Raw genomic sequence first — 72,089 nt, 5'->3', positions numbered from 1 at the left:
GCCCAGCTGGCCACAAGCCCGACCGCCGGGCGGTTACTACCGCCGGCTGAAGTGCGGATGGAAATCCACGACCGCCCGCCGCTGTGCCCGCCAGCCAGCCAGCCCCTCCCTCGGCGGCGCCCCTGCCGGTCACCGCGCCGCTCCCCGCCTCCGGGTGCCGAGGCCCCGCCGCCCCGCGCGAAGCGGCTCCCGAGCCCGGCAGCCCAAGGGCCGCCCGTGCGCCGGAACGCGCGCGCTCGCCCCGCCCACCCGCTCGGCTGCCGGAAGGGATTTTGCGCCCTTCCGCCGCGGGGTCACGTGACATCCCCCCGGTAACGCAAGATGGCGGCGCCCATGTTGCTGCCCGAGTCCCCTCTGGGCAAGTTGAGGTGAGGCCGAGGCCAGCGCCGGTGTCGAGCCTCCCCACCGCCCCCAGGGGGAAAGGGAAGGGCCCGGGGGTCTCCGAGGAGGGTCACGGCCTAGCCCTGGCTGAGACCGCTCGGCAGCGCGGCGGCTGCGGCTGAGGCCGCCTCGCGGCCGGGCCTGGGAGTGGCGCAGCTACGTGCGGCAGCGGCCATGGCCGAGCGGCCGCCGCCGCCGCGCGGGGGCGGGGGCAGGGGGCAGCCGGCGCCCGTGGGGGGCGGCGGGTGGGAGCGCGGCCTGGCCCTGGGGGGCGGCGAGCGGGGCGGCGGGGGGCGCCCGCGGGGCGGGGCCGGAAGCGGCCGTGGGGGGCGGTGGCAGCGCCTGGGGGCGCCGCTGCGCGGGGGGAGGGGGCGCTGCTGCGCGGGGCCGCCGCTGGGGTCAGCGCCCCGGGCCCGGGGGCAGAGACGGCCGTGGGGGCCGGCGAGGGCCGCGGCGCGGGGAGGCAGCCGGCGTGTGCGTGCCTGGGCAGAGCCCCGGCCGGCCCCCTCCGCAGCCGACGGAATCCCCGGTCCAGGCCTCGGGGTGTTTGTGAGCAGCTACGCCCCGCGCTTGCTGGAGTGGCCTCGCTCGGCAGTGCCGTGTCGCGGGAGGGGGAGGCAAGCCTCAGTCCCGAAGCTGTTTGCCCGCCTCCTCATGTGCTGCTGTGTGTGGCCTGGGAGTGAGGAGAGTTGCTCGCTCTCTTTCCTCTTTGGGCTTCAGGATCACCTAAGAAAGGCAGGGAACGGGGAAGGACGCTTGTCAGCCCCAGGCACCTGCTGAGCGGATAAGATTCGTTCCAGGGAGGTGACATTACAGGAGGAGTCGCTAAGCTTGCTTGATCAAAGGCAGAGTGCTCAGATGTTGCATGCAGTCAGGCACTGGGCTCTGAGGGCTCTGCTGCCCGGATAACCACGGGGTTACTGATGGCATCCACAGGTGCGCAGATGGTGAGGTTGTGAGCAACCCTGAATGGAAGCCTCAGGTTAGAGATGCGGGTGAGGTTTTGGCTGAGTTATACCTATGGAGTCTTTTAAAATTGCATACTATGAAACGGAGAGATTTTGACCTCCCATCAGTATTTGGCATGGAAGAGTGACAAGAGTTGAAGGTCATCCCTCCCTCCTATTTTTCCATTATGAACTGGCTAGAAAGAATACAGCTAGAATGAAAAATGACAGAAAAGGGTTGATATGAAAAAGCTTTCAGATAGACAGTTCCTAACCATAATGGAAGCAATGTGCTGTTTCTAGGCAGCATTGCAGGGCTGTTAGAGAAGCAAGGATGAGCCCGGCCAAGATTCAGTAGCAGAAGAACAGACCTGAGCATTATCGGTGGTGGTGAAGTGTGCTTTTGTTATCTATACATTAAGACTGCTGCCTGTAGAGAATATCAAGGGAGAAGGAAAGTGACGGGACTTAACATTTCATACTCTGTGAAAGAGAGGAAGACTAGAATGTGCTGAAAGGTGTACCAAAATGATAGCGTGGGAGATCACCAAATTTTTCTCCCTAATCTTACCTAGTGACCAAGTTTCAGAAACTTAAGGGATATTTCATAGAGTTGGTGAGAACTTTGAATACTGCAGAGCTCAGGAAGGGTGAGATTCTGTGTTGTGTCTGAATGTGATCATTGTCCACATGCAGCTCCAACAGCATAGCTACAGATCTCATTGTCATGTCAGATGTCCCTGTAGAGTTACTGTTTCCTATGACTACCTTGTTAATTTTGCCGTTTGTGGGGTTTTGTAGTGTTGATATCAATTGAATACATATATATAACTGTAAAAATCCTTTGTTTAGTTGTTTTAACGTAAACAATATTCTTTCATCTTCAGCCATCAAAAATACAGAGCTATTCTGAAGAAAGAAAAGCGGAAAAAAAAGCGCCAGGCACTTGCCAAACTAAGAGACTCAGGTAACTGTGAAGTGTTCTGTATTGTCAGTGAAACTAATAGTGATTTTTTTCTTTTCTTTTTTAAAAGGATGTAATTTTGTGTATCTTTGTTGACTACAACATCCCGTTATTTAGATGCATTGTTTTGTGTTTTTTCTCAGAAGCTACAGAAAAAGATGAATCGGTGTCTGAGGAGGAAGAGGAGGAACTGGAAGAAGAAGAGGAAGAGGAAGAAGAAGAAAAAAAACTTGAGGCAGAAAGGTGAAAAATCTAGAAAATGGCATATATGCAGTAGATACATTTGTAGTAAATTCTATTTTGATACTTTGAAAAGTTTTAATATATTCTGTAAAATAGAATTATTTTGGTGTATTTCAGGCTACACATTTTTTTCTCTAAAGCCTAAAGATTAGATAAGATGTAGTTATTTCTGAACTAATAAATTTGAATTGTATGCATGACATTTGCATGAGTTGTGGGTAGTCATTAAATTCTGTCCTAAGTGGTATGTGGTTTCCTTGGTAGACAAAAACTACATGAGCAGTGGTTGCTGAGAGAAGAAAAGGCCCAAGAAGAATTCAAGCTTAAGAAAGAAAAAGAAGAGGCTGCAAGAAAACGTCAAGAAGAAGAAGAGGTGATGTATAAACTGAGTATTAGAGTTGTGTCTGGCAGTAAGATAGACAGTGTAATATCTTCTACTGTTTTGTAGTGGACCCAGTTTTCTTGTTGTTGGTATGTTTGAAAACATAAGCTCTTCTTTCTTCCATTCTAGAAGAGCAAAATTAAAAAGGAAAAAAAAAAAAAAGACTTGTTAAAAGGGTTTTTGTCCAGGGATTTAGTTACGGGATGAAAACTTAACAGTCAAGGAATTGTAATACAACATGATAGTTTTGCATTTGACTGATTATAAAGTATTTGTTTCCTTAAATAATTTTTAAATTTTTTTTTAATCATAAAGAGGAAGATCAAAGAAGAATGGGAAGAGCAGCAAAGAAAAGAGAGAGAAGTGGCACAGCAGAAGCAACAGGAGAAGAGAGAGAGAGAGGTGATTCCTGGCAGTGGGAGGATAAACATGTTACATATCCTCTTACATTATCGGATGCAACAGTTGAAGAGGGATTTTATTCTAATTAGCTAACGTATAAATGTGTTAGTTACTTCTTCTCTCCATTCTGTCTAAATTTGTGAAACTATTATTCACTGTTAAAGAGGATCTAGTGAGTCCAGATACCTAGAAGGGTAACTAGTTTAAACGCATCTAGTTGTTCATAGTGTGTAGTTTTTTACATCAGTTAAATACAAAGGCACCGCTGGGAATGCAGGTTGTGATATGTGCACTTTTTGCATCATGCATTAAATATAATCCTTATTTAATGTCCCAGTTGAACACAGTCAGTGTTGAAGAAAATGCCCAGTGAGGATATGGAATATGGAATTACATCGCTGCTGTTCCTTAACACAGTTCTTAATCAAAAGATACATTACAGCTCTTCTTTACCTGACTCATCCAACAGGACGTATCTTTTTTTCAGAGCTCCTTCAATGGAGGGAAAAAAAATTGATACTGAAGATACTAGTCATTGATAACATTTCCGTTAATGATACATTCTTCTTGAGTTTTAGAAGTTGAATGACCTGAACGTAAGATGTCCTGTACAGAAATCCAGCGTGAGGACTGGCCTATCGCCAGTAAAGGATGATTGCAGCTTTCTAGGATTTGGTCATTTTAGCTTCACCACAATTGCAAAAGATTCCAGTCATTTCACTGGGAGGTGTCTTGCTACTGTGTCTGGTAGCCACAGCAGGAAAAGAGACATAAGCAAACAGTATCATCCCCTGCATTTAATAGTTGGTTGTGTCACTGATTACATAACACTTGCATGAGGAATGAAAAAGAACAGCAGTGGTTGTATTTCCTGTCTTACTTCCTCTTGTGTTAAGTGTCCATTTGTGTCTTTGCAGAGTAGGGAGAAAAAATAATGATCAAGTTCTTTATCTAAGGTAGTTCCGAGTAGTTGAACCGTGGTAACCGCGGGATTTTGTTCCTTCCCCCTTCTTGTGTCTGGGCTTGCCCAAGCCCTCAGTGGGCTAATTTGGTTCCTTGAACTAGATGGAAGCCACCTTCTTCTTTGTTTCATTGTTGGTTTGTTTGTCTTCGTTGATTTTTTTTTCTGGGTTACTATTTTACTGGTTTAGTGAATTAAATTGGCTCATAGAGGGCATTGACAGGCACCCAGAGGGAAACTGAGTACCCAGCTGGGAGCAGAGCCACCTGTTTCAGCAGCAGAAAATTGTTCAATTGATTTGGCCTGTCTCTTGAAACAGCAGCTTATTGAAATTCTGACTTACTGATTTTAAAACATATATTTTTTAAAATATAATTCACACTCTTCCAAATTAGAACAGTGCTAGTGCATTTTCTTGTATTGGTTATGTTGAAATGTCTTTTTTCTTGGAACTTCCTAGAATAATTTGTTAGAACTAATTTCCAGCCAGTTTTGGAGAGTGACTTTATTGTCTTGTTCAGTGCACTCAGAAGAAGGAAGGGGAAGAATACACTAATTGGTTTCCTGTATTTGGAAGGCTATATACAGTGCACTTATGATATTACAGCTTCTTAACAGTTACATGCTTTGCTTTAACAGAGGGTCACTAAGCAGTGTGTTTTCCTGTGTGTTACATAGAATGTTCTTAGTTAAAAAGTTTAGTGTAACTAAATGATTATGAACTTAACCAGACTGAGCACTAGAGCAGAAGATATATTTAAGTGTTCAGTAGTTCATTGATAGTTTTAAAAAAGAAGAAAAGTAAACTTTTTAAGTTGTCTAGCATCTAGATTGAAAATCATCTGTATGAGGCTCTTGTCTGATGTATCCTTTAACAGCTTTTTGGCTACAGAGCAAAAGTAAAACTTCCATTTTTAAAGCAAACCCCATCAAACTTTTATTATGCATAATCACTGAGTATTGCAAATTAGGTTCTTAACTAAAGAAACCAGATGTTTTGCGTGTCCTCAGGGTTTTCACTAGTCCTGTGTTTGCACCATTTATAGGCAGCTGTGCAGAGGATGCTGGATCAAGCTGAAAGCCAGGTATGCTCAGAGATTTTTTTGAGAAAGAACTGAAGTAATTTAATTGCTGTCCGGTGTTTGCGTTCTAGCATGTTGTCCATCTGTTCTCAAGAACATAATGGCCTGAATAGATTTAATATGTAGTGGCTTGCATGAGCTGTAAACAATTATTTACCAGGTGGAACATAATTAAGGACATTTCTGGCTGGTTGGTGGCAGTGCAGTTGTGCATACTCATTCCTGTTCGAGATCTGAGTCAAAATGAATCTGGAAATACTGCTGTGTGTTGTTCAAAAAACTATGCATGATGGTTTATTTGTGAATCGGAATTCTAAGTAAATATGTCAGTCCTTCTGGTTGGCAAGACAAACTTGTCTTTTTAAGCAGATGGCAGGCTCTAAATAAAAGGATTCAGCAGTAGAGGAGAGCATAGCTGCTTAAGGGGAAAAAAAAAGGTGGGGGATGGAGAAGCTGACTGCTTGGCTGCCTGGAAGAGCATGGAACTTGAGCTGGCAGTGTGTAGTTAAAAAACTGCTGTTTTCATTTGAATCTTAGAGGGGATGATTCAATCCTTCCTATTGTCTTAAAGAACAATTTGGCATTTTTTCCCTGTCATACGGTTAAACTTGTTAAGATTCTTGCTCTGCTTAAACCACTGCATGAATCTGAAAATTAAGTTTTAACCTGGTTAACCTATTGTGTGTTGATTGCCATAGCTACATTGGAGTTGCATTCAGTTCCAAATTATGTTTAAACAGATCTTTAGATAGCGAATCTAACTCTTATTTTGTAATATGGGTACTGAACTGCTCTGAACTACCACCTGCCCAGAGCTCAAGATGCATTGGCAGCCATTTCTGCAAAGGAATAGGCAGAAATGTGGCACATTAGAGACTTCATTATAGTATCAGCTGAGGGTTCAGTTACTGTTGAAGTGACAGTGCTGTTCTGTGGAAAGAAAATTATGATTGAGAGCCATGAACAGAACTGGTAAGAGGATCAAATGCTACTTGTAAATAAGCAAGAGTTTTCAGCTGATTTAAAAGGAGAACTTAGGGTGGTCCGCTTTACAGATCTTTTGGTTAGTAAAATGAAAATTCCCTTATTAAAATGTCTGTTTCATTTGTAGTCAGTCAAGGCTTGCAGCTTGATAATCCCATTTTGAATTATAGAAGTCTTAATGGCCTGAGATGATCAGTATGGAGGCTTTTACTTCCAGTACTAAATCTGAATCTAATTTTTTTTATTTCTGGCCTTTGGCAGGTTACTTTTATTTTAGCCTGTTCTAGCTGCATAAAAAGTGTTAATTATAACCTCACTGAGCTTTGAGCTGTTGCAGAGACAAGAAAGTAAATAGTTGTAGCTTTCTATCTGCCAGGTGTATAAACTGCTGATCAGCAGGTCCTGGAGTGAACAGGTTTAGCTGAATGGGAAGAACCTGTCCCAGTATTTGTAATTCCCCTGGATAACAAATGAAATTGCAGTTTGAGGAGCAAGTATATTGCAACTGTTTTGATTATAAAATCTTAAGAAGCTTTTCCTTTAGTAAAAGAAAACATCCAGTTCAAAGTTAAAAGGAAATCATGAATGTAGACTTGTTCTTAATACTGAACAATTATCAGGAAAAGAGGTTTCCATCACCATACCCAAGGCACTGGGCAGCTTTGTAAAATGGCGCTTAAAATAGTTTCAGCTTGCTTTGTACTCATAATTGCATGTGGATTTAATTGAAAGTTTTGTTTTGATAGTACTTTTCTGTATTAATTTCTAATTTCTATTTTAACATTTTTTTCACAGCTGGAGAATGGTGTGACCTGGCATAACCCAGAGCCCCCAGAGAATATAGGAACGGAGAAGGATAGAGCGAATTGCCCTTTCTATATAAAAACAGGTTCCTGCCGATTTGGAGACAGGTAATCATCTGAGTATTTACCAGCATAGAAGTGTTTTGGAGAGACGAAAGGGAAGCAACTTCTTCAGGTCATACGCAAACTGAAAGAAAATTGCTATATAAATTATTATCATGCATTTGGATGTGGTTCTGTTACTCATAATGGAATTAGACATTGAAAGCAAAAGCACTGCCTGGCTGGAATTGAACTATTTATTGTTATGGCATATTATTGATGGTGCAGTCTGGTTACATAGGTCAAACTGACTTTTCCTTAGGTCTGACACATGGGCAGATATATTCAGACAGAATATATTTGATTTCTGTTATTAGTACAGGCCTGATGTCAGATGATGGGTTTTCATCTTGTCTAATTTGCATGTGCACATTGTCTAAAAAATAGAATCAAATTTCAAATGGACTAAAGCAAGTGAACATACATCTGCTGGGAAAGCTGTTGTGTAGCTTCTAGAATTCTCCTGTATGCATGCTGTTTAAATGTGTGATATATTCATTCCTGATTTTTGTATACTGTTACGAGTGCCCTATATCAGAAGGGAAGTATAATAAAAGGCCAAGAACAGAGGACAAGATGATGAGAGGTGAGGAACAGCTTCTGTAGGAGGAGTGGCTAACTGGTCTAGACTTTACTTTCAAAAAGATGATGGAAGAGGGCTGTGGTAGATGGAACATTGAACTCATGAGTAGGATGGGAAAGATTATTTGCTTTTATTTTGAAACTAATTAGGTTTTCCTGAGTGTTTACCAGCTTTAAAAAAAAAAAAAGTACTTTCTCATATGAAACAAAGGGCGAAACTTGTTGCCAGAGCACATAGAGAACGCCAAAAGTATAATGATCCAAATGCAGCATCTGGCTAGAAAATCCCTGAATTTGTGTGTGTGTGTTAAGGAGAACTGATAGCTCAGCAGGGGAAGACTCTGATACTTGTTACATGTATCTTTGGCATAAACTAATAAGGCTATTTTACTAGCTTATATCACTGAAATATGTGTGGTCCAGCTATTGTAGTTTTCTTTATCCTAGAAATAATTTGTTTTAGTGTGATGTGTATCATGGATAGTTATGTGGTAATTAAGCTCTATGGAAGCTTCAAATTCACATCTTTTTTCTGTTCTGAAATATGTGCTGAATACCTAAATAAAACTTTGGCCAGCTGTTTCAGTGCAGGCAGCGTTTTTGCTTTTCAGATGTTTAGTTCTTTGTAATCTTTGCAGTATTTTGTTTCAGTGGTATTTAGTGGGCATAACCTCCTTGGATTAACTATGAATTGCATCAAAATCAGTTTTGCTTTGAGCTATGAATAGCCTTGGTAAATAAATCCTGAGAAGCATCATATTCTGCCCTTTTCTCACCTATAGTTGTTGATCTCGGCTACCTCTCCTTCATCTTCCTTCCTCTTCCTCACATACCTGCTTCCTTCATATTCCGGACATTTTAACCTCTGGTGTTGACTGTAAGTCGAAGGGCTGAGATACAGCTAGAATAAGGACTAGAAGAATGGGTTGGAAGCTGAAATGGCCTGCAAGGTTGAAAAATTGAGAGCTAGTGTTATCAATAAAGTACTTGCTAAATCTTGTCAAAGCTCACTGTGCCTTGTAGAAGCTAAAACTGTCTGTTATTAATTTCCCCAGTAATTCAATCCCTAATATTTTGTAGTAATACTGGATTTTGGGTCATGCATTTTCCTTTGGGTTGCTTTTGTTCTGTCATGTGCTATATTTATTTTTTGTATAGGCAATATTAGTTGGGTATAATATTTTGAGTTGTGTCATTGAGATAGAACAGCGAAAGAAGGCAGCTTCTAAAATGTAAGAAATAAATAATTATTTGTCGCCAGTTTTAGTTTTGGATTTGGAGTTTTGTTTTTTCTTGTTTGTTTTTTGAAGTCTAAGGTCTCAACCAGAAAGTGAGAGTCAATTTCTGACTGACTGGATGAAGGAAGAAACTTCCTATCTGAAGTCTAGGTTGTAATTGCCCATTTTGAGACCTGACCTCCCTCCAATTTGTCTGTACTTTGTTACTGCTAGATAAAGAAAGGGAGTAGACTAGTCCGTTTTTCTGATCATGTCATGAAAAGCAGAAATGTGTTGGAGAGTGCATGACCTGGTTGCTTGGGAAAGTGTTTGAAACGGAGATCATAAAGCACGCTGAAATAAACATGTAGGCTCACATCTATGTTCTTACTGAATCTAAAGGTTTGTAGGGGAGAGCTGTATTGCAGCATGTGAGGGAGGTAGCCTGAATGTGATGGATGGTGAGGAAGATCTAATAACTATGGCTGGCAAGAAGATGTAGATTAAGATAAGACTTACTTAGAAGAATCATTTTTTTAGAAGTGGAAAAATACCAATCTTGTACTCATCCCACTTCATGTCTAAACGTGCTTTCCTTCCCTCACTCCCTTTCCTCACCCCTCATATGATAACAATTTCAGTAAAAGTTGTTCAGTTTGCAAAAAAAAGAGCAGGGACTTGCTTTAAAATGTCTTTAAAACATGTCAGTAGTCTTTCTATAAAGGCCTTCAGAAATGGGGAACACATCTAACTCTAGTAGCTCTAGAAGAAATTACTTCAGCTCTTATTATGTTACTGGTATCTATAGTTTTTGCAGATGTGCTTTTTTAAGCAAGAAGGTATTTATGCATGGCAGAAAGCATTAAGATTATATGCAAATGCACTTCTGGAAGATTCGTTTTAATAGTTGAAATACATTTGTCTTCCACTAATGGATTTTCTTTTGTAATAACTGTTACTCAAAAATGGCAAGTGTTTGAAGCTTCAACAAGTGTATCTTCTGCTGAAAGTGCTGATCTTTCCACTTTTCTTTCTTCACGACAAATGTCCAGGTGTTCTCGCAAGCATAACTATCCAACGTCTAGTAAGACACTACTCGTCCGAGGGATGTTTATTACTTTTGGCATGGAGCAGTGCCGGAGGGATGACTACGACACAGATGCGAGTCTCGAGTACAGTGACGAGGAGACCTACCAGCAGTTCCTGGAGTTCTACGAGGATGTGCTCCCTGAGTTTCAGAATGTGGGGAAGGTTGTTCAATTCAAGGTATGCCCCTGAGTGTAATAGCTTCTTAAATATGTAACATATACCACGTAAGTTGTGTTTTACTAACCTTAATGGGAATTCTGTCCAGCATGCCCTTGGTAAATCCCACATACATTAGAGAACTATGGAGTATCCTTACAAAAAACTGCACATCTCTTATGTCACCTGTAAACTTGCCACTACTATTGCAAAGCACTGTTTTACTCTGGGTAAATCTTCTCTTCCATTCCCCTGAACTGTTATAAAACCTTGTGCTTTTATATTGCAAGTTACTCATACTGCTCAACAGTTCCTTCTTTACTTAGCCCATAAGCCCCAAAGTGTCTACTAAGACTGTTAGACAATATAAATATATCTGAGCTATTGTATTTGTGCCTAAGGAATGAAACTGTGGGGGTATAAAATGTATTTTGAGTATACACCCAAACAATGTCGTTTTAGGACTGTTTGGATAAAATCAAATCAAATTAAAACAAACTGAAAAGGTAGTAGATATTTCAGAAGGAGGAATTATAGAAAGGTAAGTTATGTAAATGATGTTGAGATTTGTCATCCATCCTTAGTTTGTGCATTTGGTTTGCTGAATGTTCTGCGCTGAATTTTTCCCATTTATATTATGACTTCTTATGAGGTGGGGGGGGAGAGGGACCTGTCAATGGAGACCTCAGAGATGAATGATGTGTGTTAACAGTAACGTGTCCCCAAAATATGCAGCTTGGATAGTGAAATCTTACTGTAGCAGAATCTACTGCAGCATCCCTTTCTGCTTGCCATTCCTGAGTGGTTTCCTGCAGTCACCAGGAGGTATACAGTGCCTTTTCTCCTTTTGTTTTCATCTGCTGACAGCTGCCTCAGAACTGAGATTGTATTAGCATTTCAAGCAAGAGGAAAGTAGAAAAACTGAATTTTCAGTAGTTGTATAATGAGCTTTATAGGTAAGAAACCTTCACTTGCTTGGAGGAGTATCCCCTCCGTATTTTGACTCATGAGAGATATTAGCAAGCTGTGCTACATCCTAGAAGACGGGATGTAGATTCCCGAAGGAGTGTGGGTTGAAATGCTGTCTTACCATCAAACTCAGATCTCGACTTTGTATTGGTATATGCAACCGTGCTAAATTGCGCATACTTGGGTCCTGATGACTAATAACGGGGTAAGAGCTTTTAGTGTGGCATTTCTTGGCTTCTGAAGTAATTGTGCAACTGTAATATGATTCTCACAGGCATTTCTATTATATTAGAGATGCTTAGAAGTTATGTGTTGGCTGCAGGGATTTTAACTGTGGTTGAGCTCAGTCTCTGCTACCATTTAGAATCAGATTATACACACCCCTCTTTCAGCTGACTTCCCTTTCCAGTGTATTCCAAGGCTTTATTCTTGCTGTTCTTTCTGGGAAGCTACTCCAGAATCTGGCAGATCCTAACAAAACACACTTCTTTTCCCCCACAAAAATGTCCATGGCAAAATCATTCTCACTTGTTCTTGTGTTGATGTTGTTTATCAAATATTTTGACTGCTTATACCATAATATTTAATTATACCACTGCTTGTTGTTGTGTCTGAAGACCTTGCCTTACCCGGTGGCCTGAGGGTCAGTCAGGGTTCGGTGATAAAAGGAGCTGCTTGCTTCATTTGGTGCAGGTATGGGAAGGCCTGGGGGTGAAAGAGGCTGGGCTCACAGTTCTGCCCCGGAGAACTGGGTTCTAGCCTGCTTGGCCCTGCCTGTCTCAGAATCTTTTCTAAGTAGCAACAAGCTTTTAGAAAGTGAAATTGTGTATTTTTGAGAGCTTTAGATATACTTTGAATGTTAAATCGTTATGAAAAGTATTGTTTTGGAACTGTACAGTGAAAGCTAGTGACTTCAGCTTTTCTAACTCATCTCACAGGGATGCCATTGAAGGTAAATTGCTCTATAGATTCTCTTACCATAACAATCCCACATTTCCACATGAGGATGCTACTAACTCTTCTCAGAGCAGGATTTGGCTGTTGCACAGTAGGATTGGCCCAGACAAGTGCAAGACAATTGAGTACAAGCTGTCTTTTGGACAAAGTGAAGCAGAGGTCCCAGAGTTTTTTGCTGGGGTTATTTTGCTAAAACTAAGTGTTCAGAAGCAAATCATATATAATTCCATATTGATGAGTTGTCATAAATCAGAATGACTCCCATTTCAGCATGTGTGAGCTGCTGTATAGCATAAACCTTCTGTGGTGCTAAATTAATTTTTCCATCCTGTAGGTCAGTTGTAACTACGAGCCTCACCTGCGAGGAAATGTGTATGTCCAGTATCAGTCGTAAGTACTCGCAATCTTTTAGAACTAAACTGCAAAGTCCAGTAATGAACACTTTGTATAATCCAAGTGATTCATTCTCATACTGTAATGGGAGCCTAACATTGGTAAGTAACGTCTTACTGTATTATGATAATGCTATGTGTCATTTTTACTTTTTAAAGGGAGAAAGACTGTCAGGCAGCTCTTGCTCTATTCAGTGGACGATGGTATGCGGGACGACAGCTTCATTGTGAATTTTGTCCTGTGACAAGGTGGAAAACTGCTATATGTGGTGAGTCACATAAAAACTTGGAAAAGAGAATGTGTGTTACTGGAAGAGTACTTAATGGAAGTGAAAAAGAAGGAATTAGCTTGTAGCTTTCAGATCTGCCTAATGTTGTGGTTCATTTCTGTGGAAGACAGATATGCTAACTGGCTTGTGTAGATCTAGGAAAGAAGGGGAATGTTCATACCATGTCATCTGAATCATTCTAGTGGATTTACCTTGGATTGGAAAAGAAAGTTTGGATCCTGGCTTTGAAAATAATAATCTTGAAGTGGAACTACAGGAAGCACTAATTTCTCTCTTTAAAAAGCAACAACAGTTTCTGAACCATCAACAGTTCTTAGCAGTAACTATCACATTTGACTTATCTGTACTTAGGTTAAGGTAGTAAAATTATTTATGAAAACTGTTTTAAGATAAAACCTTCATAGCTGTTAAAAAGTTAATTCCACGAAAATTATATATTGAAAATTAATCTTGTGTGAATTAAATTGGTAGGTGGTCAGATGCATGCTTTTCTGTTTGAAGAAGCAAAATTGAAGTTATTAAGTTTCTTTCCAGTAGGTACATAATGAACAAAGAGATTTAACAGGTCTGGTTCATAAAATAGCAAACCCTAATCTGTTGCAGGCTTATTTGAAAGGCAGAAGTGTCCAAGAGGGAAACACTGCAACTTTCTTCATGTATTCAAAAATCCAAACAATGAGTTTTGGGAGGCCAATAGAGACATACGTATTTCTCCTGAACGGACTAATCAGTTGTCTAAAAACTCTGAAAGGAGAAACAGAACGAGCCATCGTGATGACTATTACAGCCGGTCAAGGAGAAGGGGCAGCCCAAGCCCGGATCATTCTTACAGGAGAAATGGAGAATCTGAGAGAAAAAAGAATCGCCGCAAAAACAAGAGAAGGCGCCGATCTGGAAGGTCAAGAAGTCGAGAAAGGAGGAGGTCTCGCAGCAGGGGAAGAAAGAGGAGAGGCCGCAGTCGCAGCAGAAGTCATAGTCGAACACGCAGCAGGAGCAGAAGTCGGAGCTCCTCTCGATCCAGGAGCAGGGGTAAAAAGAGATCGAGCAGCAGAGGAAAAAATAGTGAAACTCCCAAAACAAAGTGAGAATTACTTTTTGAAATTGCTAATTGATCAAACATAAAGCTGACAAAGAAATCTTTCCAGTAGGGCATCAGATATATTTGAGTTTCAAATAAAGTGTTCTTGCACATTAAAATGTTTCTTCCTAATAAAGGAACCTAGTTTATTGTGTGCTAAGCTTCAGAAAATTAAAAGTTTAAGTCCTATATAAGGTGTGAATGTCAAGTACTCTAGCTACTCTGTCCCTCTGAACTGCTGCAACATCTGGACACATACCAAGTACAAATAGAAAGAGAAGTAAAGCTTATTCGGTATATGCTTATTTCTGTGTTACGTGTGTGTTAAGTGTTTACTGTCTCTGTAAGGAGTTAGTACAGAACAGCCAGTGTGCTGTAAATTCACACCACAGCATACTGCAAATTGAAGTCTGCATAGAAGACTGCCATTTATATTTTCCATCTGTTTATGGGAAATCTCTTTCTAGACAAAGGAAATATGAGTTGAAAAGGGATCTAAAAGGCATCACTGTCTGTATAATACTTCCCCAGTAGGAGCTTTGTGGTCATAAGTGTTGGATTTTCCATTCTCCCCTGACTGAGCTGCTGAGCTAATTGCCTGTAGGGATTGCAGCAGACTAAAACCAAGTAGGAAGTACACAGAAAAACAATCAATTTATTCAGTACCTTAATCCCTAAGAAAGAGTGGAGACCATGCACTTGTAATCCTCAAGTGAGGATAGAAAATACTTTGTATACCATTTGTAGCTGAAAACAACTTGCCTAACCTGTGATGGAGTGGTGGAAAAGGGTACATCTGGTAACTGAAGATGCACATGTAGTTGTGAAGGCTCAGGATGGTTGCAGAGTGGCTAAAGAATCCAAAGGGCTTATACCTGAAACAGTACTTCAGGTTTCTGGGAGAGGATGACTCGATTTAAAGCCACCTTAGGCTTATTTTACAAGCAGTTTAAGGCACCCTACGGTCAAGGTGGAGGGTAGGGTACGTGAAAATGAAGTTATCAGGACAAAACGTTTTTCAGAGGACAGCTGTGTACCTGCAATTAGATAAATGCTGACAAATATTTCTTCACTTCTAAATGAAAGATTTGTGCTGTTAAATGGACTGTACTTCACACTGCTTAACTTCAGGTATTTAACTTGGGCACTAGGCGTCCTTAGGCGCTCAGAGAGAGCAGTTTGTGGCACTGAAGGTGCAGTTGCCCTGAACGGTCTGCAGAGATACCTCCTTCTCTTGAGCCCCCCCAAAGAACTTGGGCTCCTGCTTTTAGAGTACAGCTCAGACCACCTAAGTTAGAAGCCTCAAGTAGACACGAAGTGGTCCCAAACAGGTATTTGTTACATCTCCAACAACGTTAATGCAAAGTCCCGCAGAAAATCTGGATTTCCAAAGTTTACAATAGCATTCTTCACAGCAAGAATGTTTTTTCCCCCAGGATAGTTAAGAGTGAATGGACATTGCTTCTGGATATAATATATATATTTTTGCTTTTCTAAATGCATACTGCACCTAGCATGCTGATTATACATTTTCCTTCTTTCATGTGTAACTGTTGTCCAATATGGAGTAACACAACAAAAGTGCTATATATCGATGTTCAGTTCAAACCCAACTTTCACTATATATTGTCATAACTGTAGGCAGAATTGTAGCTTAGTTAATTTGATTAAATGTTTTAGTTATTAACAGATGTAGGAATTGTAATTTAATAGCATAACTTTTGAAATAATAACTTGGTTTGAAAGGCATATTTCAAAGGATAGACAGCACTAAGTTTTAAATTATATTTGAGAAATTTGTGACCACTGGTTTCTCATAATGTATCTTTTTCTGACTAGACCTTACAGACAGATTCCCCCCAAGGTTTCTATTTTTTCATAGATGCTCACTCGTCTAGTTGGGTCACTTGTGCAGAACATGGCAAACTGGTTCAGTTCCCTGGAGCAGAACCGAATGGGCATTTCCTATTTGCTGAGATGTACCACCAGCAGGCCAGTAACATCTTCCTTTCACTGGTGCTGCCTTGCTTCCCTCAACTCATGCTGCTGAACTAGCCTGCTGGTGAAGGCTCTCGAGTGGAGGAGTCGAGTCCTGCTGGCTGTAGAATGTTGTACATCTCGTGGCAGGCTATTGCTGAGCATTATCTGAGCAAAATCAGTTACTGAGCTCAAAACAGCAGCAGTGGAATGGGTGGTGGGAAGCTGTGACCAGGCGGGTGAAAAGCGCAAAGCAGACCTCTGTAGGATTAGAAATCAAGTGCCAACTAAGACCCACGTGAGAATTCTACAGGTTATTAGGCTCCTTGTCCCCGGTTTTGTAATGGGATCTGGGAAGCTGAGCTGCTGTATTTTTTTTAAAAAAAAAGTTCTTAGAAGTAAAAAAAAAAAAACACTTGCTCAGAGATGCATGTAAAAATTTAAATATACTTTGCTAATATAATGGCTGAAGCTTCAGCTTTTTTTTTTTCTTGAGGTCTGGACCCAAACTTACTGACTGTACCTGCGCAGTGTAGGACTGGTAGCTGTAATTATCAATTCACTTCCACATGCAGTCTGTTTATTACACAGAAATTGAGTGCTGTAGATCTGACATTTAGTTTGCATTTGTTAGCATGAAACCTGGAATTCAACCAGCTTTCTAACTTCAGAGTTCATGTATTTCAGTATTGTTTCCCTACTTCATAATCTTAAGTAGTGTTATATGCATGGTTTTGTGTTTATTAGCTGAGTGAGCTATTTATTCTGAAGAGACGAAGAGACTAGAAGTTTTTAAATGTTAAGCTTAATTCTTCTTTTTTCAAAGGGGAGAGGCCCCAGAAGAACACAGAAAGGATTTAAATTTGCAAGGAATAGCTTGTTCTCACTCTGTGTTATTCTGCATATTCCACGTAAAAGGACCTTATAAAGTGAATTACTATTGGCCAAGTTTTGTTTTAACGACTGCTTAGAAGCAGCAGCTTTCCAAATTCTTTTTTTCAGTTGTGAATTGTGCAAGGATCACTGAGGTGCTTTAGAGCGATTATGAAAGCAGGTGTTTACACAGAGCTGGAAGAAGTCAGTGGGTTAGGGCCTTAGAGGCAGGTCGTTTCGCAGTCGGGGTGGGGAGCAGGCGCTGCTCCTACCCTTGGGGCAGTAAGATGCAGTGTTTCCCGTGGCAGCAGGGGGACAGCGCGGTGGGAACTGCCCAGCAGCAGCACGGAGGTAGCCCGGCCCGGGGCCTGCCCCTCGCAGCGGTGCGGCCTCCACTTGTGGCTGGTGGCTCCTTCCGTGGGGTTCCCCTGCCCGGCCGGCCGGACCATGCCGGGGGTGAATGCAAGGCTGCCGGGGGTGACACGGGAAAGGCCTCTCCTCTCTGGGCTTTCCCTTGCTTGTACATCCCAAGTAACTTCTCAGCTTCGTGTCCCTTGATAACAGCATGTCTTTCTCAGATCGTTTTGCATTACCACATTCAGTATATCAGAAATTGCCCTGAAGTTTACCAGTGACATTCCTGTGGGATAAATAACATTTTTTCAAAACAGATACAAGAGGCTGCTTAGAGATGCTTTTGCTGCCTGTCCTGAATCAGCACTTCTTACAAAACATGGAAGTCTATACTAGTTAATAACTTAAAAGCTTAATTTACTTTCTTACATCTAAAAAGTGCTGCTCTTGTTTTCACCAGAAGTTCACTGTAATTAAAATAAACCCCAATTATTCCACATAACCTATTTAGCACTCATGTATCACCTGAATTCAGCATCTGATAAAAAAACCCATATAACACTGACAAGTTACACTTCAGTAAACTGAGTTACAACGCAAGCTGTACAGGCGTGGCACAGGGTAACTTAAAGGCAGCGCCGGCGTGACCACCATCATGGCATTAACCCAAAGGCACAGCAGATGCTTAGGAAGGCCTCTTCAAGGTGAAGACTAGGATTCAGTAAAGTTGAAGATACTCAAGCCAACAATCATTTGCCTAAACAATCTAGAAATTCTAACTGATTCTTTAGCTTCCCCCCACCCCTTCCCTGTAAGATAGGAAATTTAAGAAAATATTTCATTAAAGAAATGCCCTAGAATGGTTAAGTTTTCCCCATGCTTTTGCTGATAACATCAACCAGTTCAGCTCTTTTAGAAAGCTGGAAAACAGATTAATCTGAGATATTTTTGGTTGAGATTTAGGATTGTGACTGTTGCATTGACTTGCTCATAATTTCATTTAAGGAACTGAATATTCAGGCTGTATTATCCAGAACCCTCTCTCAATATGTGGTTTGTTTTAATTTTCCGATGAAGTGGCACCACCACTTTAATAAATTTCATGTTTAATGTGGTAAGCCTTCCAAAAACTTGCTAATTTATTGCTTTCTGTACAATTTAAATGGATGTAAATAACTAATCTTGGACACAGTATACTCACACATTTTTTTAATGAAGTGCTCAAGAACAGGTTAAGCACTGTAATAAAATTTCCCTTTTTTTTAAGCCAGCACTGAGTAGCCTCTTCTTTCCTCTCAAACACCAGAACTAATTACATATAAACACACAGCAATGGTGTAAAAATGGACATTTATTACAACTAAACCAATGTGACAGAAGTCAAACAGTTTTATTTGTCACAATCACAACAAAGCTTAATCCAAGCCAAGCACATACAAGTGACAGTGTAAACTTTAAAAACATGTTTCATACATATAAAATTGCTTCAGGTTTGACTTAAGGTAATTTTACTACTTCAATCTCACACACAGGGTCATTCTGCTACCACTTCATCAGCATCTATCCCTACACCTTGTGCACCAGGGAAATGCAAACCACTGCTTTTGCATGCCCCAGGATAAAAGCAATCCAGTATGGTTAAATCCCAGACAGGGCCTAAGCAGACAAACTCTTAACACCGTGAGTTCACAAGCTGCACCCTGGCACTGCTGCAGAAGCGTGCAGGCCCAGCCCAGCCCCAGCTGGCCCTCCTGCTGCTGCGTGCATTTATACCAGGATCTGGATCAGGGGACTTGCAAGGCTGAGCCTTTCCTGGTGGGTTAAATTTAACCTGGATCGCATCAAGCCCACAGTCTAGCTCTCCAGATGGCTGGGTAAATGCTTATGCTAGCTCTGCATGACTGCTTCCAGCAACAACACCAAAGCGACATTTTGTGAAAACGTGGCACTACTTACTCAAGTGAACAAGCTAAAACATTGACTCCTTGCGTGAAGTTACCAGGGAGAGAAGGGAACAGCCCAGCCACCTTCTCAGGGACAATGCAGACACAGAGCAGAAACTGGCCACTCCAAAGTGTGGCACTACCTCCTCAAAACTCAAAAGCATAGATGAATTGAATTTCCTCAAGTGAAAAATAATTACTGAAAGTCTGCTAGAAGTGTTAAAATAGTACTTGGCATCACTTTGTGATTTGCAGTGAATCTACTATACAAATCTAATATTTAAAAGCCCTCACTGCAAATTAGTTGGTTCAACTGTACATCACGCAGGAGTTCCATAGGCAATATGTCACGTTAAAGGTCTAACTCAAGAAAAGCAGTTAAAATTACACTGACATTTAGGGTGGGGTTTTTTTAAGGTACCTATGCACCCATTAAAGCATAACTACAGAACACCAATAAATACAAATTAATTTGTAGAGTTTGAAAAGAATAAAAAGTCCCTTTTAGAAAGCTCCATCTTTCCCATCTTCAAAAGTATCCAATTCTCATTATGCACCTCTCTATGCAGTCAGAAAAGCCTACCTCCTTCCGTGTGTTTATGTCCAGAGCAAGCTAGTATCAGATCTAAAGATAGTTTCCTTACGTGGAATTTTTTTAACTACATGCATTCCCTTTTTAATATAGTAACTTGCACAGTTTTGCTCAAAGTAGCTACACATAAATACACCTTCAGTCCTAGTGAGCTGATCAGTTTGCAGTTCTCTTACAAAAAGCAGTATCACCTTAACAGTTTTTATCAGTTTGATATGCAGATCCAAACAGGATTCTTTGGTATAATGACAAATTCAGTAGTAAACAGGTATTTCCAATCTTTATGCATCAACCGAAACAAGCAGAATTATCACAAATGGTGACTAAAATGTAGATGAACAAAAGTCTTTGGTTGCATAAACACAAGTTCTACACCATAACATTTCATATTTGGAGTTGTCCATGTAGTTTCTTTTCATTTAGATATGCTATGTCATAATGATACATTTATTTCCTGAAGTCAAGATTGCTTATAAAAACCAGTACACTTACTGAAGTCAAATGCAATTTTCCTATAAATGCAGTGAAGGGAGACACTGAGTCAATTTAAATCTAATTCCCTTTCATTTATGATTTTTGGACTTTAGTTTCTTGCTCCCTTTTCAAAGGAGTATTTTTCCTGTAGGCCTGAATGAAGCAGCTTAGCAAAACAGTAATACTGACAAACAGCATCTTACACCATTAGCTAAACATTACAATGAAGGCAGTGAACATTTACAGTATGAAACACTGAGATGTCATCAGCTGAAGTGAAGATTTATGTCAATCCAATTTCTTCAAGTACACTACGTGGGGTCTCTGCTTCCTATGGAGGGAAAATTTGAGACAGTGGTAAATGGACCCTGTGCTTCTACTGAACAGTACTATACATGAGTTAGTATGGTATGAAAGATGCTTAATTAAAAAAGAAAAGCTGAAAGACATGAAAATATAAAAGTACTGCAGATCGCAAACATGGTATTAGCTGCACTTTTCAAAGAGCTGTTAATTAGATTGTCATGGTTCACAGGAATCGCTGGTAGATTTTATTGCCTTTAAGCATAATAAAAAGAAAGCAATTCAGATGTACCAGCAGGGAAAAAATCATAACCCAGTTAACAGAGATATGAATTGGGGAGGGACAGGGAAGCATCTTGCCATGGAGCCAGTGATTTTTGTGGTGAATTGTTTCATAGGTCGCTAAAAATCTGTTAGGGAAGAATGAATAAGTTGACAAATGGAATGGCTGATGCAACTAAGATACAGTATCCCTTACACTCTTTATTAAGAGATTTTTATTTTTTTTTTTCCACACCAGTCCCATTTAGTTCATAAAACCAGGTCAAGGTTCCTTGGTACACCTGGTATCAATAAACTGACCCCTACAGAAGTGGAAAAAGTATCAGGATTGGAACTGTATTATTCCACACCAGGCAAAGTTTTAGGTTAATTCTGATCTTAAAAAGCTTTCTTTAGATTAAGAGCAAGTTGTTTAAAACAAAATTCTGAAGGGCTTTCAGTTTTGTATTGATTATTCCTATAGCATCTGAAAAGAAATAATAGTTTAATTAGAAACATTAGGCTGTCCTCTTCCATAATTATTAACAATAACATAGTAAGTAAAAAGGGATACTGTGTCCTTATGGAAACAAACAGTTTTAGTATCCAGAGTATAAATACACTTACTTTAGCATCCTAAAACAAGACATGTCATGAAGCAGAAAAAAAGGCAGACAATAGTTAAGGCAGCAAACAAATTTGGTTTTCAACTGCTAAGTATTTATTTTAAAAAAACCCTCAGTAAAATACATAATTAAACACCTTAAAGCTTGAAAATAACACTGGAACATTGTCTCTATCAACCTTGACTATGCAGCACAAAATGACCACGTTTACAATCCTCATTCAGTTCATGTATAAGGTGATGCAGTATTGAAGGAACAAGCTATCATATTTTAAAGGCAACTTCATTTGAAAGTAAGTCAGTGCTTGGAACGGGCCACCTCTGAGCACTTCCAGATGGCTTCCAAAATCCAGCAGCAAATAAAAAAAATTGCAAGAAAAAAAAGGCAAGTTAAAACTGGAAACAAGATACTTGGTGTATTAAAGATACAGTGGGGTTTTTCTCACTGATGCAGTATATAAATACTTTTAGAACTGCAGTGATCTTGAAAAAAACCAGACAGGATGGCAGGATTAAAGATTTACATGTGCATTTCAACACAAATCCCACAAAAAGAGATACTGATTGAAGAAAAGACTATGCAGCCTTTTAAATAAAACCTGTCGCATTATATTCCCAGATTACTTTGCTGCATTCTTTTTAGAGAACATGTATCTTCCCTATCCACCAACTCACAGCATTTTACCCCAAAAATCCTACATTCTTAACTACAGCAACAGAACTCTGGACTATCCTAAGAGAATACAACTTCTCAAGCATTTCAGGGTCTTGAAAATATTTGTAATAAAATAACTTTTCACAGTTTTAAATTGATTAGGCAGCAGCGGACACTTAGAGTTACTCAGTGGTGAAACAAAGTATTTACTAAATTATCGGGGAAAAAAAGTTGCTCAATAGCTATGAAAAAATACAGTTCACTGCTGTTACTATCTTTAGAGCATTATTGTCTCCACTGCCAATTCAAAATTGTAGGTAGTTTTCGACAGGCATATACTTAAAGATAAAATTTCTTCAAGCAAATCAAGGCCATTGGCTAACAATGAATTTAAAGCAATGTATTTCAAGGACATTGGCTACTTGTCCACAGATACCCCACCACTAAAACTCAGACAGATTTTAATACTAGAGCAGTAACGTTGAGGCAGACATGCCTTCTTATGTGTACATCAACAATATAATCTCAAAAGGAGCACCTAAAGGCTAATGTGTTTTGCTAGAGGAGTAATTTCATCAATTACGACTTTTAAGAAACAAATAGAATGAATTATATTAGGTTTTGTTCATGTTATTTGTTTTAGGAAGTGTCAAACATTTTATCCAATTGTTATGGAAAACATTCTGCAGTATTATACACTACCTGCAGCTCAGAATCACCCAAGGCAAACAATGCAAATTTAAAATATATCAGAACACAGATGAGGAAAAAAAGTCATTCACATGAGACAAAAGTGCATGCAATACTTTATTTCAAACATGCCAGGAAAGCTAATTCATTACCTAGTCATTTAGAAGCAAGCAGCTGTATACAGATAACAAGAAAAACAGCATCTCATTACAGCTCAATGCACAGCATTTTAAGCCAACAGGCATGAAATAATGCAGGCTAAAGCAGCATTAACCAGACATTCAAACACACTGTTAATGTCTTACAGAAAAAAGGAAAATTTGGAAATGGAAAACCACTCCTACGATCTTGTTTTCTAAGATTTCAGAATGCTGCAAATCCAATCCAAATCTTTTGTCTAATCCCCTACATCTCTCATTTTTTTGTCAGTTCAACATTTGAAAGGTAGTGCATTACCACATATAGCACGTGGAATTAGCTGTCTGTGGTTAATCTCAGTAACCACCTCCTTGCTAATTATATTTAAATAATTTTCAAAACCAGCACTGGTTTTAGGTTACAAATTATTTTCTTCTACTAAGCAAGGAGAGCATGCAATATATGCCCTCTCCCTCAGTCCGCACTCTTTAATTGAAAGGTATTTATCATATTCACCCTCGTGGCAGTTCTCTCATAGACAAGGTAGTCTGCACTTAAAACTGGAAATGCCAATTGAAGGAGACATATTTGAAGTATGCTGCTAATGGACTTTAAAATCTTTTCAGTCCTAACCATTTGTAAAGGAATGAACTTGTTCTCTCCTTCAGTAGCAGCAATTGTTCAATTACTCAGAAGAGCGTTTTGAACATTTAAATACAAATGTGGTAACCTCGAACTTATGTAAATAGTTCTCTTTACCCTAATCAATTCTGCCTTCCTTCTCTTTACAAGGTAAGTCACACTACCGTGCCAGTCTCAGAAAAGGATACTGGTATGTGCATCTTTAATTAAGATGCAAGGTCTGTGTAGAACTGTGTGTAACATTTAATACTTATGTGTATACACATTTCAAACACTACTACTCCTTCACTAGTTTCTCTGCAAATATTAACTTCATCTACAGGTTTTAAGTGTATGTTTAAATACCACCACAACTTACTTGAAAGATAAATACAGGTCAAGTAATGTTACAGCATAGGGGTTGCAGTATATAGATGTTTAGCTCAGAAAATTCTACAGATCTTTTAAGCATAAGACTTCAAGCTTACACACAATAAAAAAGTTAAACCATATGCCAACAAGCACAAGTTTTGTTGAAATGAGACATGCGAAGAGACAACACCGTAAAACAAGGGGAAGAGGAAAGTACAACAGCAGAGAATGGTTGTGGTATTCTATTAGATTCAAGATGACTGGATTCACCAAGCTGATGATAATGTTCTGTCATGAGTAAGTCACAGGTCTATCTCCTCTGAAATTCTGCATGCATGATGAATGAAGCCATTTAGTACACTGGGACATTAAAGTATTCATGACGTGGCTACAAAAGAAATGTACATATTCTTATACATAATAGAAAGGGAGAGATATGCAAGAAAACAAAAATATTATCTCACTATTGTATCTCTGACATGAAAAGGACATTTGACACAGAAATACAATACTGTATTTTTGACTACTCTAGACCTCATCTGGGGGAGTGGGGGTGGAGGTGTGGTAGTGGCAGGGAGAACCATAATTTTACCCCCCTATACTTGCATGCTGGGTCCAACAACATACAGGACAACTTCATAATTACTGTATCATGTAAGCTCAGCATTTCTTCTCAGCCAAAATTTATTTGAAGCCAAGATACTCTTCTGGAGATGGACCACCCTATGTATTTGTCCATTCTGGCCTCTTCAGTGTACACTGACTATTGGCTACTGTCACAGACAGGGCACTGGGCTAAGGGAACATTTGACATCACCTACCATTATCAGCTCTGATAAACATACATTGGTAACAGGCCGCTAGAGCACTGTTGTGAGCAGCACCATGCCAGGGCAGTACTTGCAACAAAAGTAATCTATCAAAAAGAGTGCGTGTTGAAAAAATCGTAGGTATTTGAGTCACCTCTCACAGCAGGTCGTTTTCTTTGCTTCTGAATTATGCCACTGAACTTGGTACTCTTACATTACTAACATGAACATTAGTATAACAATTTGGTGAAAGATGAGTTAGAAAGCAAGCAATACTCATTTTTTTGTATTAAAATCAGTGCCCTGAAGACAGATGAGGACATTTTTAAAGGAGTAATAGCCGTTTAGGATTATCAGCCCCAAATACACCCATTACACATCATCTGGGAGGAAAAAAGGCACACAACACAACTCTCCACATTTCAGTCACCATCTTTCATGATGTACCAATTAAAATTTTCAATCTATTTTAGTGTATCAGCCCCCAAAACTTCAGAAGTCTTACAAAAGAACTGAGAAAGTTCCCATGACTTCCAAACCTAACAATTTTCTCTGTGTCATCTCAGTTTATTCACACGCTCAAGATTGTATATTTTTAATTCTAATCTCCAATTATTAAAAAAGCACAAAAATATCCTAGAAGCTTTACTGGATTTATACTGCTTTTGTGTATCAGTAATCTGAACATTATTCCATAGTAGTTAAAAATATTCTCAATGAGCCAAATACAAAGCTGGTAGTTGTCAAAGTATTAGCACCTATAGCTCAGTGACAGTTACAAATAAGTTATATGAAGTCTACTGTGATTTTTGGTAAAACTCAAAAGAATTTGGTATGTAATAGAGAATTACAAATATGAATTTTAACTCTTAAAACCTCTCTTACTGCTTAAATCAAGTGTCATTAAAAACAAAATGCTGACACATGCTCCTAACTGGAAAAGGCATTGCACAACAGTAGTATGCAGTACTAGCCCCAGGGAGTAGGAGCTTTGACTAAGAAGAAAATATTAGCTCTAGAACTGATGAAGCCTCTACAAAATATTCCCAGAGAGGTACTTACGGGAAACTTCTGCTTTACTTACACCGCTGGTATGATACAGATTCATGAAGACAACTGAAAATCAGGCATATTGTGACAATCTCAAATGCCCAGTTTTTACAGTTTCAGATTTTCAGTTTTTACCTGGAACATACATGCACACATGTGACTGATTCTCCTCCTCCTTGAAATAAACCACATTTCTTCCAGTGTTTCTCCCTTGGAAACCTGGAGCCTCCAAAAATTGGTGTCTTCACTGAAATGCCTGTCAAATCTCGTAACAGGTTTCTCCTTAATTTTATAATAGCTCTCCAGACAGAAAGAAGAGTAAGAGCAGCTCATTTTCTAGCACTTTTATGAGGCTGATTACCATTCACCCTTGTTGTGTTCAAAGATTATCCCAGGCTGCACACATTCTTTGGCACATTCTTTGTCCTGGAAGCACTGACCATGTTCCCATTCACACAACTGGTATCAACAAATAAGGACATGGAGGTGTTTATTTCACATTTATCCACTTGTTACCTTTCAGCATTTTCCAAACTTCTACTCTTGCCCACGCTCCCAGACTATTCCCTGTCTTGTTCATATTTTCAATAGTTTATAACCTGAAGAATTATTTGTCTTTGATGAGAAAATCCTGGTACACAAAATTAAGGTGATTGATTCAAACTACTGTTATGGGATTAGTGTCTCATCTTAACAAAAATTTATTATCTACTGATAAAGCAAGATAGATTGTCAGATAACAATAGAAGAAAGTGGTTATTTCGCTCCTGGCAGCTTTTTAGCTTACAGAACATGTAAACACCACCTGCAACTAGACTAGCAATAAACTGACATTGTAGAGGTGAATCTAAAAGATTAAATGGAAGACAACAGTAACTGAGATAACAAAGTGGTAACAAAGCAGTATTGTGAGATGGAACACACTGCAGTTTCAGCGAGACCTCTGTACCCCACTGAAGATGTCCAAGACCATCACACACAATGGGTCTGGCACGGTAGGCAGCCTGACAAGCAACAGAGAGGAAAATAAAGTTTTGACAAATTATTTGTCATCACAGAACTACAGTATCTTACAAGCTCCAACTATGATTTGCTACATTTTTTAAACTGTATTTCCTGCCATATTGTCTCCAGAGAAGTTGGCCTGCTGATCTGAATACCAGAAAAGACAATTTTGGGGAAATGACAGATGCCAGCTTCTACAAGTCAGTATCTAGACTACCTTGCCTTCCTTCTGTGCGACTGACTCTACAGACCTCAGACAACATCTGAGCCTGTGAAGCATGTCCTTACAATAGCTAGCTATATTGATCTAATGAGTTTATAAATTAGTTGATCCAGCAGCTAGGGATGAGGCAATGGTATCCTTACAGCACAGCATGATGGCAAGCTAACATGAAATACTACCTCTGAAAAATTGTCACTTACTTAAAAATGTGGATGATAACTGTTTATCTGAATTTTAACACACAGGGCTTACATCCTAGTTTTGCCAAAGCTGTAATAGCTCTACAATACAAACTGCCCAATGCAATTCCACTATGTTTTAAAGTTACTAGAATCCATCTTTCTCAAACTGACATCTGTATTTACAAGTCATTTTAAAAAGCTAATAATACTCTGAAATTGTCAGCCTGAATCATTAGAGATTTTTAAATGAGAAAAATGGTAGAGTTGATTTGAGTCAACTATTTAGCCAGCCCAGCCCAACTGACATTTGTCTCAGCCAACTTTGTCATGATCCAACCTAATTAAAAATCATAATCAAACTAAAATTAGAAGGGATTTCATTTAATCCAGTCCCCCAAACAGCATACATGTAACATTCCTGAGAGATATTTGATCTGTTAAAAGGCACCCGGTGATGGAAAATTTGTAATGCCCCCCAGGCAATCTATTTAAATTCTTCATTATCATCACCACTGGAAAATTTGCCTAACATCTACATTGAAATTACTTTCTTGCTGCAATTTAAGCTACTTTATGTCTGCAGTGGACAAGAAAACAGTCTATTTCCTCAGGCAAGAGAGAGACAAGAAATTATTTATGCCTACACCAAACTGACTCAAATTCAGCATTTTCCAGTGCTGCCATTTTACTGACAACACACAGCCATGAGTACATGGCACACCTTTTTCAGGGAAAGTTTGCTTAGGTTTTTGTTTTAACTCTTTCCCATCAAAAGCAGCACAAAGCCTATGAAGGCAAGCCATGTTAAACTGTAAGCAAAAATTACAACTGCTACCTTTGATAAAGGTTTGCCTTTTTTTCCCCTAGCATCTAAACAAACCCCAAGCTAGAAGAACAGACAAGATGCAGGACCATGGAGTACACAGCAGCTTGGCAACAATTATACAGAAACAGACTATGGGGAAAAGAGAGGTGGTATGAGGATTTGTTTAGAAACATGAAGTTCTTACAGTAGAAAGAGATTAACATTTAACAAGCACTTCTTCGGCAATGCTTCAGAAGCAATTACTTTTACACTCCTGAATCCTTATTAGGAAATATTTCTAATGAAAGACTGCTTTAGGAAATTGCTGCTGTTCACTTGCCTTTTCAAGGATTTCAAAATAGTAGGGTATCTATTTCCCAATCTTTGGTTAGCTAACTATTCAGATAGTCCAATTACAAAGTTATTGGGAAATTTTTACTTCACTTTCGAAGGAGAGCAAAGCATTTTCTGAGAACCTAGAAACACCCACCAAGTCTTGGACATGTTCAGAAACAAACATTAACTATGATGCTGCTCAAAGCCAAAGAACAATCCTACATCAGTGTCAACTCTTAAGTCAAGATCTTGTCTGCAGCTTCCTATACAGAGAAGACCAAAAAAGAAATCTTCAAGATTGGTGCAAATTAGTCAACACAATACTCCACAAGAGTCTCACAAGAGAAACAGCAACAGTCATCTTGCAAGTGTTATTCATCAAAACATCCTAACATACACACATTCTTCGGCTCTAAAACATCAGCTCAACAGACCAGAGCAGAAGGATATGACATAAAATCAGCAGTGGCCTTCCTGCCTCTCTCTCAACAGCAGAAGTAAAAATATCAGTAGAAACTTCATGTACTGTAACTGGATAATAGTGGGTGCTTCCTGCTTCTTAGTTGCTATTCTGATCTGCTGGATCAGAGGTGATAATCGCTCCAGGAGGCAGTGCTTTATACTTGCCAATCAGTTGCTTAGCAGTGAGCTATGAAGAACTGACAGCCTAATTTTTAAGTGTAAGGATGGTTCAGCATCCACTGGAGGCTCCACTTCCCCACCACAAAAACGCAAATGCCTTATGCAAATACTACTGCTGAATACTTTATATTTGAAGCTACAGACAAAATTATTACAAACCACCAAGTTCTCTATCAGATAATCCCACAGTGTCTGTATGTCTGGCAGCTTGCCAAACTATGCACATAAGGATTCATTAATGTTTTCTTCCATATTCTTCCAGCACTGCAGCTCCAGGTTTGTATTACTTATTCCCCTCTGCTTAAGGAACCATTTCTTAAACTGCAGGACTGTAGCTTTGAAGGGATGACCAGAATATACTGCTGTAACAAGCCAAGTCACATCCAATATCATTCAGCTTCTGTGGCAATGGCATTTAAGCATTCCTCCCCTTCCTTCCTGTTCCTGCAACACTTTGCCTTCTTACAGTTGTTTGGACAAATGTTTGCAGGGCCAAGTTGTAAATACAGAAAAGCTGCTGACTATATGTTTTTAGAAATGAGCAATTTAAATTGGATCAGTTTAAATGGATATGAAATCCAGTTCTAGAATGGTCATATAAATAGCTTCTCTGGCACAAAAGAAAGAGTAGGAAAGGACAGCTGAAAACTCCGTACATCAATACTGCTGCTGAAGCTCCTTGCCACATTCCTCAGGCCAACAGCAGGGGTGCAGCGCAAGACAGGTAAATTAGAACTTAGGTAACTAAACTGGCTGACTTGGGGGCTCATTGCAGACAGGAGTCAAGACAAGATACATGGACAACACCGACTTTTTAAAACACTTACATACACTGGGAGTTGTTAAGAATAAAAAATTAAGTTATATAATTAGCTTTATCAGAAGACCTGGCTGCAACCAGAAGCAGCTGCCTTTTACTTGGCTTTTCAGTGCCACTGATTTCCTACTCCTGGCACTTCCCTTGTGCTCCCCTTCATATTCTTAGATTTTAGCTAACAGGCTAGGAGCCACATAATCACAGAGTAAGCGTGCCTCCACAAAGGTGGCAGCAGGAATGGATCCAGCCTTCTCAACAAGAGTCATGGTCAGCATGGTTTTAGGTGACAAGGAAACAGCACCCTGACTCAAGACCATGACTTTACCACCTGTAAACTGCTCGATAGGAAGCGCAAGTTCTATTTAGTAGAACTTCAGTGTACAGTAAAAAAACATCACCCTGTCTAGTTGTATACCACTTAAGTTTTTCAACATTATGAGAGACTTACCTTAAATTTAACCAAGTTCTATATGGAATAGACTACTTCTGAATATGTGGCTGACTACACTTGCCATATAGTACGAAAAGAACTCAACACTCTAGTTTACAAGCCAGTCTCTCTGAAACAGACATCAAAAAAACAAATTCTACTTATTTAGTGCCTGTTTATGCTTGACAGAATAACAACGATTAAGTAATTTGAAGGTGTATAACCTATTAGTTAAGTATCAGGTTAATCCAAGCACAGAAGCTATACAAGTCAAACTCTGCCCCTTGCCCAAAGGCAACCTTCTTCACCTCAGGAGATCTTTCTTTACCACAGATGATCTTCTTTCCTATATACAAGCTGCAGTTCCTTCCTGCAGGCAAGCTATCCCCATCTCTTATTATGTGTAACCATTTATCTGCCCCTCTCCGCTCACCCCAGCAGATGCCTGTTTCTCCATATTCTGTGGAGTCATGACAAGCATATAAATTAAGATCTGTACACAGCCACTATTCCTCTACTCCTTCCAGGGAGTGGTACAGGCCAGGAAGAAGCATCCCATGGGCATCTGACAATGCCACTGTGCTTTAAGTACTGGGAACAAAGCACATTTCTTCAACTAAAACTGTGCCCATACATAAAATTCATTAGGGACATACTGTAGACAAGTAAACTGGAATCACGGGATTCTCTAAGCCTGAGCTTGCATATTCCAGAATCGGTGCAGCCATTTAAGACAACAAAAAAGATTAAGACTCCTAAAGTGAAAGCTCTATGCTTGGCATAGGTCCCAAACAATATAAATACTTTCACAAGTTTTAATCACAAGGAAACTTTTAGAGTTGCAGTAGCAATTACTAACCTCACCATGAGAATCACACTCTTTGTACATGAACTTGTTACCATGGAAAGAAAAAGCAATAAACATGTGGAAAAAAAATCAAGCTTGAGCATTTATGTTTTCTTATAATTGTTTTAGAATATGTCCAAACTCACATAAACTCTATTTTGAACAGTTTTGAACTCTATTTTGACTTGTTGGCTGCCTTAAATCTACTGACAGGTTATTAGCTACTCTCCACTCCCCAATGCAGATCAACAGCTGTATCATATACTAGGTAACTTTTAAATGGTAAAAACACCCATACACCAAGAATGAATTTGATTTTGAACATGTTACAATATATTTTTGTCTATTATAATAATTTTCTTTTGTCTGGAAACTAAACCCTGATATTTATAAAGCTGCATACGAAATTAGATCTATTACCACAGTTCCACATTACAAAAGCCAATTTGTTTACTGAACTACTTGTTATCATGATATCAAATAAGCAGAGGACTAATTAAGTTTTCTCCGGCTGATAATTTTCATGTGTGTTTTAAACTTGCCTTATGTAAAATAAAATCTTACCTTTATTAGTAGGACTGCCACAATGTATTCCACTTACGCTTTGGACAGAAATATGTTGCAATGCACTATATATGCAAATAAGCTTTGTTCTGTCATGCAGCATCCGGCACTTGATATACAGTCAATTGCAGCAGCACCCAGTCTTTTTAGGGCCCATTTTCTTTGCACAGCAGATGTAAACAGCTCATTTTCCAGTAAATACACATTTACATGGGTTGATTGTAAGTAAACAAAGCCAAACATCTGTTTAGTTATTAGTTTTGGTATCCATTTCTCTAACTTGCATTATCCCACTTAATTATCAACACCAAAGAAAGCTAGTAGAAGTCAGACACTTCAAGTTGATGCGGTTAGTACAAAAAAGGAAAATAAAAGGGAACACTGAAAGCACTCTTCAAAGACCATCATGCAAGTGTTGCAGAAAGTTAAGCCCATCACCCATTTTCTTTTATCCTTGCAAGGACTTAATTACACGTGCAGCAGTTTTGCATAGCACCCATTTAAACCATGCCACCGAAATGGTAAACTTGGTAATTACCAATCATTTAGATGGGGGTCAAAAGGGCTAATGCCTTAGATTGCTCTTAATCATAAGATATCCTCAGACAAACCTCCCCAGTCTTCATTCTGGCTCTACAAACACAAAATCAAGCAGCAGTGAAAACGTAATACCAACTACTAATTAAAACAAACAAACAAAACAAGACCCACCCAATTATTTACAGCTTATTTCAATTTAGAACAAAAGTTAGAAAATATTCTAAACTGTATAAAAAATTCAGTTATTTCACTCAAATGTGTTTCATCTACTGTTATTCTTTAAGTTAATACAATTTTATTAGGTCCTACTAAAAGTCCAGTTAACAAAGCAAACAACAGAAAGGCAACAGTAAAAAAACATCTGTTCAGACTCCAAATAGATGCATTAAAAACCTCTTATTTCTCATTTCTTAACAAGATAAAGGATATTAGTACCTTAAATTAGTAAGTTCTAAAGAGTTGTTTAGAAAGGCTCACCTGTACTTGAAGGAATATTAATTCAAAGACTGATTTTTTTTTTTAAAGAGAACTTAAGATCATTTGTTCATTACTGTAACAGATTGAGAGCATAATAGAACAGGATGCTACCAGATTTACATATACTTAATTCAATGACTAAGCTTCACACAGTATTATTACTAATATTGATGTTAAAGTAAGATTCGTTCCATGAAAGGAAATAAAAGTTTTATTCAACTTATCTACCTACAATCCCTGAAGTAATTAAAACAATTTAATTCAAGACCTATGTAATCATATTTACTATTAAATCATCATTGTCACTTGCTGAGCTGCATGTGATAAGCCAGTTTCATGTAGTAATCCTTAGTGCAAAAAGTTGAACATTTTCCCTTTAATCCATCTGTTAATCAAATATACTTAGATTTCTCAAAGAATTGTGAACAGGTCTTCTCGGACTTTTTTTTTTGCGCCTTTTTAAAATCAAATTTTCAGCATCAGATTTAAAATATACACACTTTTAATGCATCTTGATATCCATCACCGGAACTACTACTGTTGTTAGACAACTTGACACACAAAAAAAAAAAGGCTTCTCCCTTAAAAAGAATAAATAAAAGCCCCCAGACACATACCAGCAATGTGCCTGACATCTGTACAACACACAAGTAAGACTACAAAGAAATGAGAACCTAAAAAGTGAACACAATGGGATGCCTCCTGGGGGCATTCATATTCTTTTCACCTAGTATTCTGTGGCGCTCTAAAGTCATCTTCACAGGTAGTGAAAATTTTAAGAAGTAGTAGTAGAACTGCAACATGACACATCATCTCAGTCACCAGAGAAAAAATTGAATTTTCTCCTCACTATCTCAAGGTCCAAACATTAACATTGCTCTTTTCAGCATTCTGCCAGATTCAGGGAACACATTCTATTAAAATGCAGATTAATGTGCTCATTCAGAAAGAGCATCTAATTTTGAAGATAAGATACTCCTTACTGTCAAAGCAGTCTTCTGCAATTGTTCATTGAATTTATTATGTTTGTTGACCAAAAGCACGCGACTAAGCTCCTGAAAACAGCTACAGCATATGCAGCAGTGCTAAAATTTTCATCGTATCACTGTGACACAGTGCTTCTACAGACAACAACATAAAAATATCCCTGGTGAAAAAAATCTATCGGTTCAGTATACAGATAATAAATATACCCTGAATAGAATTACAATCTACGAGGAGTTTGGTGTACTGTTAATATACTCTCAACAGTTCTACAACAATTGCTTGTATCAGTGAACGATCAACTTCATAGGCAGTTTTGCAAAGTGAATGTTGTTGATCAGCATTGGAATTCACATCAGAGAGGGTACTGAATAGTTATCAGACAGCAAGGACTTCACTCATGCTGATTTGTCTTATAATCGAAACTTCCTCATGTTTCAATTTGCAAAGCTGACTGAACGCATACGTAATACTTATACGGAAGACTCCTTCCACACAACTTGCTGAGTCTTAAGAACTTCTAATCAGCATTTCTTTACTAGAATAAGATTACTCACATCTTACATGCATACAGAAAGAAAGGAGAATATTATGGAGACAGATTTAGTGAAATGATATTCTAAAGGTCTGAACAAAAACTGCTTAGGTGAAAAGCTGACTGCTTTCTAATATTTTCAATTCATAAACCAAGGAAAGATTAAGATTTGACAACATGTTTCTGGAAAGACAACTGAATTTCTAAAGCATTTAGAAATCACAGCCTGCATATCTATGATAAGTCCTAAGCATCATGACACATCCAGAAAGCCAGAAACTTCACAAAGAACATTAAGATACCGAACTGCATTTTTCAAAAAAAATAATCAAGAGACTGACAGACAGACCAGTAAAATATTTATGTTACCAGAAGAAAAAGCAGTTTGAGAATAGGAAGAGGGTGAAGTATCATACAATAACTTCATGAATACTCAATGACAGGTTTTTGAGAAGACATTTAAATCTGAAAAGGTTGACTTCCCCTCTGCCCATTCCTACTTGGGAGTAAAACAGAGATGAAGGTTCTATTATCAATTTCCTGGACCAATTCCTATTGCTTTGAACAGAAGAGTATTTGCAGGAAAGCCTACTCCACAGTACAAGGAGGACAGTTCAAAAATATCTATTAAAAATACAGAAACACCTTTGATATTAAGGTTTACAGATCTGTCTGCTACTATTAAATTTACAACTAGTTGTCTTTAGAGGTTTGTCCCCAAGAGAAGCAATGTTCCTGTGATTCCTGATTAAGTGTATTCTTACAGTTTATTCCATCTGAAGTCCAGAGGAATTTACATTAGGTATTTACAAAGCCATAACATCATCTTAAAAAAACACTGGCAGGTCATATCAGGACTTTATAAACTCAATAGTCTACAGTACAGTCAATGACAAGCAAGATAGAACTGTATTTCTGACTTCAAACAGCTATATTTTAAGTGACTTTTTACTTGAACAGAATGCTACAAAGCAAAGTAATTAACATAAAAATACACAAAGAATGGATGATAGCAGGACAAGGCTTGGAACTGTAACTGACACATTTGGAAATACCACATTTGCACAGTTCCACACAATGAAACAGTAATTTTAGTGTCCCCTTGCTCCCCATCCTGTGAACACCGAATTTAAGCAGCAGTGTTTTTACACAAGAACAACCTCTATCATAACTGAACAACAAAAACAAATTTTCCTAAGACAAAGTGCAAATAAATTCTTCCAAAGTGAAGCATATTATATATAGTGTCATAGAGCACCACTGTAGTCAAGCATGCACACAAGGCCTATTTCATTCAAAAAGAGTCATCTGTTCAACACACGTGGAAAAATGAACACAAAAGCAAGTGACCTCTTTATTTAGGCCCAATATGCTTTATCTCGCTTTTGAGGAATGTTTTGTGACAAACTATGTCCATCTAAGAACAAGCAATTCAACTTTTCATTCCCAAGACTGGGGCAGGGGGAAACCTACCTCACACTCAAAGTATCTTATAAGAAAGCCATTTCCACATGCATGCAGTTTCTCACATGCTACTTAAAAAGCACCTACATTTTGAAGAGCACAATTAAGAAAACATGCAATGCCTCAAAAAGAAAGTAATTATGTTGAATGCACATTCCCAAATTGGACTTATATATTCTGTTTATGTATAGACTTTACCTATCACATAAAACCAGAAATAGTTTCATTCTGAGTTCTTAAATAATGTCTGGAACCAATACTATAAACAAGCTCATTTTATTTTTGATCAACATTGAGTCAATAGCTTCAATATAAAGGGACAAGGCATACACTTCATACTTGAATTAAAAAAACAAACAATCTAATTGCATTATAACCTCTTTCCTGCTATGTATCCAACATCCTTCAGGGACTGAAGTCAAATGCTTTTTACAAAAGCATCAGCTACCAAAACACTACTACAACTTACTCTATCTTCTGCAAGTTGGAAGGGAATCCAGAACCAAAAAGATCATAGCTATTTCCTAATCCTTAAATAATGAACTAGTAACATACCCCTTTCTCATTCATGGTAACTCTCGTAGTTCCCCATACGTATCTTCTAAAATCTAATTATGGACCAGTATCGGTGCCGAAAAACAAGCACATACATGTCTTAAACTGACCAACTAAGCTGACTACCTGAAACCAAGCCAGAAGTTACACATCAAGAATAGACAGCAATCAAGGCAGTCAGCTCTCCATTATAATAAAGATTTCATTATTCATTCTTGTTTCACTTGGAGGGGAATACAGGTACAGCCTAGGCAAATAACTGTCACTGCCAACTTAGGAAGGCAGTCTGTTTCAGCAGTCTATATTTAAGAGTTAGTATTAAGCGAACATTGAATTAATTGCATTAATTATGGTAAATTCCTCAGGAGACTAGTAAGAAACAGGTGCTAAACCAGACAAAACCCCTTATACTCCCACCCACTCTAGGCTTCAGGGATTTTCTTTTGTCATTGCTAATGCTAACATTCCTTTATTTTGTTGTGTCTCAAGAAGAACCAAATACCATCTCTCCACTATTATGCATCCCTTCAAAGATAGTTTCCAATTAGCACATTTCACCTTCAAGAAGAAAATTTTCATGGCATATGCAAAAAATGCACCGAATTTTCATTTCCAAAGATGCTCATTCTAAAACTAAAAGCTTAAATCTACATAGCAGCCCTAAGCATCGCACAGAAGTCAGCTGACATTAACAATTTAAGCACCCTTCTGGATATAGGATGAGGTGAGGGCTTGAAATAGCAAGAAGTTAACTGTTATGCTTCATGTGGAAGGACTAGTAAATACTACCTGAGGCCAAACTGCAAGAGCCCAAGAAAAAACATTCACACAGCTTTTAGATTTTTGATCATTACTAAAATAGAGATGGAACCAAGTGTGATTTGTCCATGGATCCACTGGCCTTTTTATTGATACACCTCTTAAAAAAAATGTATTTTTAAGTATTTTAGATGTTCTGCAATCAACCACTAAAAGAATATATACACACCCTACAAAATAGTGGTGAACAAAATGGGGATAATTTCCAAAATATTTTAATAGAAGTTACATAGGATGGATAACAAAAAGAATTTTCACTCAAAGCCAATGTTTAGGAACTTTCTTCTACTTCAGATGAAGGTGAGCGAATCTGTATAGATTTGCTTTTAAATATATACAATATATGGTTATATATAAATATATAACTGCCTGGGTTAGATGTTAGAATTAACTCCTTAATTTTAGTCTTTCAGCACAGTAAATAACCATGAACTTCCAAGCACCACACTGAATTACCTGCACTATCAAATAAAAACACAACAATTAGACAAGTGAAAAAAAACCCAGATCCTCTCTTTGGCATAGAACATACTTTGTTGTTAGCTTCATGCATTTAAAAAATAAGTATAATGAAATCATGCACAGAAGTTTTAGCTGATCCACACAAATGTATATAACTCATGCAACAACATTCTGCATCTGCCCATTTTCTCTTCTCAGTATAACTGAGTTGTTCACATAAGCAAAAAACCCACCTTTTTAGAAAGGCATGCCTTTGTAATCACTAGTTAAGTATTTAAAATTTCTACAGTAAAAGATACAAAATTATCAAACAAGCCACATGACAGCATTCTTTTGAACAGATGTATTTCTAGCAATAGATTTATAAGGAAGCATGGAAGCACTGGAATAATTAGTTTTTACTACCAGTCATACGGTTAATACAGCCAGTATTGACAACTGACTATTGATAAGTTATCAACTGGTAATAAATGGGGGTGAGGGTGGTGTAAGGAATGAATATTTGAACTGAGCACATTATTGAAGAGCTAACAAGAAACTGAAGGTGAAAAAGGCTTAAAAAGTTCATATGTTTCAGTCACACAAACTCTAGCAGTAAGTGAACTGCACAGAACCAAGAACTTAATGACAAACTGAAGTAGGTGCTCAGAAACAGAAGTACATCCTGGAAAACTGCCACAGAAAATACAAGTAGGCAAGGCTATTAAGAAATAATTCACTATTCAGCAATTTATGCCTCTGCATATTTTCTTTTAACATCACATAAATAGCCCCTTAATGTATTTGTAATGATTTTCCTTTGTATAAGTATTCTGTACAGCTTTTAATCTTTAAGGTGCTTCATACATTAATGTATGTAGCATTACTAATTAATAATGTTGTGTATTCAACACTGATTAGTAATTTTTAAGTTAGGCAATATGAGTATTCAGGGCCAAATAAAAGTCCTTTTGTTGCACATAATTAGAATCTGACATGGTCAAAAACAAACACAAAAATACACCCTGCTATAAATGGTTTGCATTTGGAACCAAACCACATTTCATTCCAGTGGCTTTGAAGTATTCTGGGAAGCAGAAATTAACTGAAAGGACCAAAAAGTCTCCAGTTGTGACAAACTATTATTTTAACAACCCTCTTCATCAAACTCAGCATGCACATAGCAGCAGTTGATACAGAAACAAACCTCTGCAAAAAGAGTTTTACTTTATTGGAAGCTCAACTTAAATATGAATTCAGACTTTTACAGGTTTTATAAACTAAAAGTCGGATATATAGAGTGGTTTTATACTTGATCAACAGTCAATATAACAAAGAATGAAAAACAAAATCAAACGTAAGACTACAGTGGTGCTGTAATAAACTGTTACATTCCACTTTAATCAGAAAGATTTAATAAACCTTGACAGAACAGAAAATCTCATAGAGATGGGGAAAGGAACGGTAACCAGAGTAAAGCGATCAGGGCAAGGGAAAAAAATCTCCCATTGAAAAAGCGATACTTTCTTTTCTAAAAAGAGAATGCTAATTGTTTAGATAGAAAATCAGTAATTAATTCCTAGAAGTAGAATGCATTTTTGCTTTAAAAGAGCCATAAGAAAATGGTGAAAATAAAATTAAAAACCAGTGAGAATAATAAAACCAACAGTAATTCTATTTTATGTATAATTAACAGTACATTTGCAGGAGACAGACTGAAATAAATAATTTGTTAGATCTGTTTTCATGTAAAGAAGAACAGAAGATTTTAACAGAATAAACAGATTATCTCCCCCTCCCCTTTGTGAACAGGACTTCTGGTTAAGATTATTCCTTCTAAGAGTAAAAGAGGGCTCAAAAAAACTGAATCAGAACATAAGCAGTAAATAAGTGCATATATTTCCTTCCTAGAAAAACAGGGTAGCAAATCTGTGTGTAATGGCTGACCTTGTTCATGACACTAAGGGTTGACAGACAAGAACTTTGACATGCTGTGGATTTGCATGTACTCTGAAAGGATTACAAACACAACTACAAGGATAAAGAACATTATGTGTTTAACACAACTACAAGGATAAAGAACATTATGTGTTTCCCCATCCTATTAAGACCATGTTCAACAAAAAAAGAGTACCAAGTGGAACACAGAACGCTTATATGAGAATTAAGCGATTAACTCACAGGATGAAATAAGAAACTGAAGGTTCACATGAGAGGGAAAAAATAGAGGAGCTTACATTTATGTAGATTCTTACCAGTGAACCTCATTACATTTAAAAAAAATAAGGTTCATCATCCCTGTTAAAATGTACATTCCACTGACTTGCACACAAGACTAATGACTCCTCTAGCACACCAGAATTTTGTGACTTCCATTTAGACACTAAAGGACTTTAACACTGAACTCAAGACTACAGCATTAACACCAAAAAAAACCCACAGAGCACCCCCACCCCACACGCCCCCCCAAAAAACAGCATAGGATGGGGAAACATGAGGAAATGATACTGTTTTTCTATACCACTGAACCCCTTCCCATCAAATGTTTTCCAAAGACAAACAGTAGAGGTGCACTCTGTCTTCAAAGTTAGTAATGAACAACAAAAGCAAACAAAGTGAAAAAACATATGTTCTTATACTTCATTCTGTATGTTTCTATGGCATTACAATTACTGCTTTGTCAACTTAAAAGACAGAAATGTTCCAGAGTAAGCAACCTGTAGCAGAAAGGCAGGTCTCTAGAGTAAGAACTATACCTGAATGTCTCAAAGAAGAGAGTCTAGCTTCTGGATTTCAGCAATGAAACAGTAAAGAAGTGAACATGCATCAGGTATGACAAAAAGCTAATAGTTGATTAATAAAGAGAAGAAATGAAAGACACGTGAACAACTCTAAGTTAAAACAGCATGAACTACAATTATCTAAGTATACACATAAAACAGCCACTTGCATTTCTAGCAAAAAGCAAAAATCACAGTAGATTATACACATGCCAAACAAAATGAAAAGACCAGGTAACATCATCATATTGCACAATTACAACAAATAACTAGAAACTACATGCTAAGCATGCTAAAAAGCACCTTCTACAAGCTTATAGAAACGAGCTTTTTCGACTCACAGCCTACCATGCTGATGCTTTGGCCAGAGAAGTTGAATTTGCTTACCTCCTGTAGAAGATCTGCCTGTTCAATGGCTTTGAGAACATTTTTCTTGGAAGTCTCCTGAACTTCCCCTCCTAAAAGGAACTCATCCAGAATAAAATAGGCTTTTTCAAAATTGAAGATGATATCAAGTTCACATACCTAAAAAGAACATAGAGCATTATTGCAAAGTGGGAGGATACTATGTGTTGAGGTATATCCTTTCACAAAACTTAACTTGGTCACAGCTTTACCAAATTTCACCAAATCAAGATGTTAGCCTCCAGCTACCACCTTTTAAGAAATGGGGCAACAAGAAAAAAAATCAGACCTTTGAGGAAAAAAATTTAAAAAACAATCTTTTTTTGCTTTAGTTACAGCAACCTCTCTGAAAAATGTTTTCAATTATTAAAAAGGGTTCAATTCAGAACCATCAGTATGGTGTGGCTCTTCATGAGGCACGAGATTATCACTCTAAAAATTCTTCCTGCCTGCAGTATCCAAAGGCAGATTACACAATTTTACAGAAAAATGTGAAAACACAATCATCTCAAATTTCTTATTCATCCTATGCATTTCCTAGTCAGAAGGACTAGGAAGGCAGGATAAGCAGCAGTTTTTCTAAGAGTGCAATCCACATTACTACAGTTGTTTGTGTTTGTTATCTGGGTAAGCAGATGTTTGTCTTCTCTTTTCTTACCACTCCTGCCAGTTCACAACTAACTGCCTCCTTCAGAAGCAGATGTCAGAAGTGCTCACGCCCTACAGCAGTGCCAGGGAGAAGGAAAAGTGGGTGCCTAGACAGAAAGCTAAGGATAAGATTTTATCTGACTTCAAGTGTGACTACTAGGAAATGAAATAAATACAGGCAATTAACACCAGATTAATAGCAGTTTTTCTCCAAAATTAATAACTTAATTTTGTATTTTAACAGTTTAATTTGGCCAAGCAAGCAACATAAAATGTGTTAGAGGCACCTTTTCAACAGCTAGTTGATTATGTTTTTTAGAAGTACTGTGGGCATAAACCAAAATGATATAATATAAAGAGACTGTGAATATATAAAAATTAAAAAGAAATTACTCACACTGCCAAAATATTTGTCAAGAAGTTCTACATAGCGATGAATTATTTCCAGAGTTATTAGTTCATTGTCCTGATCTTCAATAGCACAACAAAAATAGAGACTTGCATATCTGTAACAACAAAATAATCCTGAAGTTAGCATAAGAACATGAGCAAAATGAATGCATGTGAGATGTATTACATACTCAAGTTGAGGATACTGTTACTCTAAATCAACAGCCATGCAAGTTCTGCCAAACAATGGTTGAAAGACCAGCAGACATATGCATGTACAATAGGGATCTGTCTCCTCGAGTCAAGCAAGACTTCAGTCTTCACCATCCTTTAGCTGACAGAATTAAATTAGCCTAAGAGGTGGCTGGAAATGTATCTGATTTTTTGGCCTTCTGTCAGAGTTCTAAGGCAAGATACTTCCTCTACTATCAAATCCAAACACTGGTATATTAATCAAGAGATTCAGTCTTAAATTTTTATCACACAAGCTACACACAGAGAGATTAAAAACTACAGAAAACACATTGGGAAAGGTAAATTTAATTATCAATTGGGATTTGGTCTTTATAGATAATTTAACAAATGCCCCAAAACGTCCAAAACTAACACTACTGTCATATACCCCAATGGCTATTAAGTCAACAACTCAGTTACTATCAGCAGTCCTGGTATCAGACCAAGAGGTGGCCATCAGCTAGTTTCTAGCAATCTACTTCCACCATGGAAGACAGGGAATTCTTTACCTCAGGTATGATCTTGAGTTCCAATTTCACAAAAAGACCATCAAGTTCTACTGTGCTCTACCATACACTTGTTCAAGTCATGTTTAAAAAAGCTGATGCAAAAACAAAACAGGAATGAAAGCTGAAAAACCCATTTAGGCTTTTCTGAAGTGCCCAAACCGTATGCCATAAAGACACACATAGCACCAATGAGATTTCAACTAACACCTGTTGTAACCGATTATTTACTTGACCCAGAAACTTTTGTTTGACTGTCTAGAGAGCACAGCTGGCCACATGAAGCACTCTGAGTAGCCAAACCTTTTGAAAAAATAAGGCATTGAGATGTGAGTGCCAAGTTTAAGATGCATATTTGGTTCCCACGCACAGAACTGTATACACCTTTTAAATGTTAGGCATATTTTATCAGCCGGGACTTTGTAAGCTCCCAAAGAAATTGTCAGGATTTTTGGCTAGAAGTCCTGCAAAAAAATGTTGTATTTTGTATTATGTTCAAATTTGTCTCCCAGCCACTCACCTAGCATCACTTATGACCTGAACATTCCCCTACTCTGCTCTGAGTCAAACTGCTATGGCTTCACCATGAACAACTAAGAATAACTTCTATCCAAAAGTTTCAACTACTGTAAAAAAAAAATTACTGCCTACAATTTCTTTCCATCCTACCACAAAACATGATGGGGTAGGGGGGGAGGGAAGACACCTCCATTAGGACTTAACACTAATTCCCTTGCTCTTTCAACTCTTTACCATGGTGACTTGTCAGCACATCAGAAGTCCTATCTGAGCACAGTTCTTTGGATTTTACACTGTTGTGTTTGTGCCTCCCTAATTTTTCAAGGACACTTCCAGTCATTGTAGCAGCTTGCAAGATTCAATTTGTATAACACATCTTTTAGATAAAGCTATTTTAAAAAATACTGGAAAGTGATACTATGAAGTAAAATATGCTTTCAAGCCCACTGAGGAATCTGTAAGTCAAGCTTCATGTTATTGTATTTCATTATAGAAAAAAAGAGCTTTGGCACATTAGTTGACATTTATGCTAATTACCAGCACCCAGACCAAATCTATCTAAACAAAGCTTTCTTCATACTCAGATGAGCAGCACTGATTATGAAGTATAGTTAAACTGTTCCATTACAGTGCTTAAACACGAGTTGAATCACATACCAACAAACCTTATCAAATCAAGTCTGACTCAAATATTTGAAATATATCCACACAGGGCAGTCCTTTTGTGCTTCCCTACTACTTAAAGAGTCTCCTGATGCACTGAACTATTTTATGCAAATACCCAGAATGAGGGTGGGAGAGAGAGACAGGCTACTTAACATAAAATACTTTGTAGGAAGTGGTCTGCTCTCAGTGTTCTCATTTAAAAGAAAATGTAACACAGTTTTCAAAGACTTTATTTGGCCCCTAGTGACTAGACTACATATTAAAGCTCTTGCAACTGCAGTTTTGGAGAAAGAATACCAAAAACCAGACACTACACAGTAGCATCTTAACACAAAAATGGAGACCTAGGTATCTATCATTATATGCAGAGAATCTTTTTCAAAATATTTTTTCAGTAGCAACTGTGACTAATGGATCACTACTCAAAACAAACAAAAAAACAACACACAAATGCAGATTCAATAAGCCCACATGGCAAACAGTGGAAGAGTATAAGCAATTCAGCCATCACTGCAAAGGGCTTGAGCATACTACAAAGGTACACTTCAGACACAAATACTCGAAGGCAATTTTATTGTAATGTTTTCTCTCTGCAGGCCAGAGCTTCAGAAAAGTGTCCACATATGTCCATATAGTCTACAGCAGATAAACAAGAGGTTTTGCCAAGTGTAGAAGCTTACATGGAGAATGTCCATACAAAGACAAGATTACTGTACTTGGCTGAAAAAGATTTCTGCTCCGCAGAAGCATTGTTTCTTCCTAATGAGCCTGACAGAAGCCTGTCTTTCATATGCACCCAATGAAAAGGCAAATCCTGATAGTCAAGTATGCCACATCACACAAAAGCAAATGTCATGCAGTCTGCAAGAAACAATCCGCCCTTTTTATTCCTATTGTAATTGGGTGTGGGTAGGGGGGTGGTGTGTGTGTGTCTGGGTATTATTCACAGAATCTTCAGACCCAAACCAGCTGCTTACACTCATTTAAGGAAATATTTTATGATAAACATCTTCCACATAGCATAAGGGAGACCAAAACCAGAGACCAAAAATAGTTTGGAAAATATCACCTCAAAATGTAGTATGGAATAAAAGACCAAAAAGGAAACACAGGAGGCATAAATAATTACAAAAATTCCTGCATTCGGACAGATAACCTTAGGGTTTTTTGTGATAGGAAACAAATTCATGAAGCTCCCTCTCAGTAGTTGCAATAGTTCAGTACTGGGAAGCCTCACAATTGGCAGGCAGAGTTCTCTGCTTAGTGCACTGCTCACAGCCAGGTTCAGTAACTGCTGTGGATCCGGTTGCTGTGGGCAGAACATGACTTGCAAATCCTACCAGTTCAGGGGTGTTCTCCTATTAGATGAGAGAACACCTTCTGGAAGTCATCCCTGGAAGTTTGTCACCGGCTAAAGCTGCAAGCCGCTAATCAGTCAGCACCTAACTCACTTTGCATGTAGATCCTAACTGCAGAAATTTAAAGTTTATAGTTTGGCAGGAGCAGAGGCGAATGGCAAATGACAACCAAGCAGACAGATGCTTTAAGGGAGCCCAGGAATCTATGGTTTGCTGATAGCTGACCCAGTGAAAACTGGGACCACTAAGAATTTGTGCTTGGCAAAGGATTTTTTTCTCCTCAAAAAAACCTTACACATTTCTTTAATAAAACAAAAAGTTCTGAGACTCTAGGACAGGCTGATCAGTCACTATTCAGTCAATGATACATAAATCAACAACAGTAACATATTTAACTTAGTAAGTGAAGCATTTCTTTTACAGTTTCTCATTTCAGCAAGGCTATATCCCCAGTAATTTTAGAAATGAACAAAAGCTTGGTATGGTAATCCTCTTAAGAAAAAGCTGCTGCTTTTTGATGCTGAGGTCCTCCTAGTGCCACATGAACTAGAATCCTCTACAGAGAGGCCCTGATCAGGCTAAAATAATCAAACACAAGTACCTAATTCACAATAATCCTCACATTCAGTAAGTTTTACAGAGCCACCTGATCAACACCATAGTAACATATTTAACTGGCACCTTAGATATAAAGACAGACAGAGATCATGTCAACTGCTGAGCACATACCCCTAGCCACATGACTTCACCTTCAGTTCACAGTAATTTGAGCTAAGAGGCACACTACTTGCAGACTGGGCTCTTCTGTTATTTCTTTCAGATGGCAGGAGGATAAGAAACTTGTAAAACTTATTTTTCCATAAGTCTTTCATGTAACCTACGATTATGGTTATTTTATGTTAAAGACAATTGCCACAACATTAAGTGCAGCACAAGCTATGCCAGTTTCATAACCTTATACTATTATACAAACACAATTCCAAACTGACATACAAAACCAAAGCCACAATCCTTAATCAAATTACCAGCCAATAATAACCAAGTCCCATGATCTCAGTTAAGCAAATGCTAACAAAGTAAAATTTAGATAAAAAAAGTTATTCTATAATTTCTGATTCTGACTGCAGTATACTACACAATGAAAATAACTCATACTGCCAGAAGCTAAAATAGTGAACAGCTGAGATCTTTGGGGGTAGAGGGGGAAGAAATCACATCCTATCTTAAGTTCCTTTTTTCTTTTTAAAAAGTAAAATTAGAAATTTTAACATTTAACACATTTCTCTGCCGCAAGGGGAAAGGTGCACAGCATACTTTATATGCTCCAATACCACTAGTTAGTTTTTAAAATGACAAAATATAAAGAGCAGCTATTAATTATGTTTGCCAAGTTTCTAATCATCTGTCTGCAGATGACTTCCTCCCTATTTTCATGAAGTGCAACTGTTGTTGGTTTCCCACATTTCAATTTTTTTTTCCAGCAAGTCACTACAAATCTCTATTTGTCTCAAAGTTAGAAGCTCACATCCTTTTTCAACCTTCTGATGTCTACCGGCCTGAAAAACTCTCTTCCAAACCAGCTACAAAATACATACATCCCAATTCACGAGCCATCTCAAAAACAGGGCACCTTTCCATCTGTGTTTCATAGCACTACAGAAAAAAATTACGGCACCAACGACTGACCCTATTTTGCAGCCATCATCTATGCTACATGTATGAAACCAAGGAAAATATAAGTTAGTCACACATTCAGATGGATTTTAAAACACTTAATTCTGTATTCTTGAAGTTTAATTCAAAATGCATCTTATAAGGATGAAATACTACAAAGCTAAGGAGGCTAATCAAAACAGTCCAGCTTTCTTGATAAATGTTAAAGATCAGAAGGCAGCAGAAGCTACTGGCTTGCCAATTTTGCATTTGAGTTCATTCTGTTCTTGCAAAAAGGTACATCAATGAGACCCTTGAGTATACTTCTAATAATGCCAACCATTCTTTGAGTTGCAATATCTAGGTCAATTCTCTTACATGTTGACAGTAAATACACTCTAAAAACAAGAACAGCACATCAATTTCAGCAATTTAAGACTCATAATAGCAATATGCACATGCAACATGTACAACAGCCCTATGCACATACTTTATTTATAGCTTTTACTGAAAAACATTTGCACCAGGAGGTTCAGATCCTTCCCAGTAATAAATCAGACAAGAACAGATCTTACACAGAGAGGCTCAAGAGTCTTTTGTCTGTGAGCAATTGGGAACATCTTTTGCAATTTCACGAACCACACAAAGTTCCTGTGGATGTGTTTCTCTTTTAGCCATCCACCTTTCAGAAACTGTTAAAACTATTATGGTTGTCATCTTGGGATTATCTACTTCTGAGCTATAACAGATCTCCCGTTTCAAAGAAATCACACTAGTTGGTACTCATCAACTCTAATTACCATGTGATGGTTGAAAAAATCCCCACAAACCTAAAAGCTGTTAATATTATCAGATACAGAAATTTTAACTATCACCTCTTAGACCCAGTCCTTCTGGCAATGTTTTAGCCTAATGAAACATGCCAAAAAAGTAAAACAAGAGTTGAGATGTTCATTAGCTTGATACAAGCTAATCTTATGCAAGATTTCATAGGCTAACTGTGCCAGATTGTTTTGCAGATAGTGAAGTAGGCTACTGCAGTCAGCTGCGCACACCAGTAGTCTAGCAGATGGACTGCAGTCTACACCCAGCGCAAAATGGTCTGGATACATCTCTCAGCAAATGTCTTCATACTCCTGGATCATAGGAGCCGCAGCACATTAGAGATGCATGAACATCACAATTTTCAGCAACTCAACAGTCATGCCCAAATTTCCACCAGTTTGCTAGATACAAAAGGACAAGCAGTTGTTAACAGCAATAGACAGGAAGGGAAAGCAGCTGTGTGGAATCAACTCACCAGCAGAAGAGCTACTGCTGTTCAGGACTGGGAAGAAAGGGAACAGACTGGCCTACTCATGCCTAATTTTTCTGATCTAGTCCCATAAAAGCCCAGATGAAAGAGCACTTGCAGGCATTATGGCTTAAGAGAGCACACAAAGCATTTGAGGCAGTACACGTATGGATAAGAAGTTTTGTGAGGAAATCAAGAGGCAGAAGGAAAAACTGAGTATGTTTTCTTTAAGCACAGCCTTACTCATTGTTCCTCCTCCCAGTATTAAAGAACTACACGCATTACACAGACTGGTAACATTCACATGCATGATGTTACATGCACTCATATATGTATGAAACCAGGACTTGAAACATCTAAACTTTGTCGATTCTCCCCATTTGGTACACTGGAACAGTTACAATCTCTTCATTTCAGCTCCAGTTCTCTCTGTCCTACCTACAGAGAGACTACTGCAGTATTTATAGTAGGGCACAAATTCTTAACTGTATCAATAAGAAAGTAAGAATGCATAACTCTTCTGAAGTTTATAACTAACTAGGAAAAGGAGGTAACTCAAGGTTTCACAGCACCAGCTTTTAGCTGGCAGAGATGAAGCCTACAAAATCAGGTTGAGGATTAGTTATTTGTGGAGAAAATTAAGTCCACACTGCTACATTGTAATGCATTGTAAAGATCAGCACAAAGCTAAAAAATGCTTGCCCAATACTTCCAGAAAAGTTAGGAACAACTGATAAATGAAACTATTGCAAAGAAAATTATACAGCATTTCCACCAAAAGAAGGCTAGCCATGATTTCTTCAATTGAGAGAAATGCCTTTTTGTATTCATAGCAAAAAATAATTTTAAAAAACAACAAAAAAGAAACTAGGTACTCCGAAAAATAATTTCCTTATTTCTATGAGCATTTAAATGCAAGTTAGATTTTCAGGTGATTTATGAAGTCATTGCCTGAGGTAAACGTTTATAAAATTTAGTTTTTCTTTATCAGCTATTAAATCTTAGATGCTTCCTATTGGTACGCATTTATGTACCATGTGAAATCTAAACACAGAACCAAGAACCACCACTCCTTATGAAAGTAGAAGGAAACCTCATTTCTTTTCTTCAGCACATTTCTAAACGCATGAGTGATTTTCCACACATGAATGATTCCTACTTGGTTATCAAATTAGATTCAAGGGAAAAGTCAGTCTTCTCCATAACCAGCAGAGCGAAGGGGGGGGGGGGGGGGGGGGGGGAGGGAAAAAAAAAAAAAAAAATCAACCTTCATTATTTTCTTGCTACTTATTACGCCGTTTATGATGTATGGCAATTACGAGGTTAGTGAGACAGAACAACCTTTTGTAGACAATCTTCAGGTCTCTCCATTCCAGGAAGCTGCACATTTTCGGTTTGCGAGCTAATACTGTTTGAACAAGTTCCCTTGTGATTTTCTTCTTTTCTTTGTCAGATAATGGGACATACCACTTCTGGAGTCTCAGTTTCCCCTGGCGACTAAAAAGCAACATAAACTGCATCTGTTGAATTAGAAGGAGGAAAAAAAAAATAAAAGGATTAATCTCAGTCTCTTAGTTATAAAAAGATTTCTGTGAGGAAAACCAAACAGGAAGCAAGATAGCCATCCAAAACCCTAACTACATGATGTATTTCTACAGCGGTGGCAGATGTTACACAAGATTTGGAAGCAGCAATAATACAAAGGGTTCTGCTGAACAAGGTCAGTGAAAGCAAAAACAGTCGAAAAGGCAGACAAGTTTCAGAAACGGATGTCAGAACCACCAGGTAGCGAGTGAATACACCCCCATTTCACACAAACCGTGTCCGGCACTGCTATGGTTGCATTTACGTTTACTACAGAAAATGACAAAAAAACCCAGCACAGCAGTCTCTTCAAAAACCCAAACTCATTTCCAATTCACCGGATTAGAGCCTTACAGCAGGAGCAATTTGCACTTAAGATCTTTCTGAAAAGCCTCAGAATACTTTAAAAGGCATTAAATCTCCCAACGGAGAGTCCTACGGCATAGAAAAGCCTAGTCGTTTCTCACATTGCACAAAAGGAGTAGAGATTAAGTGCTTTCCCTGCGGTCCTATGTTCCAGGTCTCGCTTCCTCTAAAGCGGTGATGTTGCAATTATATTTTAAGAGGAACTTGTCGGCAATGTTTTCCAGCAGCTGTAACATTAAAGGAAATGGCTTTTTTTTTTTTTCTTTTTGCTCAAAGTTGCATCGGGCTGAGGAAGTTTCCCAAGCAATATGACAGACGTGAAATACGATGAGAAAGCCCAGCCTAGTCCCGGGTGACAACTCCGACCAGCGCCAGCACAGACAAGAGGCGGCGGCGGCAGCAGCGGCTCCGAAGCCCGGGGGTGCCGGGGCGCTCCGTCCGTGGGGGCAGCGCTCCGGGCCGGCACCGCCGCCACAATACCCGCTGCCGGCTCCCCGCCGTCCCCGAGCAGCCGCCCGGCTCCTCCCCAGGCGGGAGCGGTGACGGGGCACCCGAGACGCGCCGCCGGCCGCAGAGGTGCGGGCCCGCCACAGCCCCTGAGGAGAGCGGCGCCCGCTCCCTTCCCCTCCCCACCGCCGGGCGAGGGGCAGCCGCCGCCCGTCCCAACCCGGGGCGCGGAGCGGCGCGAAGCGCGGCCACCGGGGCTGCGCCCAGCTCGCCCCCGTCTACCCGCACGTTGCGGGCCGGCGAAAGGGAGAAGCCGCCAGCCGGCCGCCCCCTCCTCCGGCCGCTCCCCGGGACCGGCTGGAGAGGAGGGGTCCGGCCACCCGGGACAGGGAGAACCGAGAACCCCTCCCGCGTGCCGTCGCGCCCCCCACGGCAGGCTCCGCATCCCGGCGCGGTGAGGGCGGGGGGACGAGCCCGTCTCCACGCGGCTGTGCTCACCGTGCCCCAGCGGGGAGGACGAGGGGGAGGACGCGGCTCCGCTACCCAGGCGGCGGCTGCTGGTGCTGGTGCTGCTGCCGCCGCGGCCGCCGAGCGGGACTGAGGGGCGGGAGGGGCGGGAGAGGAGCTGCCGGCGACTCAAGCTGGGCGCGAGCGCGCGCGCGCCTCAACCGCTCCCCTTCCCCCCCCCCCCGGCTCGGGCAGGTCGGGGCGGGGCCGGGCTGGCGGGCGCCGCGCCCGGGTGGAGGGCGGGGAGGGAAGGGGGTGGGGCCGGGGGCGGGGCCCGGGGGCGCCGCCGTTTCCGTGCCCATGTCTCTCCGAACAAAACTTTATTAGACCGGCGGCTCGCGCGGGGCGGGGACCGACACGACTTGGCGGGGGGGGGGGGGGGGGGAATCGAGATGAGCGCATGAGCAGTGCCGCGCGGCGGGGGGAACCTGAGGGAGCTCGTCGCCACCTAATCGGGGAGCTCAGCGCAGGGGTGGGCGGGAGGAGCGAAGCACGGCATTGTCCAATGAGAGGGAGGACAGGCGGTGGAGGCGGAGCCGCCGGCGGCGGTGGGAGGGGCTGGGGCAGAAGGCGGGGTTAGGGAACATAATCCGCGTGGCTCGAATGAGGATAGGGCGGCAGCCGGCGGGGCAACAGCCAATCAGGGAGCGCGATGCAGATAGCAGTCCGCAAGCAGCCAATGGGCCGGCGAGGCACGGAGTCGGGGAAATGACATCAGTCAATCAGGCGCCCGGAGATTGAGACCCCTCCTTCCGCCGCCCCCGCCGCTGAAGGGCGGGGCTTCCGCACCGCGCCTGCGCCGCACCGTGTTTCCTTCTAGCACGTGCGCGCCCCGCGTGGGGGGGCGGAGGCGCGCGCGGGGAGCGGGGTTCGCCCCGGGGCTGGGGCGGCACCGAGCCGCGCTCCCCCGCCCCGGGAAGTTTTTTCCACGGAGTCACCTTGGTTGCGAGCGGTAATTAGATTCGTAGAATGAGCCGCCGTCATATATTTAGCGGTGTTGTGTTTCATAGCCGCTTTTTTTTTTTTTTTTTTTTTTTTTTTTTTTCCTTCTTTCTTTTTCAGTTCGCAGCTGGAGAGGCTTTCTGTGTGTGCCTGACTTGGGGTTTTGGTTGGTTGGGCGTTTGGGGTGTTATTTAGTTCTAACAGAGGTAGACTGAAAATGCATTAGTTGGAAGAAATTGAGAGAAGCGTCCAAACCGAAGTTGGGGAACCTTAAATTTTTTAAAGATCTGAAGCTCTCTGCATCATTGGTGTTCATCGCCCCCACCAGCATTAACGGTGGCAGTAATCAGAAAAGATTACTAGAGCCCGCTGATCCTTTAATGGTGTAACACGGTGATTGACGGGGCTAGGGGAAGATGGTTGTGCTCCCCTCCGTACCTCTCTGGTTGGAGTAGCTTCAAGCGCTTCGGGATGTGTCACCCTTTTATTACATTTTATTATTGTCACTTAAAAAAAAAAAAAAAGCCCATTCTTTCTGGCTACAAAACGGCTGTGGCAGCAGAAACCAGTTCTGGAAATGCTTTTGTGTAAAAATGTGGATGGTCTGAAAGGAGAGCCAATTTTCTGGCATTTCAAGGAATGCTATAATCAATTGTACTTGAGGAAAACTGCAGATATATTTCCCATTGTTATAACTGTAAGAGAAAAGTGACGTGAGGACAAGGAGGAGGACAAAGAGGCGTGCATGAAACCAAACCGAATGGATAAGGCAATTACAATATTAGAGGTCGCGTAGAAGGTGACAACTACTGTTCTTAGAGGCTTGTTCCTGTCACGGTTAATGTTTGTTTAGCAGCCATCCTGTCTCGTTTGAGCTTGCCTCTCATCAAGCACAGGAACAGATGTGGATGGATCCGTTATCTCATAGGGTCCTCCCTTAGGCCAGTGTATTATTTTGTCCTCAGTAGTTGCCACGCGTAGCAGCTCTGCTTGTTTCTTGTGAAGCTATTCCGCGGTCTACATTATCCTGTTGTTCAGAAAGCTTTCATAAATGATCTCTGTCCTAATCTGCACTTTGCTATTCTTGGATTTAGCGTCCTATTTAGCACCCATGAGTGCATGCACACTTCAGGTGCTTCTACATCTTCTAAATTATTATTTCATCCGTCAACCAACTTCTGTTTCTCTTTGTGGGATCTACTTCCAGTATATTAGCATCATTATGGTAACAGGAGCTCAGAAAGGAATTTCTGAAGGAGTCACACCAGACTTGTGTTATGATTTATCACTTCCCAGCTCAGTGAAATATTTCTGCATGTGGATCAAACCACATATTCTACAAATGCTTAGCTGGTTGAAATTAGCCGAACTACACAGATGGTTCAAGAAACATTATGCATATTGGTACCATAAGGACAGTCTCAAAGCTCCATTTTTTTGATCCTGTGTCTTTGTTTTAGTTATTTGTCAGATTTCCAACTCAGTTTCAGTTTATGGTTTCATCCAGTGATACAGGGGCATTGTTCCACTGTTTTCTCCCTCTTCTCTGTTACGTGGCTGAATTTCTTCAGACTTTAACCTGGACTGTCTTAATTTAATCTCCTCTTGGTCAGAATCACTCTGCTATATGCAGTTTCAGGTGGTATGTCAGGCATGGTGGGAACTGTGTCTAGCCAGGTGTACCGCAGCTGAAGCTTTCTGTCTTCCTCAGCCTGTGCCTGCCTCCTCGTCACTGTTCCAGCCGGAGGATGCAATTTTCTCAAGCCTACCCGGATTGCCACTCATATGATCGTTCTTTAACTCATTTCTTTCAAAATGAGCCTTCTTATTTTAAGCAGCGTAAGGTGCGATTCCATGGCAGTTTCAAATGATCTAAATCCCGACTTCTCCCACCCCCTCCTCTCATTCCCAGCTTCATGTTCCCATCCCTTTTCCTTTGCTGGCACTTTGCTGCATCTCTCACAGGGCACTGCCAACGAGGCTGCTTTTGGCTGTGCAGGTGAGGATACGATAACTGAGTGAGTCGGTTTCAGGATCAAGTACCTCTGTCCAGAGGGCAGTGATGAACAGAGGGAATGCTCTCCTTTCTGTCTGTCCTGTTTCTTTCAGGAATTTAAGACGGCTTGCTGTTTGTGGATTTTTTCAGTGTTGCAATATGTACTAATTATCCCTCTTTATAATGACTCCATTGTTTGTTCCTGTCAGAACCTATACTGTTGTTTACCCGTTGAACTAGCAATATACTGAACCTAGCTGTAATTATCAAACTGATAAAGATACATATGATGCTTAAAACAAGAATATAATAGCCTTTGAGTATTCCACAACCCGTGACAATGCGAATATCATGCAGTCTAATTTTAGACACGACACAATGATTGTTCTGTTTGTTAGCCTTTATTTATTGTCTTATAACCACCTTTAATAAGATGGATTTTAAAGAATGAGCTCAGTATTTTAATTTCTAAGCCATGAATGATAACCCCCTGGTTTATTATGGATGGGTTTTTCAACTGCTGTAGTTGTAAAATCTTTGGTGTTCCATTTTAGAAGTAAGGCAAGTCTTCAGGGGATGTGTCCATTGACCATAAGACATTTGGGGTCCCCAGCCAAGAGGTTTTTTCCATCATGACTTGAGATACAGAAGAGAACTGCCTGCAGCTGGGGGGGGGAAGGGGGGGGGGGGGGGGGGGAGGGAAGGGAATCTTACATCAAATAAGATTAAATTTACTTGAGTTTGCCTGGTATGCTTTATGTCAATTCTGGAGGTTTTTTGTTTGTTTCATTGGTTGCTTGGGGGTGTCTGTTTGGTTTTATAATTCATTAAAATATAGTAGGTTTGTCTGGAATACTGGATCTTACACCAAAAGTAATAAGGCAAAAATTCTGGCATTTGGCACTTCATGCATGGTGTTAGTGCCAAATCCGAAGCCCCTAAAAGAATTTTGTTGTGTTTTCACTTAGCCAAAATGATGGATAAACCAAAAGGCTTTTATAATATGAACTATTTATTCATTCCAATGGAAAATCTGTTTACTAAATTTTAAAAGCTTTTTTTTCTTCAGGAAATCAAGCCAGTATTTCATAAAAAAAGGCTTTGCTCCTGCCTCCCTTTCGTCCATCTCAGCACCTTAAAGAGGAGGGCATCGTGCTTTAAAGGTGCATATTGTATCTTTGCAGGCCTCAACTAAAGCAGGCTGTGGATATACGAGTGAGACTCATTTTATTGTTAATTTATCTTCTTGATGCTCAATATCAGACTCCATTTTCATTGACTGAATAACTGTGGAGTCATTATGAAGGCAATAAGAACTGAGTTACTAGCCTTGGAAGTGATTACTGCTAGATTTTTGCCTCTTAAGCCTCCAAACAGGATGTTGCGTTATTATATGCAATTCTCTTCCCTGATGTACTTTCTGAGCATTGGCCAAGCTATTGGTGTGCCACTGTGATTCATGTAGAACACTTAATCTCAGTGGAGCCAAAATAAGTATGCAGGAGACTGTAAACGACAGTTTTCATTGCTATGCTCCTTTTTTTACGTGGAACTCTCTCTCTTGATGAAATACTATTTAGTGCAATCTAGTAGCCTGATTGCTAGATGCTAGTGAATCATCAGATCATGCCTGGAATCCTTAACCGCCTGTCTTTTCTGCGTAGGGGTCACAGGTTTGCCTGTGAGAGACTTCTGGATGTTGAAACTCTTTTAAACACGATCGGTTTCTAACCATCCTGTATGGCTCTCCCTCAGGAACATGGATGTCAGGCCACATGTGTGATAGGCACAGCTGCAGAACAAACATCACAGATGTTTGTCCTCGAAGATGAATTTTCAGAGCTGAAGGAATAGTTTGAAGCTGAAGTGTGGTCTTCCAGCCTGGGATAGGAGAATTAAAGAGCTTGAACCACATCACTTGCTTTGAAAAATAAAAACCTGCATTTGAAAGTATCTGAATGTGCAGAAATGAGGTAAGGGAGTGTGATAGTTGCCAGTCAGCCAGGGCTTCCTCTTATTTACCACGTTTGTTAGCCTGAGCCTGGTGCAGGGCAGAGCAGACATTTGAGTAAGACACCAGAAACCAGTGGGTAGTGTTGTATATGTTGGGCTGGTGAGCTGCAGATTTCTCTCTTTTACTTAGGTGATGTTCTTCTCTTTAGTTTTTCAACGTTTATGTTGGAGTAGTGCTCTGAGGCCCCAGAAGTGAAGAAATTAACTGCTCTGCAGACATTTATGAAGGAATTGTCATGACTCCTAATGCTCCTTCCTGCTCCGCTGCCGCAAACTGCCACAGCGCAGCAAAGAATGGTATGGTTTCTGAAGGAAGTGTGTAAGGAAACCTGGCTCTTCAGCCTCACAACGTAGTTGCTGGGAGAAAGGGAGGGAGGAAAGGAAAGAGGAGGCTGGGATTTCTGAGACTGTGTTAGTACTTTAAGGAGTTGTTGAATACAGGCATCTCACATGTGTCTTGTTCATCCTCCGGCACTCCTGAGAAGGCAGTAGCTGCCACAGCGGCTTGGGAAGTGCTGCAGGTAAGCAGTACGTAGGTACTGGATCCATCCCCTCAGATGAGGAAGTAATTGGACAGGCTTGTGCAGAGCTGCTCAGTTTTCCCCAGGACGAGGAATTTTTTTTTTAATATACCAGAGCACAACTCTGGATAGGACGCCTGTGAAGTCAGACACATTCAGAGTAAGCGCATAGGTTTTCTGGAGCACAGTTTGACCACCCTAAATCCACAGAAACCCTCACGTAGGCATACATGTCTCTGTCCACCCTTGCCATGAGACGTGTCTGAGGCGGGTGCACCCACCCAGACAAAAGACCAAGGCTTTCTGACGGTTATTTTTGCGTCCTTAATTTCACACCTTTATGGTGACTGGGGCCCTCAGTCCATGAGAGATGGCATGACCAGGTATGACCACAGGTCTGGTTCAGCCGGGGTGCAAAGGGAACCCCATCGCAGGGTGGGCTGAGCACGCCCTCCTCGGAGCAGGGGGTGTGCCATCGGGGACCCTCCCCTTAAGTTGGGACACCACCAAGGTCACTCCTTAGGGTTGAGAGCCCTTGCTTTGTTGGGTGAGTGAGTGCACGTTTTGGGTCATCATTCTCAAGTTTATCGATTCTGAAGTCAGCTGTATAGCAGTAGTTCTGTTTGGCAGACACCCAAACCTGTAGTTTACTAACATTTGTCAGGGTGCTAAGCAATTTTGATTTGACTGAATCTCACTTTGAGTGCCTGCCTCACCTGTTTAAGGGCCTCCACAACAACGCCCAAATGATGATCCTGCAAAGCCTCTTGATCCAGCTGTGTGTGGAGCCTGGCCAGCTCGAAAGGTAACAACATGTCTTTTGCACCAAGGAGATAATCCAGTTTCCAACTTCTGACTTTTCCCAGACTGGCACGTTACTTTGTGAACCAGAACAGAAAATGCAGACTTGCATAGCATGTGTCTTAATTTTCAGCAAATAGAAACTTTTCATGGAAACTTGGAAACTGATCTAAATATGAAATGGTAACCCAAAACTAAAATGTTCCATGTTATAATCAGCCTACTAAATCTCCAAGCTTCCATGCTGATCCTACAGTATTACACTAAGCTTTCATTTCATATCCTTCTGGAAAACTCAGTACAAATTCCTCTGTCATTCTCAAAAAAAAATATATTACAAGATCAGCCTAGTTCATGCCACTGCCATAAAGGGACAATGCAGTCTGTAAAGCCTTCATTTATTGTCGTTTTCTTTTTGGCTAAGTGTTTAAAGAGGATGAAACTGAGGCAGCCAAAGGCCTGTAAACCATTTACTCCCTAATTTTAAAGGTTCAAGAAGAATTTAAGTGATGCATAGGTTTTATGCTGCCTGTGGCCACACGTGAGAAAATTCTATCCATATGGATTCTCATTCAAGCTGTCTAGACCCCCTCTTGCCACCCTTGTCCTACCTTAAGGCTGCTAAACAGCAATTACAGCAAATGTCTTTGCCAGGGGGATGTGTGCATCAGTTGAAAGGGTCTGTATCCAGAATATCTAGGTTTTGAAGGATTTTGAAGAACTAAAGAACATAGGAAATGAATGTGATAAAGCTCACTGTGAGATCTTATGGAAGGGCAATGTGATTTTAAAACCAAAATCTCTGTAAAACAGCTGACTGTCTCCCTTTATGTTTTCACACCCACATACTCAGAAGCACCAAAATGTGTGTTTTCAAATGGTCTGGCCAAGATCACGTGTGTGATCACACAGTGGATAAGGATGCTGTTTGTTAAGTCCTCATTGTGTGTTTCTTGATTGACAAATGAACTGATTTTGGACTTGCTTTTATACTCTCTAGGAGTGGATGGTGTTTAGGATACTTTGCCACACTATTTTTGTTTCACCCTTCACAAATTCATGAATGTCTTGTCTTTGGGTATTTTATGGCTGGACTTGTTCTTGATACCTTATTTTTAGGTCAGTTTGTTACTTCTCTTCATTTGCATACCTTTTAAATACATGTTCTACTGCTTTTTCTGGCACTTGCACACACACGCATACACACACTTCCACTCACATTCCATTAATACCCATATTAATATTTGTTATACATCACTGCAAGAGAACTAAGTAGCTCCTCCTTTTTCCCTGAACACTTTGTTCCTCAAGTGCAAGCCTCACTTTTTACTTCCATCTATATAGTAGCATATCAGATACAGTTAGAGGTCTGTCCCAGTAAGCAGACCCCATTTATTCTCTGGCTTTAGGATTCTGCCCTATTCCATTGGGTCATTAGTGGAACAAAGCCAAAAGGACATTCAATTACTTGCTCAAGTCTGAAAGGCCAGAGTTTCAAAACTGCAGAGTGTGCTATTAACAAGGATGAATCCTTTGGCAGTGTGTCCTTTCTACTGCAAAATACTTGCCATGTGGAACTTAAGACCCTTATTACAAATTCATGAATGATTTTAATGCATCCTGGCAGCTTTCATAAGCATTGCAGTCATCTGGAAGCAAAAAAGATCATTGGTTTGTGCAAAATAATACAGCTATGCTTATATTTGATCTAGCTCTCTAGTGGGGAAGGAATACTTAAACTTTTTTTAAAAAATTAAGAGATTTCTACTATATTACATCTCACCAATCTATTTAGAAGTCATGTTCTAAAAGAGATAATAACTCAATGCAGAGCATCAATAAAAGAAAAAAAAAAGATGTCCAAAATGTGCATAGTCCTTGATGTGTTGGAGGAGTTGTAAAATCATGTTGTAAAACATAACTACCGGTTGTCAGAAAGTAACACTCTAATGGGAAAATCTGGCTATCAAGAAGTCCTTGCGTTTCTTCATAATGTTTTAAACATTTTCTGCAAAATGTGAGTTACCCTTTGAGCACTCTTAATTTAGAGGCACTCTTGCAGAGACAAAGCTGTCAGAAAGGAAATTGGACCTGAGAGTGAGCAGCTTTTACTTCCCTGGGGCACTATGGTGCAAAGTGATGGCAACAGTCAACAAGTAACATTTATTATGGTAGATGCTTGAAGAAGTACCCAATAGCTGATTTCTAGGACAACTTTCGTAATATTATTTTTCCCAGTAAGCAACTGTTGTGGAAACAAAGGAGATACTGTCTGATCACAAGTCAGAGAGGAAGCTTGCGTGGGAGAGGATGCACTGAAATGAGTTGTGTTCCAGAGCTGCTGTGTATAATACAGTTGACCCTGATGTCAGGCTAAAACTAAAGATTAAAACTTTCAAAATCCCGTCTCTTATTTCTATAGAGCCAAACACAGCTGAGGTTTGGATAGGGGTCCTAAATGCTACGAAATCTCTTCCTTCTGTAAGTAGAGCAGTCTTGTCCCACTTGCTCAGATTTGCAAAAGGAACTCATGTAAAGAAAGCTTATCATTCATCTCTCTTCCCAGTCTGCCATGAAGAAATTACAGTTTTACAGCCTGCTTTGCCACTGATAAATAATACCAGTAATAAATAATAATAATCAGAATTAGGCATCCTTTCTCTCTCTTCAGTCATGAGTCATTTGCATTGTGGGATATCAAAGAATAGTGTAGTGAGATCACCCCCAGGCAGCTAAATAGTCTGAAGAAATTAAGCCTGTGCATGAACAACAAAAACAACCAAAAAAGAGACCCATGCCTGAAACAGAGCAACAAGCCCGGGAATATTTGGGTTAGTTTATATTTATTTACAAATGTTGGTAGCAGATGGTTACCAACATTTCATCAGTATGGCTGTTTAAGCAACTTAAAAGCTGTAACAAACGGCACAATTTATGTAGCAGCTCGCCTTCTTTAGCCCACTCTTCCTTGCTTTATCCAGAACAGCTCCCATTGCAATTCATCACACAGCTAAGTAGCTAAGAAAGGAAATAGATGCAAGTGCAAAACCAGGAAAGCAGCATGGTTGCCCCAAACTAGAGGTCAGTGGTTTCTCCATCGTGGCTGCCTGCTTTGAGTGACAGTTCTGTGAACAAACGATCATTTTCAGAAGGTTTCTTCTTCTCCTAAGCACAGAGTGTACCTTGGCTATTAAAGCCTGTAGAGGCTACAGGTGCAAATGCTACCTTAGCTGCTAGATAGACATAATTTATCTCATGGCTGTCTTTTTAAGAGGCTGTATTTAGCAGATGAACTAGACTAGTCTGATTTTTTTCCCCACATTAGCCTTTTATTTTCATGCAACACCCAAGCTGGCTAAGATGAGGTGATGACTGACAGATGAAGGTAGCTAGTCAAATAGATGCCTATGATACATATTGGTTAAAAAATACCATCTAAAGAAAAGAAATAAATACAAATGGGGGTCTCAGCTGAATTCCCCAAAAAGAAGACCTCACACCTAAGGTTATTACATCTGGAGTTGTCATACAGGATATAGAGTTTTTGTCTATCTCCCACCAAAACAATTTAATTCAGCTGGGCTCCTCTCTCATGGATACCTAATTGACTCACAAATTCAAGAAGAAAGTTTTTGTCTTCATAGGCAACTGGATAGAACTACTTGTGATATGAAAGGGGAGATAGAAGAAAACATCAATTATATCACCATAAAAGAGATGGGCAATACAATGAGCAAACAGTGATTTAAAAATGGAAACACCAGTGCTTGCTTTGTAAATATTTACCATGAAGCTGACTTTCCTGTTCAAGCAAGTGGTGAGGAACAGGGTAGTCACTTATTAAGGAGAAGGTTGCTGTAATCAGCCCAGAGAAGAGGGTGCCACCACCATCATTTCACTGTCTGAGATGGCCTCACAGCCTGCCTGGTGTCAGAAACCTCCATTCAGCAAGAGATCAAAGGGGTTTGTGCATGTGTGTGTGCGCATTTGCGTCTGAGAAAGGATTACTGACTGTACACTTGCAAACTGAAAGAGGTACTGACTACGTTCATCTGTTCCTTGCTTGGAAAATTCTGTGTGCAGTGGACATGCAGCATCATAAAAAACAGGTGGAGTCTGAGCTGGAAACAAGTGTAGCTTCTGCTGATTTAATTGTTTATATTAAAAATATTAAGAGGCTGAGAAAAAAAAATTGTTTTCCTTTCCTATCTTTCATTTATATATAGTAAATGCTCAAAGCAACTTTTATGACAGTATCTCCTTAATTAGGGGTGGTGTGCTTTTTAAAAAAGATTCTTTCTGTGTAACCTGACACGTTTCACAGCAAGTGTTATTTAAGATCAGGATGTGCATGTTTAGATTCAATACTTGCAGGGTATATGCCTGCTGTACATTTGGCTGAGGTCCTCTCTCAGAGGTGATCAGCTCAGAGCTTACACATTAGCCAAAGTGGGAGCATTTCCATGCCACAGCCTGATTGATGCTCCCATTGCCTCATTGTTTCTGTACCTGCTCGTGTGTAGTGGAGCATGGAGCCTGTAGCTCTCTGTGTACTGGGACCTGCCCTTGTGCCACCGGTCAGAGCCCTGGTGTGGCGGAGGGGGACAGGGCTGGGGGACAGGTGTGCAGCGCTACTGATGCTCCAGCTTCCCTGCAGCCTTGCTACAAATCCTCCCAGTCCTAGAAACAGACGGGCATGAAGTCAGTTTTGGGCCTTAAAGCAGTGCCAGGCTGAAATTACCAGACTGAGGAGTGAGTGGGTGATGGATAGGTGCAGGCTAAAAACTGGCTAAGAGCCCTGAATAACTCTCCAGTTTAGACATCACCGCACTGGAGGAGACTTTGGCAGCATCTACACTTGTCTTCTACCGAGTGCTGAATCATCCTTCTCAACTGGGGTGAGCAGCACCTGGCCAGGGAAGCGACGCCAGGAAAAGATGCTGCCCTGCCAAGGGGCCATGCCTGGCTGGGGCTCAGGGCGAGCTTTGGCGCCTGGGGAGAGCTTTGGGGCTCAGGGAGAGCTCTGGGGCTTGGAGAGCTCCTGCTTCTGGGTGCAGGCACCCTCCCACCATCGCAGGGCAGACGCCTCCAGAGCCAGACAGAGCCAGACATGCGGGGTCCATCTCTGAGAAAAAGGCAGATTTGCCAGGCGCCAGACAAGCGGATTTATGTGGTTGCTCTTTGCTCCCTGTGCTGCAGAGTGGAGCCAGTGCCTCGCTATCTCTCGGGTAGCAGAAGCTGTGGGCCTCGCCAGCAGTGTATGCAACCAGTACTGTTAGACTTGTCTTAGAAGTCGCTGGTAATGACATATTTAGGTTAGAGCAGATCACATTTTCATTAGTGTTGCTGCTTCTGGAGAGGAGCACTGAGTAGTAATCATTATTATTGCTTTAACAGATTGTATCTGTGCACAGCTGCCACCTGCCACTCTCAATACTGTGCTGTAGAGACAGCCCTGGTTTTAAATCCTAGTGGGTGACCTTATTATGAGTTCCATGTTTTCAAAGCCCACAGAAGCCTGGCCCCAAATTATGCAATTTACAAATAAATACATTGGAGGGTTCCTTTTTCTTACTGTTTGGCTTCTGGGTCTTTAACATCCGTACCGGCCATTTTTCATTTTTCTCTCTACAGTGGGCTAAGATTTTAGGTGCAGGAAAAAGGGAAGGAAGGGGGGAAGAGGAGAGGGAAGGACAAAAGGAAGGAAAGGAGGAAAATGGGGAAGAAGAAGTGAGAGAAGGGAAGGGAAAAAGGGAAGAATAGCACGCAAGAAGAAGATGAAAACAAAAATAATTTCTATAAAACAAGACCAGGAACTGTGCCTTTAAAGAAAGTAACAGGTAAAATAAGTTTCACATAAAATCAGGGTCAATAGCTCTGCCAAGACTTGGCTTGCTGAACAAGAGTGAAAGGCAAAGTAAATGAATGTATTTTATCCAGCAATAGCTTGTCAGCTCAAAATTATCCATGCCAGCACAGACATTAGCAGGGTTGTAAAGCCACCCCATTCCCTTCTCATCAATTCCCCAGGTTGAATTAGTGAACTTGAGATTACTTGTCCCCTCAGTGCTTGTGATACTTGGGACCCTAACCCAGAGCAGTCCAGGTGATGGATTACCTTGGTGCTGAATTTTATTTTATTTACTGAAGTGAGAGGGCTGGGCTTTCAGGCTTTTACACTTGAGTGCTACCTTTACTTTCTGGGCTATTGAATATGCAAGTGGAGAAGGACAGAGTAACTCAGGATCTCTGGTTTCTCTAGCTGGCTGAGGGTCACAGAGGTGATACTTCAGAAGAGGAGTTAAGACAGCGGGGGATCCAAGAATAATTGGTTGGATGATGCTACAGCAATACAAAATTATTTTGGGGAGAAAAACAGTGCTCCGAGTTTTATCTGGAGGACTGATCTCCCTAAGACTGGTCCAGACAGCAGGACCTGGGTCAGCATGAAATAGGGCATAGGTTGTATGGAAAGTGTGACTTTGGATCCTTATGCTGTGTAAATCCCTACATCCTGTGATTTAATAGAGATACACAAGTTTACACCACTGGCAAGTTTGGCCATTACTTTAATTTAGAATCCAAAGCCTTTCTCACAAAACTGGAGAAGGTAACTCCAAAATATGATCCTTGACACTGGGAACAGCGTCATTTAAATGCAGACTGTGGATTGTCCACAGTCAAAGGTTTGTGGTATGCATTGCTTCCATTTTAAACGCATGTAGAAAGAATGGATTTTGTAGTTGAAAGCCTGATAATGCTGTTATCCTTGTTCAATTTTTTAGCACCATCTGTTCTTCCCAAGTAGAAATTCCTGACAAATCATATGAGCAAAAACTTACTTTATTTCTCCATGCAGCAGATGAACCATTAGAATTACGGAAATCTGGTTGGGCAAAGAAATATGTTTATAAAATGATTGGTTTAAGTCTTTGTTGTCTGAGAAAATGACTTTTTAATGTACTGACAGCTGTCTCCCTCTGGCATGTTTTCAGTTTAACAGTTTATGTTGGAGCCAGATCATTTGTTTCATAACTGGCTGTAGCATAACAAAGAACACTTTTAAATCTCCAATCAGCCCACGTGTCACATAAATGTTATCTGTCCCAGTTGGAATACTTTTCCAATCACTATGTTTTCTTAATCATGCCTGAAAAATACATAAATAATATGGCCACATGATAATCCTTTTTTAAGTCACATAGATAAAAAAGTGAGTTGACTAAAACATTTGGATATTTTTATTAGGTCATTTTAATTTAGAGTCAAGGAAGCTACCCAGCACATTAATGCATTTATTTATTTTCTAAAATAGTTCTATAGTGCTTATTTAAATCCTATCTAGAAAACAGATAATATTATTTTCTGATCCCTAGAGCTTCCAAAGCCCAGTATGCTGGGCACTGTGCAAATACAGTCTGGATGCTTACAGGCTGAATCAGGGGTTCATTTGAGCATCTTCATAGCTCACTTTCAGATATGAGAGCACTGAGCTTCATGGTCCAATCCCTCCATCTGCATCCAGTGGTGTCCAGCTGGACCGAGGCTGGTTTTGTGTGGGTTAGTACTGAAGTCTGCACAATTTTCTGTCAGCACTCTCATCCCTTGAGCATCACACAGGACATCCTCACCACCGCTTTGGAGCAGCACCAGCATCTTGGGTTGAAAACCGCAGTTTGAACACAGAAATCAAGTCATAGTAGGGGCAGCTGGAAGTGAAACAGAGGGAAGTCCTCTTCATTTCCATCTAAAGTGGTCTTCTGATATAATTTTATCTCCTTAATGGTATGTTGTAGACATAACGTAGAAATGGCAACATCGGACTGTTATTTCTGTTATTGGCAGTGTGGTGCTACCTTTGCCAGTTTCACAGGGGAGAGAGAAGATTGTAGGCCAATTGATCTGTAGCATATTCTGTGTACCGTGATGGCACCAATACTCATTTGATAAGGATTCCTTAACATCATTTTGAAGAGATGTTACTGATTTTACTAATTTATTAGATCCACTCACTGTGGAACCAAAGCAATGCTCAAGCATCTGTTCAAGGCTTAAATATGTTCTTTGTTCATGAACAACAGCATTTGTACCCTCTCCTAAAGCCCATTCTTCAAATAAATTTTGCAACCAAGGTGGGAAGGAACTACTGTAAGTAGAAAAGTTTCTTGCTAACCAATCAGTGAATGTTATCAGTCTCTGGTGTATTTCTGAGGCGCATCTGTGTCTGTGATCTGTCCCTAGGCTATATACATTCTGAACTGAAACATTTATTTTGTGTCACAATAATGTGCTTATGGACCATGTAAAAACAGAACAAATATTAAAACATTTGCAAGCCTTATACCACAAATGAATAGGTGCATAAGGCAGGAAAAATACAAGCTCTCTGTAGGAATAAGCATCTGAATAAAACATCTGTAAGGGAAAATGTGTGTGGAGGAAGGCTTTTTAGATGAAAAACAGAAGCCCCATTAAAGAAGTATTTGTTGGCAGCCATGGGTAGGAAGGGTGGTCTTCTGACCTGTGGCTTCTAAGATTTTCGCTATAATCCGTGACCATACTAGTGTAACATCATTATGAAATGTGGAGCTACAGAGACAGCATTCCCAAGCTAGTCTGTGCATTGTATGGCTTCCTTTCCCTGTGATAACTGACAAATCTGAATGAACTCTGATTCAAGGTAGAGCTTGGATATCATGACTGAAGTGGACCCTGGGATGTCTCACTGAACATAGAATTCATTGTGTGCTGGTCACAGCTCCAGAGCAGATTGCACCATATAGAGCCATGCAAGCAGTTTGGGGTTAAAGGGAGAAAAGAGTCAACAGGCCTCTTTTGGTAGGATGTATGATGAATGGGAACATCTTTTAACCACAGGACATGCCATGTCAGGTAGGCTGACCTTCAATGGCAATAGACATGTAATGGTCAGAAAGGGAGCTATGGGACTTGTGTGAATATCTTAGGTGATCCAGTTCCAACTTGAAGGAGTACTAAGTGAAGGAAGTACATGTTGCATCTATTATTTGATCTATCTTTTTGTACTATTTGCACAACCTAAATGAAGATCCACTCATTTTGGAATCTGAGGAGCCTGCATGTATCATATGGTATATGTGTCACATGTCTTTTAGGACATGCACTCATATTACTGAAACTCTAGCAAAACCTTCAGTTTAAGCTATTTAAGCTGAAACTGCACCTGTACTTAGCTGCAGATACATTGCAGCTCTCATTTGATCATTCTGCCTATGGGAACCGAAGTGGAGGAGAGAGGCCAGTTCATAGTTGGTTCTTGCTCTAGTTCAGGCACAGGAACTCAAATCTGTGCTCCCAGATTTGGTCACGGACATAAAAGTGGGAGTAATCTTCTACTGTGAAGTCCCAGCTCTCAGGTGTTAGTAAATGAAGGAGCTGGTCCCACGACTATAAGCAAAGATTTCAAACCTGGGTCAGTCTTGCTCCCTCTTTGACTTGGGAAGCTCAGACTCATGCTATGTGAGCAAAGCAATCATGTCTACCTGAGTAGTACTCAGTTCTGGAGAGGTCTGCCAGCACAGTGGCTTTTCTCCAAGTGTCAGGGGTTTGGTGCAGCACAGGATGGAGAAATAGCTCTCCTGGGTGAAAACAGTACAAAGGAGAAAAGCTGAAATTAAGCCACAGTAGTAGAAACAAAATATTAATAATTCCAAGTATAAATTTCTTAATAAATTTTATCCACCCACCCACCCCCCCTTCAATTCTATGTTTTAAATTGTGGAGGCCCTTGCAAGATACTCTTAGCTCTGAAGTGTGTCCTAAACTATATTTTTTTGCAGCTATTCAGATGGCAATGGAGTGCCAGGAATGTCACATTAGGTGTGTGCGGATATGTAATAGCATTCATGAGCTTCAGTGATGACACAGGCTTTGTTGAAGCTGTCTGACTATAACAGATCTCAAATAAGTGATTGTTCTGAATAAATTGTCTGCGCTATTGTTTTCCCACTGCAAACAGAACAGAGCCATTTTTAAGCAGGCTGAATAAAAATGACACAATTCAGTGTGTGAAAGAAAAGGACAATTTCAATTATATTTTCCCTGATATTTTAGGAACACTTCTCATAATGTTTTTTTTTTTTAATTGCATGGTTCTTTTGGTTCAAGAACAGACAAGGCTTGGGAGACTGTTGCCTCCCACTAATAAACATGGGAGTAGCACACAATCATTCACTTCATGTTTTGGAACAAGGAGTCTCTTACGCAGCTACAAAACGTGCAGAGCTTGGGAAAACTTTGATATGGCAATTCTCCAAGCCACAGCTGAAGAGAGCTGTGCTTTTGTTTATTAGATTTTAGATGTTAATTGCACCAGGATACTTGTCCAATGTATTAGTCAAAGCCTTCAATTAGACAAAGGTGCTGCAGCAGTCAGTATTCACGGCTCAGCAGATGAGCTGAAGCCTCAGTATTTTACTGGGAAACATGGTGCTGTCTTCCTGATGAGCCATTGTGGTGGGTCCGTGACCTTTCATGGTCATTACAGATCCCACGTCAAATTTTGTGAAGAGGTGCTCTCAATCCAATACAGATGATAGCACCCTCACTCCTGAAACTCCCGCTGCAGTTTCAGCTGGATGCAGCATTTTTGCTGTCTTAGGTTGTGATTTACAGAATATTTACAAGATATTTCACTTCAGAGCAAGCAAAGCAGCAGCAGCAAGTAGGACAGCGTGCCTGAGGAAGGAGTTATGTACATGTGTGCCTGTAGAGGAACAGCCTTTGGAAGGACCGTGATTTAAAAGACACTCTCTTGTCCAAATAGACGGATGTTTCAGAGCATTTCACAGGCCACTCTACCCGCCTTGCAGCACATCTGCTTTCTACCTGCCCAGTCCCCTGCTTTCAGGGCTGCCTGTAATCCTGGCTGCCTCCAGCGCAGAGAGTCATGACTCAGGCCAAGAGGGAGATTTTGGGCAGCTCTGAGCCAGCAGGCAACCTGCTCTTCCCTACTGCATCCGGCATCTCATGGCTCCTGTTTAAACCCTAGCCAAAACCGGGTGGAGGTCAATGAACTGCTGCTGCTGCTGCTGATGATGATGCCATGAAGCAGAGGGCAGCCTGAAGCCCTACTGCCTCTCTTCTCCCTCTGCGCTGGGGGCACATCCCCTGTGGCACTGGGGTCCCTGGGGCACTGCTGCTGGCCCAGAGGGACATAGTGCTACTGGGGGAGAGGAAATGTCCGAGGATGGAGAGGTTCTACACTCATGTGTTGAGTCTGTAATTAATACAGTGCTTTGAGACTGGAAAGGTACTACTTAATAGGGCACATAAGAAATAAAATATATTTATTTTCTAAAGCCTTCTGTTTTAAACAGCAGTGTCAGCTAAAATGTGTGTATTTTTAAATTTAGCTTTCGTACTTTATCAATTTCAGAGCCAGTCACATTTTCCCTGTGGTAATATTACTAAAGTAATTCTCAGCTGAGCCCATAGCCTTATTTTTTGTCTCATCAGTCTTTGGTAACTGGAAACATACCACAGATATTAGGCATGTACTGAAAATGAAGAATTACAAGAAATGGTTGTCTCATCCTTGAGAATGACAAAGTATTTTGCTGTCAAGAAAATCAGCCACAGATTGTATTTTGGAGGAATTCACAATCAAAAGGTTCTCAAATCCGTTTTAATGATCAACCTTCCCTACAAAAAGCCTCAAGCATGCATTATATTCATGGTGGGTTCAGATTTTATTTTATTTTTTTTAATTGCAGCAATTAAAAACATTAGGTCAAAATGTTCGTTAAGACCCATGAGTGGAGGAAACTGCAGTTTGGGTGGGGTTAGAGGAAGAAATGCTCATTGCTCCATCTTTTGTTACTCCAATCCTATGCCATGCTGGGCAGCACTATGAGCGAGTGCCCTGTCTAAAATGGTTTTGGTTTACTGAAATGCCCATCCCCGCTTCATTTCCTTTTCAGAAATATTCCTGCCCATTACTGAATGTTATTGTGAGAACGAGATGCCATCTTGTGGTTGGATTTTCATCTCGCAAGCCTGAGCTTGCTCCTCTGAGAAACTAGTTCATTTGTCCTTCCAGCTTGGGGATGCAAAATAACTAAATCAACCTTTTCAGATTTCATTGTAAACCCCAGTCCTCCACCAAGACCTACGGGCTTTTACAATAAAAACTGGACAGTTTCGAAGTAAAATTGTCTGCTATTAATCATAACCTAGAAATTGGCATTGGAGATACTAATAACTTTTTAAGTTATCAAAACAAAATGCTGATATGTGCAATTTATTTCTTCCAAAGTCAAGCAAACATATTAATTTTGCAAAGTGTAATGATTTTGTGCAGCTGCTTGGAAAAAGGTGGTGCAAGCATTATTCACGGGAAAGCTTATGTTTTCCATAATTTAGAGTGATATAAATAGCTGTTAGGACTACCTCATATTTTCCACATTTCCTCTCTTCTCAACCTCGGGTACAAAGCTGAGTAATAAGAATACCAAAATGCAAAATCTGCCTGGAGTACAAAGCTTATAGACTTTGGGAGCACTTAAATGTAGATTTTTGACCAGTTATTCAAGAATTACCCATGAAGTTAAGACACAATCTATTGCTTTTGATACGCTATTCCCAATGCTCTGGTATGTTTTGTGCAATATAAAGATCCACTTCCTTATTCCAGCCTCTTCAGTAAATGAAGGAAAAACCAAGGTTATGACTGTAGAAATCTTTTAGCAATAGAGGATAACTGCCATCAAGGTTTCTTCACAAGGACTGTACCACGAGCTTTGGTACAGGGCATATTATAGGCAGAGCAACAGAGCACTAATTATGTCAGAGACAGCTTCAGTCTCTGGAACAGCTGAGGAATGAAAGCAATAAAAAGAATATGAAGCTGCTTTACCTCACACTCCTTTTGGGCTACGAGTTCTGTCCAGCTTGGTTTTAAAAAACAGTGTTTGCATCTGTTGGACATGCTCTCTGGGTACAGCTATGCCCCACCTGCATACAGACAGTGGCTGTGTCGGCGCTGTATGGACTCATGGGCATACTGACTGTGTCCATGTGTCTATACTCATAAATGAGCCATGTCCAGAAGCTTCCCTGGCATCAGGACCGACCGCTGTGGGACAGGCCGTGTCAGTGCCAGTTCACCATCTGGCTTGCAGATAGAGGCAGCTGTAGGCATGCTGCCTGCTAGCGATGGGCACCCTGCTGCCTTCACTGTCAGAATCTGCCTGGAAGCTGCTCCGGGGGAGTACTAGCTCCGCCAAAATGGGGGGCAGGGTGCTGTTTAGGGTACACATGCGTGGTCCTGTGCTCAGAAATGTGCTTGGATTGACTAGGATGGATGAGCATCAAGTAACAGAGCCAGGGGAGAAATGGAGCAACACAAACTGTTGTTACAGGTTGTTTATTTGTTATTTGATGTAATACTGTGTATTACCCAGCAAAAGAAAATAGCCCCAGACCTGAAAAGCTTGAAAAATTAGGGAGGGGAGAAAACCAAAGGCTCAATGATGGGAAATGCCTGGCCAAAACTGCCGAGCCAGCCTGCAGCAGTGCTGTGACCAAAACTCACCTTCAGGAAGGGCAGCCCTCAGACGGGTCTCGGTGGTGCCAGCGGCCCGGTCAGCACCCAACTTCACACCCCAACCGAGCAGAGGGATGCGGGGAGGTCTTGCCATTTCCGTGCTGTATCTGCCTTTGTGCTGGAAGGCAGATGATCAAGACAAGTTAGGAGAAAAGAGGAGCAAGTAGCTCTCCAGGCCAGCCTTGTAATAGCTCCAGACGGTGTGTGCTGCCACGTCTTAACTGGTGTCAATTTGTGGAGGAACATAACGGAGTAAAGGTGTGAGAGCAAGCAGGGGATACAGTGAAAAAGAGAGACTGTACTGCTTCCAATTGATTTTTCTTTGGCCGCAAAGAGGCTTTTATTCTCGCTGCATTGCAATGAGGGCTTCAAAGCCTATTTAAGTGCCTGTTTGCCTTTCCTTTTACTCTGCATTGCAGCTGGCATGCCCAAGAAAAACAGCTTGCTCTGAATGCACATTAATGTTTGGCCAGCATGTGTGTGAGGCAGAATTGATACACCACCATTTCATAGCCAGCAGGCATCTGGATCAGAGAAGGAAGTGGAGGGCATGACGGCATTCCCATTCCTCCCAGGTGCAACCTCGTCCTTGTCAGCCGAGGCACAGACATCAGCGCTGTGGGCTTCATGCAGATGTGCCACACCAAAAAGGATGGATCTGAACAAAGTGCAAACTGCCAGAGTTGGTTATTGAGATCTGAGTGACCTGTTTCTGCATGGGTACTTCTGCCTGCAAACGTAGAATTTCTCTACATCTACATACTTTTCTTGAAATTTTGACCAAACAAGGATGAAATTTTGTACTGGATGTTGGCTCATTTCTGTCTGCCTGCCCCCCCCCCCCCTTTTTTTTTTTTTATTTTAACCAGCTGCTACACTGATTGACATTAGGAAAAAAAACAGAAGAAAATGCATTTTTTCTTTTTTGGGGGTGATCAGTTTCCCTTCTCCCTGTATCTGCCAAATTTGGCAAGTAGCAGATAGAGCAGCTCTGCATCCTGCCTCGAGTCAGCTCAGGAACACACACTGCTGCAAAGTCAGCATACTCAGGAACCAAAGTATCTATATACATTGCAGGTATCTGTCACAGATTGTGGAGGTGAAAGGAACCCGTGTTCATGCGCTCTGGTCTTCTGCATAAACAGGACATGTTCTCTGCAACTAGATGACAGCCAGTTTAGAAAGACTTTTAATTTAATTTTAAAAGCCTGTGCGTTTCCCCTGGTAAATCATTCCAGCTGTTAATTTCCTTACTTCAAGGAAATTGTGTCCTGTTTCAAGGCTGAGTTTATCTGGCAGAGTTCAGCTTCTAGCTGCTGAATCCTGGTAAACTTCTGTCTGCAGGGTGGAAGAGCCAGGGTTGGAGGAGCTATGCAGCTTTCTGGGGGAGGAAGGGGGAATGTGTGGCAGCTGCTCCTGTATCTCTAACAAAGCAAATGCACAGCCCTGTCTAGTGCTGACAGTAGATTGCAACCCTATTAAAGTCCTCC

General features: G+C 40.4%; 2 protein-coding genes across 7 annotated transcripts; one reads left to right on the top strand and one right to left on the bottom strand.

The window, feature by feature from the left end:
- The first annotated feature begins 284 nt into the window (after positions 1 to 284).
- Positions 285 to 16,423, top strand: ZRSR2 (zinc finger CCCH-type, RNA binding motif and serine/arginine rich 2). Its single transcript, XM_074906763.1, has 11 exons — positions 285 to 368; positions 2,216 to 2,295; positions 2,436 to 2,535; positions 2,800 to 2,908; positions 3,233 to 3,319; positions 5,327 to 5,365; positions 7,142 to 7,257; positions 10,103 to 10,316; positions 12,556 to 12,611; positions 12,773 to 12,882; positions 13,507 to 16,423. The coding sequence occupies exons 1-11, from the start codon at positions 322 to 324 to the stop codon at positions 13,986 to 13,988; spliced, it is 1,440 nt and encodes a 479-aa protein (XP_074762864.1). The 5' UTR covers positions 285 to 321; the 3' UTR covers positions 13,989 to 16,423.
- A 2,093-nt stretch (positions 16,424 to 18,516) lies between these two features.
- AP1S2 (adaptor related protein complex 1 subunit sigma 2) lies at positions 18,517 to 50,910 on the bottom strand. Of its 6 annotated transcripts, none has more exons than XR_012633691.1 (7): positions 50,733 to 50,910; positions 49,179 to 49,357; positions 41,615 to 41,723; positions 40,552 to 40,689; positions 40,141 to 40,227; positions 21,386 to 24,247; positions 18,517 to 20,525 (listed from the first exon to the last, which is right to left on the bottom strand). XR_012633691.1 is itself a non-coding variant. In XM_074906780.1 (5 exons), exons 2-5 carry the CDS (start codon positions 49,355 to 49,357, stop codon positions 20,478 to 20,480), a joined length of 474 nt encoding a protein of 157 aa, XP_074762881.1. In that variant the 5' UTR covers positions 50,733 to 50,910; the 3' UTR covers positions 18,517 to 20,477. The 6 variants fall into 6 exon arrangements, 1 of the variants encoding a protein (XP_074762881.1); XR_012633695.1 differs by having other exon boundaries at positions 40,141 to 40,170; XR_012633692.1 differs by lacking the exon at positions 40,141 to 40,227 and adding an exon at positions 32,108 to 32,202.
- Positions 50,911 to 72,089: the final 21,179 nt, after the last annotated feature.

The sequence above is a fragment of the Athene noctua genome, chromosome 1, assembly GCF_965140245.1.
Source record: "Athene noctua chromosome 1, bAthNoc1.hap1.1, whole genome shotgun sequence".
In the NCBI taxonomy this organism is placed as follows: Eukaryota; Metazoa; Chordata; class Aves; order Strigiformes; family Strigidae; genus Athene; species Athene noctua.
Note: the sequence above shows the minus strand (reverse complement) of the source record. Positions and strands in the feature narration are given on the sequence as shown.

Excerpts from the sequence above, each read along its gene's own strand:
- ZRSR2 (XM_074906763.1), top strand. The coding sequence starts at position 322 with ATGGCGGCGCCCATGTTGCTGCCCGAGTCCCCTCTGGGCAAGTTGAG. Across the intron at positions 2,909-3,232 it reads AACGTCAAGAAGAAGAAGAG|AGGAAGATCAAAGAAGAATG; the intron begins GTGATGTATAAA and ends TTAATCATAAAG. Across the intron at positions 5,366-7,141 it reads TGGATCAAGCTGAAAGCCAG|CTGGAGAATGGTGTGACCTG; the intron begins GTATGCTCAGAG and ends TTTTTTTCACAG.
- AP1S2 (XM_074906780.1), bottom strand. The coding sequence starts at position 49,357 with ATGCAGTTTATGTTGCTTTTTAGTCGCCAGGGGAAACTGAGACTCCAG. Across the intron at positions 41,724-49,178 it reads CTGAAGATTGTCTACAAAAG|ATATGCAAGTCTCTATTTTT; the intron begins GTTGTTCTGTCT and ends TTGTTGTTACAG. Across the intron at positions 20,526-40,551 it reads AGGCAGATCTTCTACAGGAG|GAAGCAGAGACCCCACGTAG; the intron begins GTAAGCAAATTC and ends TTCCCTCCATAG.